This window comes from Lampris incognitus, chromosome 9 (genome assembly GCF_029633865.1).
Source record: "Lampris incognitus isolate fLamInc1 chromosome 9, fLamInc1.hap2, whole genome shotgun sequence".
In the NCBI taxonomy this organism is placed as follows: Eukaryota; Metazoa; Chordata; class Actinopteri; order Lampriformes; family Lampridae; genus Lampris; species Lampris incognitus.
The window spans coordinates 16,205,837-16,277,925 of record NC_079219.1 but is presented as its reverse complement, the minus strand read 5'-3'; the positions used below and the strand labels follow the sequence as shown (position 1 = coordinate 16,277,925).

At 43.8% G+C, this 72,089-nt stretch overlaps 2 protein-coding genes across 3 annotated transcripts; both read left to right on the top strand.

Moving 5' to 3' along the window:
* The first annotated feature begins 4,214 nt into the window (after window positions 1-4,214).
* Window positions 4,215-26,824, top strand: gapdhs (glyceraldehyde-3-phosphate dehydrogenase, spermatogenic). The gene is made up of 11 exons (XM_056286712.1): window positions 4,215-4,298; window positions 18,747-18,806; window positions 19,785-19,881; window positions 21,654-21,760; window positions 23,031-23,121; window positions 23,207-23,325; window positions 23,538-23,619; window positions 23,864-24,015; window positions 25,553-25,715; window positions 25,877-25,974; window positions 26,315-26,824. The coding sequence occupies exons 2-11, from the start codon at window positions 18,778-18,780 to the stop codon at window positions 26,382-26,384; spliced, it is 1,008 nt and encodes a 335-aa protein (XP_056142687.1). The 5' UTR covers window positions 4,215-4,298; window positions 18,747-18,777; the 3' UTR covers window positions 26,385-26,824.
* Window positions 26,825-50,958: 24,134 nt separating this feature from the next.
* On the top strand, window positions 50,959-60,877 carry tmem147 (transmembrane protein 147). 2 transcript variants are annotated; one of them, XM_056286233.1, is made up of 8 exons: window positions 50,959-51,043; window positions 51,593-51,703; window positions 53,810-53,879; window positions 54,615-54,680; window positions 54,863-54,999; window positions 58,024-58,108; window positions 59,574-59,695; window positions 59,837-60,877. In XM_056286233.1, exons 2-8 carry the CDS (start codon window positions 51,627-51,629, stop codon window positions 59,955-59,957), a joined length of 678 nt encoding a protein of 225 aa, XP_056142208.1. In that variant the 5' UTR covers window positions 50,959-51,043; window positions 51,593-51,626; the 3' UTR covers window positions 59,958-60,877. The 2 variants fall into 2 exon arrangements, with proteins under 2 accessions (XP_056142208.1, XP_056142209.1); XM_056286234.1 differs by having other exon boundaries at window positions 50,965-51,014.
* Window positions 60,878-72,089: the final 11,212 nt, after the last annotated feature.

Here is a 72,089-nt window from a genome sequence, read left to right as displayed (position 1 = left end):
ACAATAATCTACATTAAGAAGCGTAGAAATGACCCACAAGCCGAAGAAGAGCTTGTGTTGGGGAGGCAGTGAGGATATATAGATGAGTGCATATCAGTTCTCTCGACTCCAGATGAACACCATCACCTTGACCTGGAGACAGCGAGAGAGGATAATAACCCATTGGCTTCTTCACTTCCACATTTCTGCAGCAGACACAAATCTTCCAGGACATTTGGGGACTTACCTCCGCCCTGTCCCCACTTGGTGAAGCTGTTTGAGGCTCCAGTCTCGATCCACAGTCCGTGCACGCCACAGGACAAACTGCCAGGTGGCCCATCAGCCAGAAGGGTTAGTCAGCTCCAGCTCCAGCTCAAGTCCAGGAAACCAGTTTAATTAGAGGGGCTGTATTCCAGCCAGTGGCCACAGACAGTCACAGGAACATACAGCTCATGTCTCCTGTGTATCCCAACAGAGATTCAGCCTCTACCCTAAGAAACATTAAGTGGTATTAATTGGCACAGTTGGCTCCATCTGTTTCCCCAGAACCTCCCATCCATTGGCAAGCACGACTCCATATTTTACGACAAAGTTTCTTCACAGCAGCGACATCTAGACTCAGCAGGACATAATCGTCGGGCCAAGTGTAATGATAATTTTAAGCTTTACTGCCCCATTTTATGACAGTAAGGAGTGCTCTCTGAGCTGTGCTGTATTCCCAAAGAGGACGTTTCCGGAAAATACTCAAAAGGGGTGGTGACACAGCTAAGACAGCTGCACTTTTCAAAAGCCTTGTGACAAATACAGGGCCTTACTGTACATATGAGGTTTTCTCTCAGGGCCTCCACTCAGATGCTTAGGAACCCCTACCAGGGCTAATTTATAAACTCACCAGGCAAGCAGGAATAGCAGCAAAGTTCAAAGTGGTCCCAATCCAGCTGTGATTTAGAGTGATGGCTGTCTTCAGAATCAGAATCACGTTTATTGGGCATATAGGTTTATACATGCATGGAATTTGACTCAGGTTTCGTGACTCTCTCAGTGCACTTGACATAGAATAACAACACTACAACACAACAATCTTCAGATATATAAACAAGGATTGACTTATACAGGTGAGGTGATAAAGTGCAGTGGTGATAAAGTGCAATGGTGCAGAGACTATATCAGAGAGTAGGTGAGGTGATGCAGGTGAGGTGATAAAGTGCAATGTGATTAAGTGAGGTGATAAAGTGCAATTATCACCTTACCTTATACAGGCTAGGTGATAAAGTGCAATGGTGCAGCGACTATATCAGAGATGCTGTAATGTTATGTGTTGCTTTGGATGATAGCTCTGAAAGGAGCAGCATCCAACCCATGGCATTCACACAGCAACACCCCCATAGACCCGACAAGATGGGACCTAAGACTTTCGGTGATAAAGCAACACCCCACGCTGGCCTGTCTGTGTCCTTTTTAAAAAAAAAAAAGTTTTACTTCTCTTGTTCCCAACCTTGACTTGGGGGGGGGGGCAACCATGAATGCCTAAGAGGTACCACTGTTAGGGTCTCAGAGGGTTTGCTGGTGTGGTTCTGACAAGTGTACCTCATTACTCATGTTTGAGCCCATCCAAATTAGATGCTAAAGGAGCCCACAACAAATGTAAACTGGGAAGTGCAAAGCCTGGCCAACTTGTTCAGTACATGGTGGAATTTTTCTTTTCGAGTTAATTTTTCAGTTGGCTGCTCTGTAATGTTTAGTTGGGAAAAAAATCAAATGTCAAGTTTTAATTTATTTATTCATTCATTTCAGTTTAACTTCAAAATGTGGATCTCACTGAGAGCTCATTTCACTTGAAAAAGCACGTGTGTGTGCATGTGTGTGCATGTGTGTGTATGTGTTGTGTGTGTGTGTGTGTGTGTGTGTGTGTGTATGTACCAGGTTTTTCTATCCTAATGGTTTTTCTATCCCAAATCCTAACATTTGGTCCCTCATTAGGGTAGAAAAATCTGACACACACACACACACACACACACACACACACACACACACACACACACACACACACACACACACACACACACACACACACACACCTAATGGAGGACCAAATGCCCCCATTAGGATAGAAAACCCTGAAACTATCTGGTCCCCATGCCATTAAGGTTAGGATTTGGGTTTAGGGTTAAGGTTAGAATTAGGATTAGGTTAAGGTAAGGGTTGAGGTTGGGCATGTGGTTATGATGGTTAAGGTTAGAGATAAGGGCTAGGGGACGAATATAGTCAGTGAGGGGTCCCCACAAGTATAGGGTGACATGGTATGTCTGTGTGTGTGTGTGTGTGTGTGTGTGTGTGTGTGTGTGTGTGTGTGTGTGTGTGTGTGTGTGTGAGAGAGAGAGAGAGAGAGAGAGAGAGAGAGAGAGAGAGAGAGAGAGAGAGAGAGAGAGAGAGAGAGAGAGAGAGAGAGAGAGAGAGAGAGAGAGAGAGAGAATATTTCCAGCAGATGGCGCCAGAGGTAAACCTTTCCTGAGTGGGCCCTGCGATAATAAATTGGCGCCTATAACGTCATTGACTGTTGTAAACATTCCCAATAATCCTCGGCCCGTTTGAAAAATCATCATCTGTAATTTTATTTTAAAGTTTTTGAGCAGCTCATTTTTTCGTGATCTAACAGCAAAAAAAAAAAAGGTTAATCTAAATGTTCATCGCGGTCCTTCAAAATTCAGAGTTCAAATAAAGCCAGGGTGCTCTTCTTGCCTTGCCTGTGTTCCCTCGAAGCGGTGTTAATTCAATTTGATGGTTACTCGGGTCGCGGGTCTGGTCGGGGTGGTGGTCTGGTCGGGGGTGGTGGTCCAGCGACTCCGATTGGGATAAGCGGTTTGGATAACTGATGGATGGTTAGTTACACCGTTCATGCCACATGAGGGCGGTATTGAGACGGGACGGGACGGCGAAGTCTTCAATCAAAAGATGTGACACGATGGCAAATATGAGAAATTATGAAATTTTAATCCCAACAGTTAAATTGCGCGACGAGAAGACCGGGTGGTATTTCTTGTCCTTATATAGCCCCAATTCACTTAACGGTGTATTTCTCGATAGGGCCAAGCGGAAAAGATCACAGGCAAGCATCGTTTCCACCCTTGCTTGAGTGAAGAAATCAGATTTGCTAATGACAGAAGGCGACATATGTGCCATACGTTTTTGACTTATGTTGGTTACTTTGTTAAATAATAAGCATAGTTTCGTCTTTTAAGGGATTTCCCATAAAACTGCTCTACTTATCCTGCCTCACGTAGTCCTTCACAGTCAGACACGTGTGGTGGCATGTGGAGAGGGGAGGGACGGTACCCTGAATAGAGCTGTTCACCTACTCATATCATACACGCTTTCTCATATATTCATTCAAACGATTTGTCTTTTAAGTCTGTATTTTGATAGGCTGCTATTTTCAGTCCATGCAACAGCAGAATAAAAGGAAAATTAATTCAACTTCAACAACCTTCTTGAATTCCACGTTGGTCATCATTGACAGTATGCTGTAACGACGTGACATGCAAGTTTCATGCTGCATCCGACGTAGCCACCCAAAGGCGCATGCTACCCGCACAGTCTATCACATCCAATCTGCCCTACAAACGCCCTTTACGCACCAACGCACACCAATGGCCCAGCTATAAAAAATTTCCTTCTATACCCTCCATTGATGTCGCACCAAATGAAGCGAGGCTGCAAACGATATTGCTGCTGGCTTGATTTGGAGACAACGTAGCCACGTGGATGGGCAAAATGAAGCTCAACAATTACCAGTGTGCCCACTTATGTTGTTTGCCTATCGTCCATCTCCATTATGTAGGGAAAAATGTATCGATTTTTACGCCTGCAACCTTGTCATCTTTTTTTTCTTACATTAACTACATGTGATAAAATGCTTCGTCATCATACCCCCACCTCCCCCGACACACACACACACACACACACACACACACACACACAGAGAGAGAGAGAGAGAGTTCTTGCTAGGGTTATTTTTGTTTTACTTTTTCACGGTATTTCATGGTAACCCGTGGCATGTATGCCTTCGGAGCACAGGTTGTCCCCTATAGCAAATGTTAAGGGATAAAAAGACCACTAGTGAAAATAATGTCCCATCATGTCGTCTCCATGGCCGCGGTGGGTAGCCGTGACCAGGCCCTCGTCCCGAATGGATACTCGGAGCAGCGGAAGACGTGACGTCAAATCACCAGGGCAACCCGGCGTAGGGCACGTGTCCACTATAAATTACGGAAGGCGGCGCTGCACTTGGCTTACACCGACGGAGAAGCATCGTCAGCAAGGTAAGGGATGCACAGCCTCTGCAAAAATAAAACCCGTAGATACGAATACCCGTGCAAACGGTACACTCTCAACAGCAACAAGTGCCCGTTCAAGCAACGATACTTTGCTTAAACGGCTACTTGGACCGCCTTTGCCCACCCTTAAACGGATATATTTAAGGTGGTGCGAAGAAGAGAGGGTTTTGCATGTTTTAACGTCCCCTTTCCAAAATGAGGACGCGAAAACGGGGGATGCGCGGATGGAAGCGGATGCGCCCGTCCGCGGTGGCCTTCCAGTTTTTGGGAGACTGGTTGTGTTAAACGCTTTCCAGTTGAGTTGTCGCGTCGTTTACGCCAAAAACGACGTTTGGTTTGAAACCCTATACAGAAGCATAGGCTATAGCAAAAGCGGCGTGAATGTGTAAAATTAAACATAAGAGCGCGATTCTTGTATGCTAATTTATAATGTGCAACCTAGCTTAACGTGACAATAGCAGCCCCCGATGCTTTTTCTCCGTAAGTGGATTAAGAAGCTCGAATAAAGAGAATTATATAACCGCCACACTTTGTTCTGCCACACGGAGCATAACTGTTGATGCAGCAGGTATTACATTTGTCAGTGCAGTTTATCGCTTGCAGTTTGAATGAACGTGGACATAGAGGGGAGGGGGGGAGTGGAAATGGATTAATAACTACGCAGATTTGCACCATATCTGAATTATTACCTCTGATGACGTCGACTAAGATGCTAGTTAATTCTTAATGGCCAATTGATAATAATAAAAAATAGCGCAGTTTCAGACCGGAGGTGAAAACTACGTGCATCCCCTGGTTGTCGTGATTATGTCTCCTTGTTACGTCATCGTCTTACCGCAGTCGGTGTTGGGGCGGGGGGAGGGGGGGCAGCAGACGTATTTCTTCCGTAAAGCACCAGAACAGTCCCTGCCATTAATATTGCAACGTACGTGTCTGGCGTAGTTGCTTCACCTTGAAAGACGATCGATGCGGTTTGGTTTTACGTCCTCTCTCCGTGATGCCGCCTGAAGAGCAAAGAGACAGTGGTGCATGATTCTGCCGCAGTTTTGAGTCCACAGTAGACACAAGCTTGCAACCCCTTTTTGGGCCATCGGCCACACGATCACTTTAATCGTATATATCCGTTTATGTGCGGTTTAAAACGCGACTTTCTCCTACGGCAGTCGCAGAACTTGGCTTATAGCGCAACAGGTTCTTGACATTGGTTGCTGCTCATGGTGTAGTCAGTCAATGCAATGCGGTGGGGCCTTACAAGGAGAAAGTCTGGCAGATGAAATGCTTCCAAACACATCCTCCCCGAAAACCTTTTAGATACCTAAATCAGATAATTTTGTTCATGTTTTGTGTTAATGGAGGTTGACACCCTTTTCATATAGTATAATGGTGGCCCACAACACATTATGTCTCAGTAGTTTCCATTCAATCAGATGAGGCGTGGTAGAGGTGGATGCAGCCACAGCTGGCCTTGTTTCACTGATGAAGGTCATTAGACTGGCAGAGGTCACAACGGGCTACCAGAGCTGCTGGGGAGATGCTAACTCACTCCCGAGCTTCACCCCCCCCCTCCAATTTGACCTGGAACAGGCTGTGCTTCTGTCTGCACCATAGTCAATTGCACATAACTATATTGCTAGCATACTGAAGGTCGCAAATGGGCCTGGAGGTGTTGGGAAGATGCTCAATATTGTAAAGGGAGTCCATGTCCTCGTTTTTTTTTTAACACATTCCTACAGTTGAGGTCAATTTCCTCATGGGACATTTGCAACTATTATAGGGCTCGTATTTTAAAATCGGCACTTTTTTCAAAAAAACCTATCCAGGTTAGTTTTTGATGGCTCAGGTTAATTGGAACACATGGCAATAACTGGTTTTGCTAATGTAAAACCAAAGCTATTTTTTTCCACAAAGTTGCAGGGGAAAATCCGCTACGTGCTGTCAGTGGTGTACAGACTTGTCAGCCCATGAGTCAGCCTCCTCCAGTAGATTAGCTGCCACATGCTGCTGGTGTCGTTCCAGTCTTTCCATGTTTCAATCTGGTAGTCACTCTGGCAGATTGCCATAGATTAAAATTAACACAGATTACTTTGGTGATTCCTCGAGATTTGTTTGGGGTTGGAGTATTACCACTAGAAACAAGAGCACAACTTTGTTGCAAGGATTATTTTACATAAGGATCCATGTCATTCAGCACAGTTAGAAGTGTGTGTCAGTCAGGGTTAATGTTGGTTTGCTTCCCTTTCAAAGTACTATGACTGTTCCCTGGTTCAGGTTAGCATGAGCTTTCCATTTGATTATATTCTACGTTTGACTAATTGCACTAGCTGGCTAGTACAGGATGTGCGTAAGAGAACCCCACAATGACTCAACACTTTTTGCACAGCCATGATGGTCTGTATTGCCTTTACCAGGGATGCAGATTCACAACTGGGGAAAGCCTCTCTGCTATGGTGGCAACTATCACACCTCAACTTCTACAGACTGTGTGCAATAAAACAATTTTTCATATACTCTACCTTTTTACTATGGAAACACACAATGAAATTAAAAAATGTATATATTCAAATGACTAGTTATTTCATCTAAAGGTGCAGTGTTAAAGTTCCTGTGATAGGAAAAAATTATGTTCATTCTTGTCACCTCTTACCTGCACTTAATTTGCATCTATTCAACGTTATCTTCTAGAGGCCCTCAAAAAAAATCATTTTTAGTTTTGAGTTCATGAGAATGATGTTTTTCTCTTATGGAAAAATACGATAATTTATTGGTTATATCACCCTGCGCTTGCACAAAAAAAAAATCCAATGAATGGTGCATTAAATTGAAATAAGAGTGCTCTAGCACCAAATGGAAACTAGCCAATAGCGTATTGGCTAGGGATGAGATCAGAGCATTCTTTCAAAAATGTCCAACCATTATTGACTATTTGTCAAATCAAACTCCCGTCACAAATTCCTACCCAACCATTCATTCTGTTTCATTCCAATAGGTCAAATCCTGGAAGTTCGCAGCACTTTAAATTTCATTTCATGCGACCTTTTCAAGTACTTTGACTCCTTTTGAACATGGCCCAGCAAATCAGAGCCCGGGACTTGAATTGTATAGATGGTCTCACATGAACAGACACCATAGAGCTATAGCTCGAGGGTTGCACATTGTGCCTCGTGGACATATAGCAGTTGACACAGGAGGGAGGAAGTGAGTATAGAGACATTCCTCTGAGCTGTCAGAGGAATGTCTGTCAACTTCCTGCTGATGCAAGCTCTAACAACTGTGAACAGGTATGTATGTGTGCGCATGTTTCTGGATAGGGCAGTACCACTGCAAAGCAGTCACATGGCTTCCAAACGGATTCCTCTGCAGTGTGAGACAGCACACCTTTTACTAATTCATGTGTGTCTGCACGCATGCCACACTTTTACTGAACCATTGACCAACCACCTCCTCCGCCATTACCATTGGTAATGGGCAATAGGAATACATTTTACGTTAAAAAAATGTCAGCGCTTAACTTTTTTTTTTGTGCACAGATCTAGAGACCTGCTATGAGCCAAAACCAGTTCTGAATCAAGCTCGCTCTCTGTTATAAAAATATAGACCTATGTAACGGACAGTCAAGGTGCCAGTCTGATGCATCAGTGCCTGCCATTGTTTGTGGGAAGCCATCCTTGCCGTATGTGTGTGTGTGTGTGTGTGTGTGATGGTATTGGACGTTTTACCGACTAGGTTAAAAGCATGTGTGTGTGTGTGTGTGAGAGAGGAAAGTGATGTGATGGTATTGGACGTTTCACCGACTAGGTTAAAGCAGAAGAGTGACATTGCTATGGTGGAAAACACTAGTGACTTATGAAGAGGGGAGGAAAGGAGGGAGGAGACTGAAGCGAGGAGAGTCACTATTGACCATGATTAACTTTTGAAATGACAGACATCTCTTTTCTTACATTTTATGTTATTATGTGGACTTTGCATTACTTCACATCAACTCGGTTGTGCCGCTCTACTACCATGTTGTGTGTATTGAAGTGTAATAGCTAAAGTTAATTTTTAAGTCTCCATGCAACATGTTTAGTTTGTGAGACTCACGGAGGAGTGGGAGAAGTAGACAACAGTTCCTAATTGGCTTCTTCTGGGCTCTTGGCCAATCAATGCACCAGAGTGGAAATCTACTGGAGAGGAAGGGAGTGGTAGATGGAGGGGATAAGGGGATAGACGAGAAATAAAAAAAAAAAGGTTGTGTTAAGGATGAGTGTTGAAGTACTGTAAGCAAAATGCCCCTTTTCATTCATTCGATGCCAATCATGTCAAACGAATACACAAACCAGGTCAACCTGTTTGAATAGTATAGTAGCTTCATTATAAACTATTATAATCTGATGTTAGTTTAACTGTGAGAGTCCTTGACATGTGTTTTTAGTTTTTTATTTATTCTAATTGTCTGATATTAGTGGTGAATAACTCGTCTTTGTACCAGTTAACGGGCAGGGGACTCTTCATTGGTGTTGCCGTACTGGATTTTATGTAAATGTGTTTATTTGTATCACAGATGTTTGTTAGATGGAGCCGCTGTATACTGACACTGACGGTGTTGGGGAGAAATTGAGGAAATATCTGCTGTCGAACAACGTGGTCCATATGATGGTCAACTAGTGTGTGAAGTTCTGTACGCCGACAGGGAATAAATGAGTCCATTGTCCCAGAGCTGTGCATGTTGGTTATTGTGTGAAGGGGAATGCTTTGTTCTTGCAAAAAAAACGAGAGAACAGGGTTGAGAGTAAGGAAGAGGTGTATCGTCTTGTCTACCAAATATTTCCCAGTCATTCCAATAACTCTTCTCCTATCCGTATGTCTCATCTTTTCTTCTCATCTCTTCTCCACTTTCCTTTTCTGCTTGCACCTTTTCCTTCTCCACAAATTTCATTTGGCCAAGTAATTTTTTTTTTGTCACATGAAAAGAAATTTAAAATGAAGAGAACCTCAGTATTTTCTCATCCACTGGGAGAGTGTGCTCCACAGACATACTGCTTCCCCCTCTTTTGCACGCTTGTCCCATACAAAAGATGTGCGTGTCTGTGTGTGTGTGCCTGTGTACGTGAAGTGAAATGCTGTGTCATTTCAAGAAAGAGAGATGGCAGGGTTGAGGGCAGAGAGGTATTATCCTGTCAGACATTTTCTGTGACATTGTTGTCTAAGAGAACCGTGATATTTTCTCATCCATTGGGGGAGCGTGACCCACATACACACTGCCCCCCCCCAGCACCCCTCTTGTCACACGCTGTGTATAAAGAAAATAGGTTGCAGCTCAGGGGGAGGGAAAGGTCATGGGATCCAAAACGAGGGGTGGTGGTGATGGTAGGAGTGGAGGACAAATGAAGCAAAAGAGAAGGGGGAAAGTAAGGTGGTGAGGGGTTCTGAAAGCGAGGCAGTTTAGGGACAGAAGTGAATAATAATGAAGGCAAGTAATTAGTGAGGAGGTCAGTAAGGAACATATTGTTCTTCCCAACCACTAGTGAAGGAGCCCAGCTGCTGCAGCCTCTCTGATTGGTCCGTTCTGCTTTCTTGCAGGCCAATCAGAACAGGAGGTGGTAGCACACTAACAAAGTTTAGCGTTATTCACTGGAGGAGGGAGGAAGGAACGCAGCCAGTGCCAACCCAGTCGGCCAGGGCTGCCCTCAATTCAGCCAGTGTGAAAAGATGGCAAGGCCGCACTGCTAGGGGGTCTACATTTTTCACATTGTACTGCAATCACGCAAGTGCTTGGCTTCTGAAACTTGAATTCAAATGAGAGTAGTGCACTTTCAGCATTTATCAAAATGCATTCAGTGCTCGTTAATCTGTAATGAATTATCAGATGTGTTCAATTTCAAGAATTTCTTATTAAAGGGTGTCTGTCTGTCTTTTCTGTGCGCATGTTAGTGAGTGGCAGCAGGTTGTAAGTTGCTGTTCGCAAGATGTTCGCACTCTGCCCTTCGCAAAACAGTACTGCCTCTGTGAGTCTGTGTAGTGTGTTTGTGTGCACATGTGACAAATTGTGTGTTGAATATTAGATCAGGGTCGATTGGCTGACAGACAAAGTAACTCCTATTGACCATGCAGCTCACTCTGTAACCAGGCAACAGTATGGGGTGTGTCAGGGCAAGAACCAGGAGACACACACACACACGGACTGAAACCAGACAACACTTTCTGATACAAAGAAGTGACCCCGGGGCCCCGGGTAGCATAGCGTAGGTACCGTTGCCTACCAACGCGGGGATCTCTAGTTCGGTCGGGTGTCCCTACAGAGACATTGGCCGTGTCTGCGGGTGGGAAGCCGGATGTGGGTATGTGTCCTGGTCGCTGCACTAGCGCCTCTTCTGGTTGGTTGGGGTGCTTGTTTGGGGGGGGAGACTGGGGGGAATGGCGTGATCCTTCCATGCGCTACGTCCTCCTGGCGAAACGCCTCACTGTCAGGTGAAAAGAAGCAACTGGCAATGCCCACATGTATCAGAGGAGGCATGTGGTAGTCTTCCGCCCTCCCAGGGTCAGCAGAGGGGGTGGAGCAGCAGCTGGGATGGTTCGGAAGAGTGGGGTTATTGGCCAAAAAGCATAATTGGGGAGAAAAGGGGGGGGCCCCCAAAAAAACGTGACCTTTGTTTGTTTTTTTGGAGGGGGTTTTTGTGTTACAATAATGAAGAATGCTGGTTGGAAAGTTTGCTATATGGCAGCATATATATATAATATACTTCTTTTTTTTTAATCTAGAGAAGAAAAGGGCAACAAAAAGGAGAACCAGGCAACATGCACCATATACTGCATTCAAATTATCAAACTTTGGTTGCCACTATGCAAAGGAGTAACAAGAAATGCCCAAAGGCTAAATGACTGACAAAATCTGGCAGTTACACTTTCATAATCAATTGCCAAGAGCCAGAGACAACATGGATTGGCAGTATTACTGTGAAGAGTATGGAGGGCATTATTTTGTCATTGAAAATGAAGGCTTTCAATGACTCAGTGACACTGGAGCCCTAACAGAATATTAGTCAATGTGTACTCCCAGCCCTGTAAACAAAATCAAATGTGCAAATTAGGGTTGGGTATCGTTTGAAAATTTACGATACCAAAACCAGTACCTCCAATTCGATACGATACCTAAACAATACCTTTTCCCGATACTATATGTTATGAAAACCTTATAGGATTATCAGCAAACTACTTTTCTATACAGCGAGCATCATAATTCATTGACATATTGTGTTATTTTGGTTCTGTACTCTAGCGCTTTGAGATTGAAAGTGAGGTCAGCAATGACAATGAGGTCAACGTGCAGACTGACATCTTTAATGTATGTGAGCCTATTTATATACATCATCATAACCGTCCTTACCTGTTTCATCATTGCTAGCAGTGGCACCAGAAGAAGACCCAGAGCAGACGTCCCAGAGCTAACGTTAACATTGGCAGCAGCACGGACATTAACGTTATCAAACATAGAGCAGTTGTCCACTCGTAAATTTATCCCATGCATGATCAGATGTTTCATCATATTCGATGTACTCCCAGACTTGGATTTGATGATCGTTTTGCAGCGGCTGCATTTTACTGTGACAGGTTTGCTGTCTAGTTTTACAAAGTGTAGCCACGCTTTGGACGCATAGTAGCTCACTGAATCTTGCCCACCGGTTTTTAACTCTTAACGCAGTCACGAGACGCACACGCATACCAAATAGCTTCATGCTGATTTGTCAGTCAGTCACCTGTGTACAACAATGCTGGTAGTGATTGGCTGGCTGTGATAGCGTTCACGTCGTCTACTGTAAAGTATCGAAATTTGGCACCGTTTTTTTTCCAAAGAGTTTGATACTCCGTAGGACCGAGATATTTCGGTCGGTGCCATATGTGCACCATTTTCGATACCCAACCCTATGCAAGATGAAAACCTTACAAGAGGCAGTGAGAGTCTCAGTAACTGCTAACTGCTGAACCTCAAGAGCGAAACAGTAAAATTTCAATCACCTTTGGGGGTGGCCGGGTGGCGTGGTGGTCTGTTCCGTTGCTTACCAACATGAGGATGGCCCGTTTGAATCCCCGTGTTACCGCCGGTTTAGTCGGGTGTCTCTACAGACACAACTGGCCATGTCTGCGGGTGGGAAGCCGGATGTGGGTATGTGGCCTGGTTGCTGCACTAGCGCCTCCTCTGGTCGGTCCGGGTGCCTGCTCGTGATCCTCCCACGCATTACGTCTCCCTGGAGAAACTCCTCACTTGGGTGAGAAGAAGCAGCTGGCGACTCCACATGTATTGGAGGAGGCATGTGGTAGTCTACAGCCCTCCCCGGATTGGCAGAGGGGGTGGAGCAGCGACTGGAACAGCTCGGAAGAGTAGGGTAATTGGCCAAGTACAGTTGGAAGAAAAAGTGGGGGGAAATCCACACAAAAAAAAAACAAAAACAAACAAATTTTCCAATCACCTGAAGTGTGACATGGTAAGCATTGTACAGCAAACGCCTCCACAATTCAAATCACACGCTGGAGCCAGTATAACAGATGTGGTGAGTTTGGCTGTTATGGAATGGGAGCTTTAAACAATTGCAACATAACTCATGGTGGACCATGCACACAATGTGGATCTAATCAGTTGTAATGAGAAAGGCCAGACTGACCACAAATCAGTTGTTTTTACTCATCTGTTGAAACCTGCTGCTCAAACAGGCTTCCATGGGAGTTCACAACAGCCACCACAACGTTGCTGCTCTTTCCATAGTCTAAACTCATTGTGGATGTCACCACTCAGTGGAACAGAAGAAATGTGATATTGAGTGACAAACTTTACGAGCCTGGAGATGTGAGGAAATGCCCGAGACATTGTCAGCCTGAATGGCACGACATCAGTGATGCTGAGGACACTGACGAAGTAAAGCCTTTGAACAGCCACTGCAGCAGTGAGTGGTTAATAAACCCTACAGTTAACCTCATTTTTGCCCTGAAGTACTATGGCTGAAAATGTTTACAATCTCATTTTCCAGAAAATATGAAAAAGTCATTAGTTAAGGCTAGAAATGCATGGTAAGTCTCAGGTCCTGTTTGCACTACCATGCTTCTATACAGAAGGTTTTTACCAGATACTTGCACTTATGCTTCTGATATTAGAGAGTATGATGCTGTATTCCTCACTTTGTTCATGGGCATTTTATGCATCCTCTCTACATATTAGTGTGCAACATAGGAAAGCTGAGGTATATTTTAAACGCCACCAAGCCTCTTAAGTAAAGGCTCACATATCAAATTGCTCCCCATAACTACTAAGGATGTTTATTCAAAAGTAGCGTTTGTCATGTGAGCATCCATTTTGTCACGGAAAACTAGGGCAGTTGAGACAAAATGGAGGTAGAAAAGTAACAAGAGAATGAACTGGTCTGAAAAACCACAGGAGACAGGGGAGGAAGCAAAGTGAAAGGGACAAGGTTAATGTTGGACATTTCTGTACACAAGGACACCGATCAGAACACAAAGTTAAGAATTAAAGAAATATGAGGAGAGCATAGCGATGTGGAACTTTCTCATTTCTCTTTCTGTCGGCTGGGTAGCAGTCTGTTAATAAAGGGCAGGGTGGTACATCTCCTGCTGTTTCTCATGCTTAGTCTCATGTCTGCACTTGGATCCATACTAGATGAGACTGCAAGTGCAGCCTCGCTTGTGCCATCAAAAATGGGGCGACTGCTGTCATATGTTACCATGAGTCCATTATTCTTCTATAGAGAGGGTGTAGTGGTTGAAACTTGCACCTCTGGAACGGCGTCCATCCCTGCTGGTCTTGGATCAAATACCTCAAGAACTATTTCTCCAATGACTGCCACAATCTCTCTCTCGTTCAGTCTGCCTACTGCATCATTATGAAAGAAAAGAAACAGTTGGTGGAGTGGACTGCCCAAAAAGGCTAAGACGAGAGAAACCAGAAGAAACTGCTAATGAAGTGGCTGTAAACCAGTTTGCTGATGTGGAGAAAAAGCTGAATTTGAACAAGAAATCAACCATCAGCAGCCAAACCATCAAATGTTTGAACCGCCTATATAAAAACATTTGCTTTTTTTTAAATTGTTTAACCCAAGGAATAAAGGAAAATGTAACATCTACTCCATGTCAGCATGTAAACTGAACTGTCTTAGTGAGGACACCAGGTGATAAAGTGGATGAATATAAATTGCTAGAACGCACCAACACAGTAAACTACAGACTGTATATGACACCAGCAACCCAGCTGCATCTCTAAATCCAAGGCCCCTTTGCGCGTGTATGTATGTGTATATGTGTGAGAAGTGGTTTATCTAAATCTGGTTGCCCCTTAAATCTCTTTAAAGGGTTCCCAAAATGCATTGCGTTGGAATTGACAGACTGCTCTACATGCATCACTCGGAGACACACACCAGATTAGGAGATTATGCTAGTCTAAACTGAAAACCAAACGGCTTCAAAGGCAATCCCTCACTTAGTGTAAAGTCTCACACACATTCCAGCCACTGGCCAGGCTAGCAGACAAGTGTCTAATTATACTGCCCTGCACTAGCTGCTGTTGTGTCTCACCCAAAGGCTCACAGGAATACATTGTAATGCAGTAAATTTGGGGAAACTGGAATTAACTTTGAGAAAAGTAAACAGTTAGGCTGTTTCCTGTCATGGTAAAATTGGAGTTATTTGTAAAAGTTGGAAGTGGGATTGGTGTGGCAATAGTGCAGAACTCAGGTGGCCAAAAATATCTGTAGTGTTATCTCATTACCCCAGTAAACTCACAGTAGTCTTTCCATTTTAATTATAGCATGACATTGTAACATTACATTAACTATAAAATTAATCTTAAGTATTTAAATATTATGTAAATTACAAAATACAACCCTATTTCCATCTCATGATTGTGACTTGAAATGCTGACATTCATTGCTATTTTTGTCAGGATTAGGGTGAATGGACTAGTTTAGTCCCAACATTTTTGAGCAGGCCTAGATTGTGGTTGATTAGATTTAGTTTGTGTCATGATTACAGAAATATTATGGAAATGCAATATTGTAGGGATACAATAGAAATACAGTATCAAGCTATTATACAAATATTGGTCGCTATTATTGAACCACCATCAGACAATGGCGGGGGGGGGGTCGTTTGGTCCTAAGTCAAGGTGCACAATGAAACTAGAGTAGAGCAAGCATGTGCATGTATACAAAACTATGTGCGATGCTGTTTGAGCTAACAACATGGATGAGTGTATTTGTTTGTCATTACAGCAGTCCCAATTTTTACTTGACACTGGTATCCAGTCCCCCTGGGATTTAGAGAAACCAGAACAGGTAAGGAGAGGGAGCGAGATGGAGCAAATGAGGAAACTAGTGCAGAAGGAGATAGTTGAGATGTGAAGAGGGGAAACGGACAGTAGAAAAAGAAGGCGTGACAGGAAAAAGAAGTGTGGAGAGGGTGACTGTTTCAAAGAAAATGGAAAGACAGGAGACAGAAAAGAGCCGTGCAGAGGTGAGGAAGTGGGGTAGAGGAGTTCACATAGTTGACTTGAGGCCAGTCTTCCTCCGTTTTCTGTTGGCAGGCTTCTCTGTTACGTAACAGGCCCAACTCTACAAAAACGCACACATAAACCACAACACACTTTTCCCTCCTCCCCTATCTCCATTGGTTTTTCTAAACATGTACCTGTATGGCACATGAATCCTTACTCATGCTTGAGCTTGTGTATACACTAAACATGCCCTCTGGTTTTTTTTTTCTGTTGCTACACCACACCCTAGTCTGACTTAAAGTCATCTTACCTTTTATTGTAAAACCACAGTTACTGTGGATCTGACCTTAGTAAAAACTTAAAACAACCCCGAAGAGTGTGTGTGCGTGCGTGCATGCGTGCAGAAGTTTAAGTCTTGGGCCAACCACTACTACAGATCAGGGCAGTACATACATGTTACCAGAAGTTTTTGCAAACTAACAACTCTACATGTGTAAGCAAAGTTGATACAAACTCAACGACGGAATTTCCAAATAGATCGGCTAATGTCATGGCTGGCAAACAAACAAAAAATGTATAAATGTGACAATCTGAAAAAGTGGTTTAGATTTAAAAAAACAAAAACAAACAAACTACAAAACATGGAGTTGGCCTTGTTGTCCACTGGCAAATTTTTCACACACAAACTCTGTGTTCTGGGCTGGGAGTAGAAATATTACGTGTGAGGACAGGACATCCTGTATGGGGCAGAAGGACTGGTGCTAGCAGGAGACTTGGAGATAACCACAGGGGCTAATAGGATAGGAGAGAAGAGACTAATCAGCTGGCTCCCGTTTGTAATGGCAAATGAAAGAATAAAGGATTTTCCATATAACGGGGTCCATAGAAATGGTGGAACTGGCAGGACTAAAGCAGCGCTTGGTATACACACACACACACACACACACACACACACTTTGCCTGCAGTGCTTGAACAATACTAGGTTCTGTCCAAAACGACAAATTGGAGTCTTTGCACAGCAGTAAAAAACACACACGCAGTACTCTAGTCAATGACTATTAACCGGCCTTCAGTACCACCTTATGCTACCAATGCAACAGTTTGCACCGGTAGAGATGTGTCGACTTTTCATTTGCTGTACTTGCATGTCTGTACTTCCAAGTCAAGTCTAAGTTGTTTTCTCTCCTGTGTTTATGACTTAAGAACATGTGGGGGGGGGGGGGGAATTAAAGCAAGCAAGCAAATCTGATGGCTAACTATTCGATTTCACCTTTTGTGATTTCTGGCATCTCTTTCTTATACACACACATATATATATATATATATATATAAGTGAGGGTTTGTATGTTCTCTTAAAACTCCAGAATTACTCACTGTAGAACAAAAAGAAAGGTATCTTTAGAATCAGCACTTTCTAATGATTGCACAGTTCTCGAAAAATATTTCAAAAAACAAGTAAAAAATATAATTTATTTGTGAAAGAGGCATTCCAATGATGCTTTGTCGAGACTTCGGCAAATCCTTCCAGTGATCAAGGGAGGCACTACACCTAACATTGTCAATGCTAGCCCAAAGGCCGGCAACGTGGTTTACCCTGAGGCGCTTGAGTACTGAGCGATTCATACACACATTGGCAAAGAACCTTGATGAATGGATTGAAAATTATGACATTTGATAATTTTTGTTAATAACACTCGTTTATTCAACATTTGTTTATCACATGTATCGTATCATATAAATTATCCAATATTTCATCATCGATTATATCGTAAAGATCAGATCGTGTTGGTTGTTTTGGTGAGAACATTTTCCCCAGGCAACGCCGGGTACCTCTGCTAGTTTAAAAAAGAGATGCTGTTGAATTTATGCCATAATCTACATCGTCGCATTTTTGTATCAAGAAATTTTGGCCTGGGTGTCCGGGTAGTGTAGCAGTCTATTCCATTGCCCACCAACACGGGGATCACTGGATCGAATCTCCATGTTACCTCCGGCTTGGGCGGGCGTCTCTACAGACACAATTGGCCTTGTCCGGATGTGGGTGTGTGTCCTGGACACTGCACTAGCGCCTCCTCTGGTTGGTCGGGCTGCTTGTTCGGGGTGAGGGGGAACTGGGGGGAATAGCGTGATCCTCCTACGTGCTACGTCCCTCTGGCGAAACTCCTCACTGTCAGGTGAAAAGAAGCAGCTGGCATGTATCGGAGGGGACATGGTAGTCTGCAGCCCTCCCCGGATCAGCAGAGGGGGTGGAGCAACAACCGGGATGGCTCAGAAGAGTAGGGTAATTGGCCGGATACAATTGGGGGCGGGGGGGGGGGGGAGATAAGATAAAAAAAAGAAAGAAATGTTGGCCCACAACCTTTGTTCGCACACCAAACTCGAGTAATAATATTCTAGCCAATTTTTTTATCTCCCCAATTGTACCTGGCCAGTCACCCTGCTCTGAGCTGTCCTGGTCGCTGCTCCACCCCCTCTGCTGATCCAGGGAGGGCTGCAGACTACCACATGCCTCCTCTGATATGTGGAGTCCGCAGCTGCTTCTTTTCACCTGACAGTAAAAGTTTCACCCGGGGGACGTAGGGCGTGGGAGGATCACGCTATTCCCCCCCGTTCCCCCTCCCCCCCAAACAAGCGCCGCGACCGACCATGACACATACACACATCTGGCTTCCCACCTGCAGACACGGCCAGTTGTGTCTGTAGGGACACGCGACCACGCCGGAGGTAACACAGGGATTCAAACCTGCGATCCCGGTGTTGGTAGGCAACAGAATAGACTGCTACGCTACCCGGATGCCCGTCTATTCTAGGAATTTTAGTTTATTCTAAAATTCCCTTACTAACAATGAATGAAATTGACTGAATTAATATGAGTTATGCTTGGTCATTTGCTGTTCTGAGGTCATCGTAGCTCAGTTGTGGCTGCTGCTGTCTCTAAGTCTGTCATTGTTTTTTGTTCCAGGTGATTCAGTCCCCACCTGTATACAGTAGCCATGTCAGACCTCTGTGTTGGAATCAACGGGTGAGTCCTTAACACACACACTGAGCTCTAATGATAATTTTAAAAAGCACTTTGACAAAAATTAGGCTTTTACGTGGTTTACACTCACATCAGGGTGATTGGAAATGCATTTCAGGACAGTTTGGGGGCGGGATTCGAAAGCATCCTTTGAGAGTTTTAGGCGGTCTTAACAGCCACAGATTTAAGGCCTGCCAAATGAAGTCCCATGAACGGGTGTATTTAGAGAATCAGGAAGTTTCCCATCATATTCCCAAAACACTGAGACATGTAGTCGTTACAGTTTTTTTACTTGGTGTTTGTCTTAAAAAAACAAATAAACCCAATGCTTGTGTACGCGCTTTGTAATTATGATCCCACTTGCCCTAACAATTTCAATACTCATATACTAATGGTCGTGACAGCCATTAAACATACAAAAGAGCTTTAGAGAGCCCTCCTCTGCTCTTCCTGAGGTTTCTCCCTTTTTCTTTTTTTTTTTTTTTTACCTAATAAGGTTTTTCTTGTGGAGATTTTCCTTTTGCGGGTCTAGAGACCAAGGCTAGAGGGTGTTGTATCTTCATATTGTTGTATATTGTACTGATAGTAAAGCCCTTCGGGGGGAGTACCTTGTGATTTTGGGCTATACAAATAAACTTGACTCGACTTTTCAAATTGCCCATTCTTTGAGTTAACCCTTGGTTAACTGGCCCATTATCTCTGGGCTAATGTGGGACACTAGAATGACAAAATGTTCACACTAATGCAATCTGCAGTAGGTTAAACCTGAGTTTAGCCTCAGTTTTACCACAGACTGATATAGCTTCCTCCTGGGTTAAGTGGTCCAGAGGGGGGAAGGAGCTAAAATAGCTGGGGACTAACTCTTAGTCCTGGCAGAACTTGGTTTGAGGGGTTTGCCAGGTGAAAAATGCTGTACTGTTGCCTTTACACCACTGCACTTCTCTCTACTGACGGTGCCGCCCCCTCCTTCTCCCCCTTTAGCTTCGGTCGTATCGGCCGTCTGGTCTTGAGGGCTTGCCTCCAGAAGGGCATCAAAGTTGTTGCCATCAATGACCCCTTCATTGACCTTCAGTACATGGTGAGAACACACACACATGCACATAAGATATTGGGTCAAATGTAAATTGCTTTTAGTTTAGAGTGTTTGTTTTAATGTCCTTGAAGTAGCTACTGCAGATCAGTTGGTTTTACACTATTTTATCAGGCCAATTTGTATATTGTCAAAAAAAAGCTGTCACTCAGCAAAGTTACTTGACTGTTTTCCTGGGATTTTTAGACTCTTTATTTTCCTGTATCGTAATGTCAACCCCTCTGGTACCACACATAGTTTGTAACACATACTGAGAATATTTTTGGGAAATATTATTTGACCAAGGTCTAACACATGTACACACTGTACTGCACTCACTAAATTAATATGCTGGTGCTTTTTCACTATTTGGAGTTTATATTACTTTTATCTTTACCAAGTAGTCATCACATTGTGGAGAGAAGATTATGTGTTTGTACTTTTGTTGACCAGAAAATGGCTTAATGGCATTGTCAGATGTTCCTATTGTATTGGGCACCAGCTGGCGCATTAAGACTCAGTGCAACAAACGGCTTGTAAGATTTTCCGTTGAAGCACTCACAAGTAGCCTATGGGGGGGGGGGGTCGTGGTTTTGTGTGCACATATGCGTGCACACAAAACCACGACATTTACTCACACAAACTCCAAAAAGTTCATGCTTAAAAGTAAGTCACCAGTAATTCAGCAAGGTATTGTATCCTTACCTTGATGATGATAATAATTTCCCTCAATGAAAAAGTTTTAACACTAGAACATTTTCAAAGTTTAATTAAACTTTGTGGGGGGGGATACAGACCTGCTGCTCCCTGAATGCTCCTAAAATTGCACATATTTGCATTAAAATTAGTTTTAGATCAATTGCACAAAACAAAAGTTATGATGGGGGCTTCCGGGTAGTGTAGCGGTCTGTTCCGTTGCCTACCAACATGGGGATCTCCGGTTCGAATCCCCGTGTTACCTCCGGCTTGGTCGGGTGTCCCTACAGACACAATTGGCCATGTCTGCGGGTGGGAAGCCAGATTTGGGTATGTGTCCTGGTCGCTGCACTAGCGCCTCTTCTGGTCGGTTGGGGTGCCTGTTCGGGGGGGGGGAATAGCGTGATCCTCCCAGGTGCTACATCCCACTGGTGAAACTCCCCACTGTCAGGTGAAAAGAAGCGGCTGGTGACTCCACATGTATCAGAGGAGGCATGTGGTAGTCTGCAGCCCTCCCTGGATCAGCAGAGGGGTTGGGGCAGCGACCGGGATGGTTTAGAAGCATGGAGTAATTGGCCAAGTATCATTGGGGAGCCCCAAAAAAAGGTTGCATTATCCTTTAGCACCATCGCTCTATCCTTCCTTGAAAAACACTGAGAAGAGTTGGGTAATATTGACAAAATCACATATTGTGATTATGACTGAATACCTCAAATTCAATTTAGGGGTGACTGGAACATTTTAAGAAATGGTCATTGGTAATGCAGATATGATGACCAAGCAGGTAGAAGCGTTCGTTGTTCATTTCATTCTGCTAAAACAGTGTAATAAGTTCAGAAAATTTAAATCTTTTACCATAATGCAGCCTTTTAAAACCAGGGAATGACAACATTTATATTACAATAACCAAAATCCCAGACGACATCTAGTCTCATATCGCAAATCATTATTATATTCATACACTGCCCCAATCTGTTGTATTAAAATATAAAAAATATCTATTTTATTGTTGTTAGGAACTGACTGTGTAAAGAGGTAATACAAATGCTTCTCCAAATTGTGATGATTATAATCCTGCCCCGTAGGTCTACATGTTCAAGTATGACTCCACCCATGGCCGTTACCATGGCGAGATCTCCCACGAGGATGGGAAGCTTATCGTCGATGGCAATGCCATCTCTGTGTTCCAGTGGTGAGTGCTGATGTTAACTGGAGTATCTTTGGGTTCGATTATGTGAGCGGCAGCAAGTGATACTTCAATTGGTACAATCAGGGCTGCTGTCTTTGACATATAGCAGTAGTCAGATTTGTTAGTAATTTCGCTTTATTATTATTACACTGTTATTTATTTTTCAATGTCGACGCCTGATATTTAAAGGGAAGCAATCACTATTTTCAAAATGATCTCTCTCTCTCTCTCTCTCTCTCTCTCTCTCTCTCTCTCTCTCTCTCTCTCTCTCTCTCTGTGTGTGTTTTGTAGAGATAACAGTCCATAAGCAGGCATAATACTGAGCACTCTTCTGTGTCTTAAACACTGACAAAATTGTGCGAACAAGTATCCACCAATGATATCGAAGGTGGACACTGCTCATATAAAGTGTATATGTAGAGATAATGTTGAAAATTGTGATTGCTTCCCAAATTGCAAATCAGCTCAGGTGGCTTTCCTTGTTTGTAATATCTTGGAGAAATTCCTGGCACATGGAATGAGGCTCACTGCTGCACTGGTAATACCACACTTGGCTCACTAATCCTCCGTCAACCCCCTCCTACTAACTGCTGGTTTAGTCCATTGAGCACTGGCGCCTCTGCTCTGCAAGAGACAATACTAGCTAATGCAACACAGGGAGGAGGGTCAGGGGAGAGACATTCCTGTTTTGGTAGTTTGCTTTTTATTCCCGGGCATTGTCGAATTTTCTTTTTGTTTTTCTTCTATTCAGTTTTAGCTCGCGCAATCTTTCTAGATCTGGAAGTCACTATACACTCGCATATAAAAATGTGACTTTGCAGATTATTTGATCATCCAAATATCAGGGTATCTTCCAATGGAATGTCTAAATACAAAGATTCTAAATACACAAGATTTGCTCTCCTAACAAGATTAGCTCACTCCCTCTCTCTCTCTCTCCATCTCCCTCTCTTGATCTTTTTCTGTTCCTGTTTTCTGGCATTAATGTGTGATTAATGTAATATCTGATTAATGTAGTGTAGTATCTTTGTATTCTCATGATTGTGCAAAGTGTTCTTTATTGCTACTACTGAACAACAGACCCCCCTGGTGAAGAATAATCCAGATGGATTGACTTGTTGGTCCTGTGAAACACCATCAGTTATTCCATGATCAATTGCTGGAGTCCTTGATTATGATGGATTATATAAATGATTGTTCCACATTTGACTGACCTCTCTGTCTCTCGCTCGCTCTGTCTGTGTCTGTCTGCCCCCCCCCCCCTCTTCCACAGTATGAAGCCAGCAGAGATCCCTTGGGGCAATGCTGGAGCTTTGTATGTTGTGGAGTCCACTGGAGTCTTCCTCAGTGTGGAGAAAGCCTCAGTATGTACATGCATACACATATAGATGGGCTCACACATACCTGTAGTCCAATTTCCAATTTGTGCCCTTTTTTTGCCCCTCCTAGTCTCACATCCAAGGTGGGGCTAAGCGTGTGGTTGTCTCCGCCCCCTCACCTGATGCTCCAATGTTTGTCATGGGAGTCAATGAGGACAAATATGACCCCTCCTCCATGACCATCGTCAGGTAATGCTCACTCACATCCACAAATGCATACAAATGTAGCCCTACATCTTTATAATTTTAGATGTAGGGCACTCACAATAGTCACACAAAGGCCAGTCTGGGTAATGCATTCACTGTTTTTTCTGTGATAAAAGAATTCTCTGTGTTACAAGGATTATAGTGCATTTTATCCAGATTAAATTAGACCTGTCTGTTTTTCTTTCTCTCTACAGCAATGCCTCTTGCACCACTAACTGCCTGGCGCCCCTGGCTAAAGTCATCCATGACAACTTTGGCATTGAAGAGGCTCTTATGGTAAGTCACATACAAAATCCCTGGAAAAACGGTACCCAGATAACGCCACACCACGTCTCTCATAGATAAATGTTTTTACCCACCTCGATTACCATACACTTGTGATTCATGGTTGTAGCTGTCTCTTCAGATGACATTGTATTTGTCTACAGCTGCCAGTCAGTCTGTTTGCCCATTCATCTGTTTTTACCTGGCAAACTGAACCACCAGTGCTCTGTCTAAATACCTGTCTGTCTCTCTGCAGACTACAGTGCACGCATACACAGCCACTCAGAAGACAGTGGATGGTCCCAGTGCTAAGGCCTGGCGCGATGGACGTGGTGCCCACCAGAACATCATTCCAGCCTCCACCGGTGCTGCCAAAGCTGTGGGCAAGGTCATCCCTGAACTCAATGGGTCAGTACCTAAAATATACTTTTACGCCTGTTACCATGGAGTTGACCAGTGTGAATGAATGTGCTTGAAGCCGTCTACCGCTACACCACCGCGGACCCGTACGATCCGTTGTTTTAACCGAGAAATTAATTTCAGTGATGAAGGGAAGACAAAGGGGGGTGAGATGGACTGGAGTTGTTTTTTTAAAACGGATATAATCTGTCATTGTACGTTTTTTTTCAAGACTTAGACTGAGTAAAACTGCATACAGTATTATTGGCTTTTTATCATATCAGTATTATGTGTATGCAGAGATTGGGTCTGATGTACACTCACATGCCACTGAGGGGATATAGATTTTTATTTCAACTCATTACTCTGTTCATGCCACTGATTGGTTTCCTTTCTGGTTAAATGTATGTTTTGATTGCAATGAGCTAGTATTGGTTTGAATGAAAACCTTGGCATACAACTCTCAGTAGCACATGTTGGGAGACCAGTACTGTCCAGAATGTGGGTAATGTGCACTCGGAGCTTAGCAGACCAGCATCAGATACTCTCAGAAAAAGCAACATCGTTCCCATCTACCTCGTCGCTATTCAGTGCATCTTTTAGTATATATGGGACCAGGAAATAAAACTGCTGAATTCAGTCTGTGTTGATTTATTGGTGAACTTTGACTTTGAATGGCAGTTTTGCCATCTCATGTTACCTCTATACAAGGAAGCAAGGGTGGATAAAGAGCAGTACCACTTTCAAGTCAGATCAAGTCAGTTTTTTTAAAAACCTCAGGGAGAGCAACAAAGGATGGAGCTCTCCCATCCAAGACCGGCAGACGTGTAATTGATGTGTGTACAGAATAAAACACAATTTACAGAATACAACACTGAAAGAGGATACCAGAATTATAGGATGTATGAAGAATATGATGAGGAGGATGCCAAACTGTCCAGACACCACCGGAACAGCCTAGGACTGAGCCACGCAACCATCATCACTGTGACTACACATGCACACAAGAGACTCACATCGCACCATTCACATTACACAGGAGAAGAGACATTCTTCACACAGGAGAAAGAGAAGAATAAAGACATCATTCAGAGAGAGAGAGAGAGAAAAAGATGTGAGAGAAGAGAACAGTTGCAGTAGTCAATAATCTACGGTCTATAATCTCATCGGGAGAACAGTGATGGTAAATTCATTGAGACAGAAACCGACCCGCCATGCAGTACAGGTAATGAAGTACTCAGTCTAAAGGCAGCTAATTGTAGGTTAAGGCAAAAGGTGAGTTTTAAGTTTGGATTTAAAGAACTCAACAGACTGTCTGATGGCAGCAGGCCATTCCACAAGAACGGGGCCCGATAGGAAAGGGCCCTGCCACCAGCTGACTTCTTTTTAACTTTGGGTACTTTGAGTACACAGAGCAGCCCTGTATTTTGAGAGTGGAGAGCTCGAGATGGAATATACGATTTATGGAGATCAGACAGGTATGATGGGGCAAGCCCGTTTAGAAGTCTTATTCTCTATCTCTCTCTCTCCATCTCTCTCTCCACAGTAAGCTGACAGGCATGGCCTTCAGGGTGCCAGTTGCTGATGTATCAGTGGTCGACCTGACATGCCGCCTCTCCCAGCCTGCATCCTACGCTGATATTAAGGAAGCCGTGAAGAAGGCTGCACACGGCCCCATGAAGGGGGTGCTCGGATACACCGAGGACCAAGTAAGACTGAAAGCAATTTATTTATTCATTTACTTGGTGTGTGTGTGTGTGTGTGAGAGAGAAAGTGTGTGAGAGTGAATGTCTCCATAAATGAGTTGGCTATGCAGTGAGTGAATATGCTGTCATTTAGGGGTTTTTTTGTTGGTTTGTTTTTTCCCCAGGTGGTGTCCTCTGACTTCGTTGGCGACACCCACTCCTCCATCTTTGATGCTGGTGCTGGCATCTCCCTCAATGACAACTTTGTCAAACTCATTTCCTGGTAAGTCCTTCTATTTCTTGGTCAGTCCCAGAGCTGATTAGCTGGCTGTCAGTTGTCAGCCATAATTCAAGTCATGGCCCATTAAACTCCCAAGATCCCACACCTTTGATATAAACCCTCCTACTCATTTGTACTGCAAAAGCAAGTTGTTGCTGGAAAGCTGCAGTTATCCAGGTTCAGAATGGTGCCTGTCAAAGAAAAGGGGAAATTAGAACTTTAAGTTTACAAATTATTGCTGTTTTCCCAAACACGGCAGTTTCGTCTAGTAGAATATATCATCTCACTGTTCAAAACCCCCATTTCACACCATTTCTTTCCTTTTTCCTCTCAATGTCTCCAGGTATGACAATGAGTTTGGCTACAGCCACCGTGTTGCTGACCTGCTGATGTACATGCACTCCAAGGAGTAGGCACTTCCTGTCCAGAAAGGAAGTCAGGAAAGGGACCACCCCAACCAACTACCCACCCCTCCCCTTCTCTTTTACACACAGACTCCCCCCATAGCCAAGTCTTAGCATCACAATCCTTTAGCAATTCTATTTGTAGGCAGCAGCAGCGATGCAGTCGAGTGTTTTGAGTTAATCTGTTTTATCCTTTAATTACGAAACGGTTGGTCGGTGACAGTATTTGTTGTGTCCGTGTGTCCCCCTCCAACTCCCACTGCCATTTTAGATGTCTTTATGGTCACATTCCATGGTTGACTACTGTATCCATCTCCCTATTGGTGTGTTTTAAAGGCTTATTAAACAGTGGAAGGAGAAGAAGAGAGGCAGAGCTACTGTATGTCCGTTAATGAGCAATGAGAATAAGAAATAAAACTTGAAAAACCTAAAGCTGTCTTCTTGGCTTTTTATTATCTGATTGTCTGAAAACCTTGCAGTTAATGGAGACGCCTAACAAAGTTGTTCTATATACTACAAGTGTTGCTGGAGTTTTGACCTCTTATGACTTTTTCCCTTCTTGCACTTTAGAAGTAGGTGAAGTTGTGCCAGCAACACCTACTCAGCTTCTACAGTTAATGGAGATGTGCAATGTCTTCTCTTTAATAACTAAGTCTTATTTTTATTGTCTGTGTTTTTCCACATGAGGGAAAGGGAAGATTTTTTTTTCAGTGAAGGCATTAGGGATCTGTTAAATATTTTTGTGAGTGGCAGTTCCACAAGTGTTCATTCTAGAAAGTTGTGGATCTTTCCAGCATCAATTTGTCTATTTGATTGAAGGGTACATATACACACTATGCTTGTCAATCACAATAGACATTAGTTTTTGAAATAACCACATTTTTCCTTGACTGTAGCAAATCAGGTACCACTTAACAAGCCAGACTTGCATCAGTCTCAGTTCATTAACGGGCAAAAATATCTTGAATTGTACCGTACAAATAAACAAAGCATCTAATTTAGGTTACTGTTTAAACTTTTTCTTTATCAGTACCAAAGGAATGTGCCCCAGCTGATTCAATGCAAGATGTAGGCCGTGTATTGGTCTGAGTCATTACAATAGTTTGTGGCTATAAACAAATCCAGATAAGAGGATTGCTTTTATATTATTTCAGACTTGAGATAAGACTGAGGAATTTAAGTTTGATGCTGTTAAACTGCTTTAATGGCTGTATACCTTGGTGACCTGGAAACAAGTGTGCCTGATGTCTAATGCCCTAATGCCATCCCACTTTAGGAGATGAGAAACCACAGAAATAAACGTTTTCTGCATTGTTATCTTATCAGTTAATACTACTCGTATGTATGCAGAACAGTGCATGTTTTGCAGCTGCTTAGCGCCACCTGCTGTCTCTTTGAGTAGTGCAGCCTAAATATCAGCCCATCACTCATTATTAAAAATAGGCGGAATTGAGATGTTTTTAAACATGATAAAATGAAATATTTGAACCTTTTGAAAATGGTATGTTAATCACTCCCTCGTTATTATAGGTCGTGTTAATTGGTGCAAAGAGCTGTCATGAGATAAGTCATTTGAGGGGCCCCAAGTCTCTGACTGTGTTCTGCTTAACTCAGAGTTTTGTAATCCTATATGCCCCCGCCCCCCTTAGCTGGAGATGACAAGAGGATGCTCAACCTATGGCAATAGGCATGTATATTCATTACTTAGCTGGAGCTGACCAATGAGTAGACCTTTCTTTGTCTTAGGAAAAAGGGTTAAAAGGAAGTGTCTGACATTCTTCTGTAAAAGTCGGGTTGTTGTGAAGCGTCTAGTGTGTTGGTGTACTGTTCTGTGCCTGTCACGTCTCACTCTCAACCTTCACTGTTATATCTGGTGAGGTAGTGTTATGCCCGAGTCTTGACTTGTATGGTTAAGCACTAGCAGTTACTGTGCCTTTAAGAAGAGCAGGGGGCAGTGTGAATTACGGCAAGGTGGAAAGTGTCGTGAGTTGATGTTGGTTAAGTAAATGTTTTGAACGTGGCTCCCGGTGTGGTCATTGACTGAACATAATATTTGGCGACGAGGATGGGATACGAACCCACGCGTGCAAAGCACAGTGGATTAACACAGCATCATCGACCGCCTCGACAAGCTTGTCCAGTGCCCGCACAGCATACAGCGTTTCACAAACTTAAAGCTGCACTAGCCACCTCACCCCGTACTCGCCTTTTATGACGTCACCAAGCTTACAGCAGTGTCAGCAGACGCCAGCAGCTATGGGCTGGGAGGCGTCCTGCTCCAGTTGCATGGAGACCACTGGAAGCCCGTGGCCTACTGCTCGAGGCGGCTAAGCGACGCGGAGACGAGGTACGCCCAAATCGACAAGGAATGTTTGGCCAGCGTGTGGACCTGCGAAAGATTTGAGACGTACCTGTTCGGACTTGATGGCTTCAGGCTGGTCACTGATCATAAACCTCTGGTGCCTCTTATGAACAGCAAAGACTTGGACAATGTTCCCATCAGATGCCAGAGGCTGTTAATGAGGTTAATGTGCTTCAATGGCATAGCTGAATATGCACCAGGCAGAACCATGGCAGTGGCTGACGCTCTCTCCAGAGGCCCGGAGCAGCGCTTTGCAGATGGAGCTTTCCACGATGATGTGGCGGCACACGTTGATGCTGTCATGTGCCAGATGCCAGCCACACCCCAGAGAATGAAGCAGATAAAAGAAAACACAGATGAGGATCTGCAACTCCAGACAGTACTGGGTTTCATCAGGCATGGATGGCCTGAGTATGCAGAGACGGTGCTTAAGACAGTCAGAGACTTTTACCAGGTGAGAGGGGAGTTATCTGAGTTAGAGGGCTTAGTTATTAGAGGGAGCGGCATTGTCATCCCTGCAGTTATGAGAGAGATGATCTTAGAGAGAATACGTGATGGGCACCAGGGTCTTGTTAAGTGCAGAGAAAGAGCTAGCCAATCCGTTTGGTGGCCCAAAATGTCAGAACACATCACAACAAAAGTACAGCAGTGTGCATTCTGTAGAGAAAACAAGAACACACAAAGAAAGGAGCCTTTAATATCAAGTGAGCTCCCATCCCGGCCATGGCAGAAAATTGCCATAGACCTATGTGAGTTTAAAAAGCAAAACTACTTGATAGTGTCTGACTATTACTCTAGATACCTGGAGATCCTAAATCTACCAACAGCTACTAGCAGTCAGGTAGTGGCTAAGCTTAAAGCTACATCTGCCAGATATGGCATCCCTGAAGTGTTAGTGAGTGATATTGGGCCCCAACTAGTTTCAGCAGAGATGAGGACGTTTAGTGAGGACTATGATTTTGTCCGTGTAACGTCAAGCCCACACTACCCTCAGAGCAATGGACATGCAGAGAGGGCTGTCCAGATAGCGAAAGGAATACTAAGACAGGAAGACACCCTCCTCGCTCTGTTAACGTACAGAGCCACACCCTCAGCTTCTACCGGAGCCACTCCAGCCGAACTGCTTTTGGGTAGGAAACTCAGGGCCACTTTACCCACTCTGCAGGACAATCTGAAACCAAACTGGCCAATGAAATTAAAAAGGCCGATGCCACAGCTAAACAGAAGCAGGCATATTACTACAACCGCAGGAATGGAGCGAGGATTCTGCCCCCATTGAGCCCAGGGGACACTGTGCTCACAACATTGGACAGACAAAAACAATGGACAACGCCAGCTGTCGTCCACAGTCCCAGCTCCACTCCCAGGTCTTACATAGTGGAGACAGCTCAAGGTGAGAAATACAGAAGGAACACGCGTCATCTGTTGGCCACACCCAAAACACCCACATCCATCAGCAAGGGTCCTGACTGGGTTGATCCGGAAGAGGATGGAGACACTGAGGTCACCCCAGCTCCAAAGGCACCAGTTAATCTTGCACAGGGGACAAATGTTACTCGCTCAGGGAGAGTGAGTAAACCAGCTATAAGGCTTGATTTGTGAGTTGTGTGGATTTATGGACTGTGGGATTGTACTTTTTGAAAGGGGGGGGGGGTATGATAGGTTTAATATAGCAATAATGTGAAAATGGTTCATTTGTTTATTTAGAATGTTCATTTGAGGGTTAATTTGTTAAATAGAGTGAATTTGACAGTGAACTGAGTGATACAAAGATATTTTGTATATTTGCTATTTTTGTTAAAGTGTCAGTACAAGAAAGACAGCACTGAAACTGCACTCCTTAAAGTACTTAATGACCTTAACATCCTCATCCTCCTCGACCTGAGTTCAGCCTTCAATACTGTGAGCCACAACATCCTGCTCACCAGATTGAAAGGTGTTGGTATTGAAGGCACCGTACTCAGCTGGCTCCAGTCTTACCTCTCCACACTTCATCTCACTCCACAACCACTCCTCTGTTCCATCCACAGTCACACAAGGTGTTCCCCAAGGTTCTGTACTCGGCCCACTCCTTTTCATCATCTACATCCTCCCACTTGGTCAGATTCTCCACCATTTCAACTTGGACTTCCACTGTTATAGTGATGACACCCAGATATACCTCAGCACCAAATCCCCTCACAATCCAACCCTCTCTCACATCGACTCCTGTCTGTCTGCAGTATGGATGCAGCAAAACCTCCTCAAACTCAACAGTGACAAAACTGAACTCCTCTTCATTGGCTCCAAGTCCACTCGCAGCCATATCAACAACCTTGCACTCACCATCGATGGCACTACTGTCTCCCCTTCCCCCCAGGCACACAACCTTGGTGTGACCCTTGATCCCACCCTCTCCCTTGAGCCACATATCCGCCAAAGGGTCAAATCCTCCTTCTACCACCTTCGCAACATTGCAAAAATAAGATCTTCTCTCACACGCCCTGCTGCTGAGATACTGATCCATGCCTTCATCTCCTCCCGCCTTGATTACTGCAATTCACTCCTCTATGGCATCAGTGCTAGCTCTATCAAGAGACTCCAATTGGTCCAGAACGCATCCGCCCGACTTTTAACTTTCACCAAATCCTGGCACCACATCACCCCAGTCCTAAAAGACCTCCACTGGCTACCCATCTCCCACTGGATCAATTACAAACTCTTGGTTCTTACTCATAAAGCCCTCCACAAATTGGCTCCCCCATACCTCACCGATCTCCTCTCCCCCTACCAACCCTCTCGGGCCCTCAGATCCACCTCGGCCTCCCTTCTCTCTACCCCCAGGTCCAACCTCCGCAGCTTTGGTGACCGAGCCTTCTCCAGAGCAGCGCCCAGGCTCTGGAACTCACTTCCCCAAATCATTAGAGACTCAGAATCCCGTCTCAAGACACACCTTTTCTCCACTGCCCTCTCGTGCCCTCCCCTCCCCCGTCCGCTCATACACCCCTGGTCTGGGGTAGGCTGGGGACTGAGCGCTTGACCTGCATCTGTGATTTATGTGATTTATGATGTTTGTTTTTCTTTCCCTTTATATCTGTCCAAGTCGGAGAGTACTGCTGACGTCGTCTGTGGCTGCCGCTTCTCCCTCTCGTAGCACCCCCTTCCCATCCACCCCTGTATGTCTGTGTTATGTTCATCTGTCGTCTTGTTTCACTCCATTTATTGTAAATCGACTTTGAGTACTTGAAAAGCGCTATATAAGATTGATTTATTATTATTATTAATGTTATTTTTCTAGTTTGAAGAAATCATCTTAAGGGGGAGATGTGATAGTTGAAAGTAATATGACCAGTAGGTGTCACTGTTGCACCGTCTATTACCGTGAAGTGCGCGTGTCTGTTAGTTGTTGAGGTAGACGGAAATGGAGTGTGCTGGATTAAAAATATGCTGAGCAGCAGTAAAAGTTACACTTGTTAAAAAGAAATCACGGAGTCGGCTCATTCTATTCGGAAAGTATTCTTTATGTCGAGAAGACACTTCTACAGACATTACACATATCGTTTTAAATGTTTACTGTGTTTACCACAAACAAACTACATCTCTGCCTTGAAGAACTCGCCGTCCAACCTGAGGAAGCACTTTGAGGTACGTAACGTTAAACGTTTGTTTCACTCCAGATCAACACTTGAAACGAAGTTTTCCGAGGTTGCAGATGTTGCGTATTTGCGCATTAACATGGCTAACATCATTTTTCATTGTCATTTGCTAAATTTGGTTTCTACAGTAGACGCCAATTATGCAAACAGGTAGGAGGCCTACAAGAAACTGTCGAGGTCCACCTTCTCCAAATCTCAGGCTCTCTGGAACAAGACTGCAAGGCCCACTACTGCTGCAGAGGTGGTTGAAGAGCACTGCAAGCTTCAGCTGGTACAACCTAACACAATCTATTTTTTAGATTTATTACACTAAGTAATCAATTACCTTGCTAGTTCTAAACCTTCCTGCATGATTTGTCCAAAGAACAAGGAATAATTAAATTATATCCTGCATAAACTGAAATAACTGGTGTGTTCAATTAAATATATCTGAATGCAATGCAGTTTTTGTGTGTGTTAGGTACAGTCCAGCTGACATTGCCTTTTAGGGTGAATATGCCAACACCATAGGTCAAATTGCTGAGGCAATAAACATACCACAGGGAGAGTACAACATTCAGATGGGATGGCTGTTCCCTACAATCATAACCTTCTTCTCCAAGCTGGAGAAAACCAAAGTGTCGCTGAGATTCTGAAGGCCACTGGTTGATTCCCCTGCGAGATGGGTTGAAGAAACAGTTTGGGTAAATGATGTCCAACCCAGAGCTGGTTGCTGCAGCCATTCTTCATTCGAAATTGAAAACATCCTGGACCTATGATGAAGATGTCCTCAAACTAGGTAAGAAAACAATTATCACTAAATGTTCCATGGTCAGTTTTTCATTTTCACTTTTTTAAACACTAAAGTTGTATACACAGACTGATGATGATGATGATGAAAAAGATGTGTGATTTAGGCCTCGGTTACATCAAGGAATATCTTCCTGACCATGATGAGCCTCTGCTGTGGCCCATCAACATCTGCTCAAGCACTTCCAATTAAGAGGATTTCTTTTGCAATATGAAGCATGTACACACCCAGGAAACGACCAAACAACTGGATGCATAAGCTGGCATGTACCGCTGGAGGTATAGACATTTTGACATCTTACCCAGCTATATCCAACCTGTCGCTCAAGTTAAAACACAGCCCTCTCAGCCTCTGCTGCCTGTGAAAGACTTTTTAGTGCAGCTGGATTGATCTTCAGACCAAGAAGGGGAAGGATTCACTCACACAACTTCGAAAACCAGCTTCTACTGAAGTTGAATAAGAACTTCTTCAAGTTTGATTAGTTTGACCAGGCTGAGAATTCTCACCAGTCATCAGTAGAGACCTGCTTCACCTCATTTGAGATGGACAGTACAGTAGAAGTAGTTCCCAACAAAATGTTTACATTGACTGCAGATGTGCACTTATTTTCGCCTTTAAAAACTGAGCGGACATTACCTCAAAATGAAGAAATACTGTTGTTCCTTGTTCAAAGGCTGTAGGTAAGGTAATTGATGAAGATGCAACTCACGACGATGAGGATCAGGATGAGTTCAGTCAACTCAGTGTTGAAAGGACTAAAAGAAGTACTGTAATTCCTTGTTCGAAGCTATTGCTAGGTTGTGAATTAATACCACACACACACACACACACACACACACACACACACACACACCACTATCTGTATAATTGCCATGCTGTTTTGTGTGTGTGGAGGACGGAGGAGGTGTTAAAATTAAAAAAAAATGACAGTTGCTGTCCTTTTTGTTCATTCATTCATTCATTCATCAACCGCTTCACCCGAGTCGGGTCGCGGTGGCAGCAAGCTAAGTAGGGCACTCCAGACGTCCCTCTCCTTGCGTCCCTACAGTACGTGTCTGCGGGTGCGAAGCTGGACGTGGGTCTGTGTCCTTGTCGCTGCACTAGCGCCTCCTCTGGTCGGTCGGAGTGGCTGTTCGAGGGGGGGGGGTAGCGTGATCCTCCCACGCGCTACCTCCCCCTGGCGAAACTCCTCACTGTCAGGTGAAAAGAAGCGGCTGACGACTCCACATGTATCGGAGGAGACGTGGTAGTCTGCAGCCCTCCCCGGATCGGCAGAGGGGATGGAGCAACAACTGGGACAGCTCGGAAGAGTGGGGTAATTGACCCTTCGCTAAGCCACGCCCCCGAAACGCAGACTGGCCAGTCACAGCGCAGCATAGGAAGGCTCCGACAGAGGTCCGACACATTCATGGCGGCGCTCAGTTGACTCCGATGCAAAAGTTTCAGATTTTCTTTATTTTCGAGCTGGTTTTGTGGACTTTTAGCTAGTTATGGTTAAACGTTGTGCCTGGGGCACTTGTAACAGTGACACTCGTTACCTGGTGAGGTTGGAGGGAGATGTACGTTTTTTCCCTTTCTAAAACCAAAATCAAACCCTGAAACGTGTAGGCTGTGGATAAAGCTATGTGGACGTCCTCAAATCCAGTTGAACCCTTCAAAGATCAACAAGCACAGCTTTGTCTGGTCCAAGGTAAGTAATTACTTTTATTAACCGTAAAATAATGTTAAAGCTAGATGGGCTTAGCAACAGTAACTAAGGGGGCGGGCCTTAGCAAAGGGTCAATTGAACTTTCGCAAAGTACCACCCCGGAACGGTGCTTGTCCAATCCTACCTTAGCAAGAGTTTCTAAGTGAGAGGTCCGTCAAGCTTTCAAACAGACAGCAAAATGCTGAAACGGTGTGCCTTTGGTATCTGCAAATCAGATACCAGATATCTGAAAAGTTTGGAGGGGGTGTAATTTTGTTTCCCTTCCCGAAACCTAGAACGCAAGAAGCGCAATGTCGGCAATGGATTTCGGAGTATAGCAGACCCCATGGCTAGCTTAATCCATCCAAAATAAACAAAATACCGGTCTGCTCCAAGCTAAACTTGCTACTAGCTATTATTGATAGCTAATATAGCTAACGTATTATTACTGTTACTTTTATCCAAACAACGATTATTACCATTATCAACATATAAATGTATTAATGACTAACAAAATAACATTATTAATGTACCTGATGAATGTAACCAGCTTAGTCTGTGGCCAGAGATACCTAATTTAATGATAGCTAATGATAGCTAGCCCACTAACATAACTTTGTTATGCTAGTCACAGGTTAGCCATGTTCCGCCTTTCATTTCAGAGCATAAAGATCTGCGGGGAGGGTCGGCTGGGTTGGTCTCTGGCCAGTCTGACCTCCCCATATCCGGCCTATTTTAAACGTTTCTCCCCCTCTGTGAGCTCCAGGTGGGGACCGGCGCTCGGGAAAGGCATCCCGCATGGAGGCATCTCGTTTGCCTTATTTTGTTGAAAATACCGGTTCTGGTCCGAAGGTAAAAAAAATCAATCAAATCCAAAACTCCACTGACTTCGTGGACAAGGTCCAAGGTGTAAAACTGGAACCGGATGAAACCATGGTATCCTACGACATGACCTCGTTATTCACCTGCATCCCAACCATGGAGGCTTTGGAAACTGAGGCAACGTTTGCTACGGGATGACAACCTCCACAATAGGACCAACCTCAGCCCAGACCAGATTTGCCAACTACTGGACCTTTGCCTGAAAACTACATATTTCCAGTTCAGGGGCCAGTTTTACAGACAGAAACACGGCTGTGCAATGGGCTCACCAGTATCGCCCATTGTGGCAAACTTATATATGGAAGAGGTAGAACACAGGGCCCTGAACTCCTTCAGAGGAACACCTCCGAGCCACTGGTTCAGATATGTGGACGACACATAGGTCAAAATCCAAACACAGAGGTGCAAGCGTCTACCAAACACATCAACTCATTTGACAAAGTTCATTAAGTTCACAAGGAAGATGTAAAGAACAACAGTTTGCCCTTCTTGGGCTGTGACGTCCACATTGGGGAAGACAGGAGCCTCCACATTGGGGTTTACAGGAAACCTACACACAGACCAATATCTACTTTTTGACTCACACCACCCTCTGGAACACAAACTGGGTGTCATCAGAACTCTGCAACACAGAGCTGACAATGTGCCCAGCAGCACTCAGGCCCAACGAGAAGAACACAAACACCTGAGGGGAGCTTTAAAAACCTGCGGCTACCCCAGTTGGACCTTTGTGAAAACTGCAACACGTTCCAAAAAGACCAACCAGGTGAACGACGAGGAGAAAAGGAACAGAAGGAAGAGCACAGTCATCCCGTATGTTTCTGGGGTCTCTGAGAAACTCAGGAGAATTTTCAACAAACACCGCATCCTGTTATACTTCAAACCCAGCAACACACTCTGACAAAGACTGGTTCATCCCAAAGACCGTGTACCACACACCCAAAAAAGCAATCTGGTGTATGCTGTACAATGCAATGAGGATTGCACTGACCTATACATAGGAGAAATCCAAACAACCACTATACAAACGGATGGCCCAACACAGAAGGCCAAACTCCTCAGGACAAGACTCAGCAGTCTTATCTACACTTAAGGGGGAAGACACACTCCTTCGAGGACAGCAATGTACACATTTTGGACAGAGAAGATAGATGGTTTGAAAGAGGGGTGAAGGAAGTCATCTATGTGAAACTGGAAAAAAACCATCCCTCAACAGAGGAGGAGGTCTGCGACACCACCTATCTCCCACTTACAATGCCGTCCTTTCATCTCTACCCAGGAGACTCAAGGAGCCTAGCCTCCAAGAACAACAGTCGGTCACTAACGACTCCAACGACTCTCATGACCACTGAACAATGAAGTCGAAACTAACGCCCCCAACGACCGTCGCTGCTAAACAAATGTAAATCAATAGCTCCGATGGTGACGGGCGCGGCTGGACATCGGAGCACAGGAGAGCCACGCATATCAATAGCTCCGATAACGACGGGCGCGGCCAAACATCGGAACACAAAAGAGCCACTCATATCTATGGCTCTGTTAGCGACGGGCGTTGGTAAACATCGGGACACAAAGAGCCATGGGCATCTATAGCTCTGACAACGACTCCAAAGAGGATAAATTCTGAGTCTCATCACCAGCCAGTCAGACTAGCTTCGTCTAGTCAGAAAGGCACGAACTGAGGAAGCCTCTTGGATGAGAGGTGAAACGTCTTCACGGATATATACCAAGTCCAGCTGTACTTGATTCAACTCCTTTGGATAACCATGACCCGGATGAATGAGAACATTCACAGATTAGTAGTGTAAACTACTAATAAGACACGTTAGTCCGTAGCTAACGGATCTGACCCTTTAGCCGAGCGGTTAGTAATGTCGCCTTATGGTGCAGTACACCCCGTATCGAATCCCGCACCGGGCAAGAAAATAACCGGTTACAGTAGTCTGTAGGATTCCGGCAGAAGAAGACACCACAGGATACTTGATGCACGTGTTAGCTGAGTTGTCACAGTACTTTAATAAATAGTTGTAATTGTTGAAGTCAAGTTTCTTAATTTATAGTAAGAAACATTACATGGTACCAGGAGTGGTATACAGCCGTCATGAAAAGTTTGAAGCCGCCTGACGCTGTGAATTGGACTGGAAATGTGGACTACGAGTGGCGGACGTTCATACAGCGATGCATGCTGTACCTGCATGCCCTCGGACTGGATGACAAACCGGACGCACGGAAGATTGCACTACTTACCGTCGCGGGACCTCAAGCATTGGAGGTATACAACACGTTTGTTTACACCGACGCAGCTCATAACGACACGTTCGTCGAAGTTGTCAAGAAGTTTGATGAACATTGTTCGCCAAAGAAAAACGAGACATTCGAATGGACGTGTTTCGCATACGCACGCAGCAAAATGGTGAGAGCGTTGACTTTTTTTTGACGGACTTGAAATTGGAAGCTAAGACGTGCAATTTTGGAGAGCTGCATGATTCAATGATCCGGGATGAATGAGTGTTTGGCATTAATGACAAGTGAGAGAGAGATTACTACGAGAAACGGACCTTACCTTAGCTGCAGCTGTGAGGATATGCCATGCTAGTGAGGTAGTCCTGCAACGCGCTAGAACGTTCGGTGGTGGCGCGAAGGAAAGTGAAAAAGACAATGCAGCGATAGCCACTGTGTCTGCATGGGCACAGAAACAGAGAACATTATGGCAGTCAAAACAGCAAAGGGGCTTAGAGACTTTTAATTGTAAAAGATGTGGCACTCGACGTGCACCAAAACAATACCCAGCTTATGGCAAAGTCTGTAATAAATGTAAAGGACAGAATCACTACATGAAGCAATGCTTTTCCAAGGGGAAACAAAGCCGAGGTGAACGTGTGCATGCAGTGGAAGAAACTGATCTCTGTGATTCATTCTTCGTGGGAATGGTAGCGCAGGAAGATGTCACGCCTAAAGGGACTGAACAATTAAGTGTGAACAAAGGCAAGCACACGGTGGGAGCTCCACAGAGACAGACGTGACTCTCCACGTGAACCTGATTACTGAATCGCTACCCGTGTCTGACATGAAATCGAAGCAGATTGCAGCTGAAACAGAAAATGACACAGGCCTACAGAAAGTCATCAAGAATCTGAATGAGGGTTGGCCTAGAGGTGAATGTCAACAGTATTACAACATGAGAGCTGAGCTGAGCATCGTCAATGGGCTGCTACTCAGAAAAAAAGCAGAATTGTCATTCCTCAGTCACTGTGACCAGAGATGCTGAAAAGGCTGCACGAGGGGCACCTCGGTATGGTAAAATGCATGAGAAGGGCCAGAACAGCCGTTTATTGGCCAGGAATCAATGCAGACATCAATAGGCTGGTCTCAAGCTGTGAGACCTGTCTGAAGTATTATGCAAAACAGCCAAAAGAGCCAATGGCAATCACAGACCTACCAGACAAGCCGTGGCATAAAGTTGGGACTGACCTGTTTCACCTGGATGGAAAGAATTACCTGCTGGTGATGGACTACCAGTCAAATTATCCAAAGATGGCGCTGCTTCTCAGCATACCTGCTATTTGTGTGGTTAGACACATGAAGTCAATACTTGCAAGACATGGAATCCCACAGATCGTCTACAGTGACAATGGACCATGCTACAGCAACAAAGAGTTTCAGGACTTTACCAAAGAGTATGACTTTCAACATGTGACCTCAACACCCCTGTATGCCCAGTCAAATGGTAAAGCAGAAAAAGGAGTTCAAATAGTCAAACATCTGCTCAAGAAAGCAAAAGACAGCCGCTCAGATCCATATCTAGCTCTGCTGAGTTACTGAGCTTCGCTGCTTGAACATGGTAAGTCTCCTGCTGAGATTCTAATGGGACGTAGGCTACGCACCACGCTTCCCTGCACTGAAGAGCAAAAGAAGCACAAAGAGGTGAAACAGAAACAAAAGCATCTGCAAAAGAGACAAAAAGCAAACTATGACAAGTCATCGATTGAGAAGCTTAGTGCCACTGGCAAGAGATGACAGTATGACTCGAAGATTCCAACAGCTGGAATAAGAAAGCCACTATTCTGGAGGAAGTAAGTCCAAGATCCTACACAGTCAGAACAGAGGATGGTCAAATCCTGAGGAGGAATCGAAGGAGCTTGCTGAAAACACGAGAGACACTGCAAGAACAAACAAATGAAGATCCAACCTACACTGCATCCGCTGAACCGCCAATGTTAAAAAAAAAGAAGAAAAAAACTAAGCTGTTCCCTTGTGAGTTGTCTTGAAAGAAAGTCCGGTTGCACTTGATTCAACTCCTTTGGCTAACCATGATCTGGATGAATGAGAACATTCACAGACTTGAAAGAAAGACTGAAATCAAACATGAACGCTTAGTAAAAGGAATCTGGTTATGGTGTTAAAAATAGAAACATATGATTGTTTATGCTGTTGAAAAAATGTTGATCATGCTTGTGGGTGACAAGAATGTTTTCATTACCGTTTGAAGTTGCTACTAAGGCTAGATGAATAGTTTGTGTATAGCTACATCTAAAGGAAAGGGGATGTGGCTAAAGGAGTTAATACTAATATTTACACCAATACCTACCACCTGAGGGCAGTAGCCGCGAATTTAGTAGTCTGTAGGATTGCGGCAGAAGAAGACACCACACGATACTTGATGCATGTTAGATGAGTTGTCACAGTACTTTAATAAATAGTTGTAATTGTTGAACCCAAGTTTCTTCATTTATAATAAGAAACATTACACTATCAAGCAGAACATGTGAGCAATATAGAGGTCTGAATTCCGGCCATATGGTACATAATGTTACTTTGTCCAAATACTTTTGGTACCCTAAAATGGGGAGACTATGTACAAAATGTGCTGTAATTTCTAAACGATTCACCTGATATAGATGAAAATTATTAAAGCTGATATTCTGCACTTTTCAGTCATTGTATTACTTCAAATCCAAAGTGCTGGAGTGCAGAACTGATAACCATGCTATTGCTATTTCTATAGCACTTTTCACACATCACCTGGCAAGAAAGAAGGGCAATACAAAACAAAAGAGCTGCCACATGTTTGTTAAGCAAAACCTCCACCCTCTGTTCTTAACCTGATCATCTATGCTGTTTTATGACTGTCAAGTCATGTGTAACTATTAGATTATGACTTGCACGACAATTAACCATAATTCACTATTAATCATATTATTATCAAATAATAATTATTCATGAATCAAATGCTGCTATTATGTCAGTAATACCTGAGTATACTTTTCCGCTAATCAAGAAAAAAGTCTTTGGTCCTCGAAGACTGGAGTTGTGTACCTCTGCTCCATATGGATTCCCCTGAGCGGAGTCGGTAAGTGGCGTGAGCAACTAAAAAAAAAAAATTCTAGAAATTGGGCCATAATCCAAGACATGGCTCAATTTCAATTATCTTTTTTTAGTTCAGTTTCTCACTCCATTTACTCACTTTCTCACGGAGCAAAGGTGCACAACTCAAATCATCAGGGATCAAAGTGTTTTCTGGTTATATCCTAGATTAGCTGGAGAGTGTACTCAATTACAGACAAAATATCAGCATTTGATTCATGAATTATTATGTCATAACAATATGATTAATGGTTGATTATGATTCATTGACATACTCATCAAAAAAGCAAGCCATAATCAAAAAATTACACATGACTTGAGTCACAAAATAGTGTAGATAATCAGGTGGGGTATGGGTGGGTGAAAAGAGAGGGTGGCACTTGAGGCAAAGTGTCCTATCCCCCCTCTAGGGTGGTGGTGGGTGGGCGGAGGCGGGCGAGTGGCAGGCGGAGACAGACTGGTGATGGGCAGCGACAGGCTGGTGGTGGGCAGTGACAGGCGGGTGGTGGGCGGAGGCAGGCTGGTGTTGGATGGAGGCAGGCTGGTGGTGGAGAGTTGGGCTTGACACATCTGTGGGAGGCAGGGTGGTAGTACTGGTGGGCAACTTAAGCCGCACTCTATATGTTGATGGCATCAGTTCTGCGTGAGCACCAACTCTGTGACTAAATCTCCCCTTTGGTCTGCCACATGTTCTCCCCTGTAACGGCTTTGGGGTGATGTTGACTTTTCTCATTTTGCTGTTATCATATATGGGAATCCCTGCCTCTTTTGGAATCAGAGAGTCTACATCTTCCAAAAGAGTGCATAGTTTCCCACTAACATATTTAAGATGTGTTTCCTCAGTCAACAAGTTAACTTTGTCAATGAGAAGTTTAAGCTGGCCAACACACTTGTTTCTGAGCGTTGTTTTTCTGGACCTCCTACATGGTGGCAACTCCACAGGCATTGTCTCTGGGTCTGGGCTTGCTGTTGTCTCTGTGTACACAAAGTTATAGAACTTGAGATGAAAGTTCAAAGTAGCCATTATTCAAATATTGATATTTGATAGCAGGATAAGAAGTTGTGTCTTACTTTAAATAAGAGGTAACTATTTTGCAGGCTATTAGAAAGTAGTTAACTTTGTAATGTCAGACTTTCAGATACAATAAAGAAAAATTTACCTTCGCTAACAACAGCTGACTCATCGGTGTTTTCAGTGGCTGTGACAGGGCTGGAGGTTTCAGAGAGACAGATGGAGTCCAAAGAGAACAGGGGTTGATTCCTGTACCTTGGACACAGCTGCTGCCATGTCCATCCAGGAACGAACTGAAACACTGTGCAGAAGTGTTTGCAAGGCAATCTGTAGTGTTTCCAGTCGTCACATTCACATGCTGGCATTCTGTCTTCCATCCCAAAGTGAAGTTTGTATGACCTGCCCTTCTCAGTCTCACTCTTAACGACAAACTCCCCATCATCAATCTGCATGACATCTTTTCCACTAAGACTACTCTCCATCCGACTAACAACATGTTTCACCATGTCTCTGGGTTTGTCATGTAGGCAGATGGGTACAGCAGCATGGAATTTCCTGAAGCCGGATGATGATCTCACATTCAATTCTGTGTACCTGGAATATACTAAGAGAAACAACATAAATGGATAACAAAAATATGGTGCTTACTTTTGAGTAAATTAATTAGAAAGAAAGGTATTGTTGTTGTCATGATACTGTGTATAACTATCTTACCTCTTTTGCATCTGTGGTATGTAGTCTTTCACCACAACATGCATCATTTCCGACAGAGAGCTGTCTATGAAGTTCTCAAGATGCCTGTGCTTGAAAGACTCATTCTGTCTCTCCAGCCCATTGTTGGTTGTGATGGCTAGATGTATGTTTAATGTCTCAGCCTTGAAGACAGTAACCCATCTCTGCAAAACATGACAAAATCCAACATATTCTGACATAAAACCACCTGGAAATACAAAATAGTCAACAGTATTGTGTTTTACAAAATATATTGGGGCAGCATACTTGGTTGCCTCTCTTTTAAGGCATAGCTTTGAAATATTGTGCAAATTCAGCTTTTTCATGAATAACAGAAAAAAAGAATGGAAGACCAGACCAAAAAAAAAATCAAGAATAGAAATGTTGTTTTAGACAGTTAGAGGAGTAGTTTGCTGAGTTTCGCATATTGGATATGTTAATTCTTACATTTAATATAGATGAAATGCGTCCAGTAAATCACCATTTGATGTTTCTGTTGACTTTAACACAATATTTTTCTTACTTTGTTGGTGATTGCGCAATCCCTGTCCCAGCCCAAATGTAATGGTGTGCGCAATTATATGACATTGATTCAGGGTGAACTATTCCTTTTAATTGACCACACATCACTCTGATGGCCAAGCAGAATAAACCGCCGTTCTTGTAATCCGCTCATGTGGCTGGGAGGTTCGTATCCCAGACTCGCCGTAACCGGTCAAGGCCAGAGCGTCCACGGGGTAAGGCATTCATTAGGCCACCCTTACCCGAGGGATAGTGGGTGTAGATCGGTGTAGCGTTGGGGGACTCATCATTCTCCAGCGACCCCTCTGGCCCATCCGGGCGCCTGCAGCCAAGCAACCGAAAGCATTCTCCCTACGTCTCCTTCGCGGCCTGGAGGTAATGCAATCCATGCGAGGCGTCAGCGTGTAAAATAGCAAGAGCAGCCAACACGAGTGTGAAGGAAGCTGGTGTTACGACTATCTCCTTCCTGTGGAAATGTGAGCCAGGGGAGTTATTCGACAAGAGTTCCGGCCATATGCTATTGGGTTAATTAGGTGGGATAAGGGGAAAAACTAGGAAATAAATTTAGAAAAAAAAATTGACCACACAGAATATTCTCACCTTTGCCTCTGCAAGCCAAATCTCAGAGAACCAATTTCTGAAGAGGCGGTTCTCTCTCCAGCAGGAACTGTCCATCAGGCTCTTCACTGCCATCTCATACTCCGCTTGTGTCTCTGCCTTGGCAATGGCTCTCATCTTGCTCAGCACTTCCTCCTTGCTGTTGATCCTATGGTCCTGCTTCCGAACCCACTCTGCCCATGCCTTTTCCCGATGACAATCACACAGGATCGCAAGTGAGCCTGTGAAAAACATATCCATTAGAAAAATTAAATCTTTCTATGCCTCAAATTTCCATGGCTTACAAAACAATATGTGATGTACCTTCAAAAACTGCCTCCACTGCCTGAATTTCTACCAAGCTGTAATCCACCAGAAAGTGAGCAGGCCGCCAATCCTCATTCCAGGTCTTAAAGATCTGGAGACCCTCCTTCACCGCATTGGTGGTCTCCTCTTGCACCACCATCACCCCAACCACTACATAACACACATTTGTCTCCACACACAGGAAGAACAAAGGAAGGGAGTAGCGGATTGTCCTGTATGTGGCATCGAGCAAGCAAATATCCTGCCCGTACAAATGGAGAAGCCTCTGCTGCCACTCTGTTTGATAGCAGAGCAGGAAATTCTCCGTCTCAGTCTGGACTCTCAGATGGAATTTGTCATGAGCGGCTTGCTCCTTCCACTTCTGAAACAGAATCTACACAAACAGAGAATTATGACAACTTATTTACTAATGTACAGATGCAGCAGTGTTGCCTCATTCTGACAAAGGCCCCCTAGTGGTCATGGTGCCGGCTGATTAGTATATATAATTTTCATTATGCTGGTGCCGATGCCCCTAGTGGGCGTCTGAATAGCGTTAATAATAATTAAAAAAAAAGGCTGCAGCAGTTGCCAGCATAGGATAAACTGATTGTTAAATGCTTTCCTTTGTAGGGAATATCGGTCAAATTATTACAGACAAAAACTGACAAAAATATATTTCAATTAATGTGTTTTTCTTTAATCAGGTCATCCTTTATCAGAAAATTAGACTTATATGAAGATCTAATGTGGATGTATGTCTAAAATATGTGAAAAACAAACAATTCCAAGAGTTCACAAACTTTCAAGCAGCACTGTACATTTCTCACCTGAAGATTGACTTGGTCAATGTTTGAATGGTGGATCTGCTCTCTTGCCTTCATCATGATATTCTGCAGATCTTTGTCACTAAGACAAAATCTGCGTCTCGATAGAGGGGGGGGAACTTTCTCCTCGGAGCAACTCCGACTTCACAAAATTTGAGACATGCCACCTCATTTCGTTGCACTTCCTGACTCCTGCTTTTGCTTGGTCAGTAATATAGTTCACCACCCTGCTGTCCACTGGCTCTCGAACAGAAGCCACCTTCAGAACAGTAATGGGGACACAATTATTACATTGAACAAGAATGCCTTTTTCTTGTTTACCTAACAGAGTAAAACAGAAAAGCATCAAAAATATTCTTTCAATTCAGATCATTTTACTGGAGTTACCTCTCCATGAACTGGGTGACCAACATGGGCACTGACACAAGGAGTCCTCACAACAAACTGATTCTCCCAGACCACGGGATCCCTGTCTAGAGCCCGTCTAAGCCTAGCTGAAGCTTCCTTCTTTGCCCTGGTCTTATTCTCAGCTAACTGAAAATAAATAAATGTGAGAAACAATAATCATCACTGCAGGATTATGAACTGAATGACTGCCTAACTTAGACTAAGGAACACAATCATTGGAAATACACATAGGAATATGTTGCAGTTATCGACTTATTTGTCTTGTTTCATTACAATTCTCCTAATCATATTATACATTCTGGGAGTAAAAAAAAAAAAAAAAAAAATCCAAACCTTGAATCCCGGGAATGCAGCAATCCGTGTTATAGTGATAACAGCTGGACATCCAACTTTTTTAGTGTTCTGGGGAAGCTTCCTTTTCTTGCCAAAAGAATGATCCTGTTTCTTGAATGTATGTCACATATGATGTATAGTTCAATAGTGTTATGCTTCAAAAACATATTCTTCATCTGACTAAGTCAGTATCCTTTATGTTTCAAAAACATTGTTATATTCATCTCACATTGGCCCCGATTCGGTCCGCTTGATAGTACTCTGGCAAACGTCTAATGTGGTGCAGTCGGGCTGAGTTTGCACTTGATTTGAAGTGAGCTCAGGCCAACCGCAGCATTTTTGCCATTCAGTGGAGTACTATCAAGCAGACCGCTAATGCGAAACTTATCGCGGGTTCTGTTTGAATCAGGGCTTGAGTTGGTATCCTGTTAAATTTTCCATCTTGAATCAGACAAGATTTGGGAGTTTTACAGACTTTACAGACTACAGTTGGCCATTCTGAACCGTAACTGAAGCTTCATTTTTCATAAACCACTTGGACTTCAGGGTCCCAATTTCATATTTATTCATATGGGTGGTTAAAGAATGTGTCTTAGGCTTGACAGCCTGTCTGATATCTGATGGAATCACTCCTTTATGGTTCAGAAACATTGTTATATTCTTCATAGGCCAGAGTCAGCCAGTCACTTTTCTTTAGAAAAAGATGGAGTAAACAAACATCTTACTCACATTAGCCTCTGAGCCGTTAGCTGAAGCCCGGTGTTTCTTGCTCTTTGAACTATCCTTGCCCTGATGACACCCCATCTCTTTGGTCCCAATAAAGATGAAGGGCACACCAGTAAACTGGATAGCTGGAGTATCATCCCCCTTGTCCCATTCCCAAAACACCCGGTCTTTGGATGTAGGCTGCCAAGCTAGAAAACCAAAACATTATTATTATTATTATTATTATTATTATATACAACATTATTCATCATTCATTTAACTACCAAGATGAACAATCATGTGAGATAATACAGTACTATTACTACAACTACTAAGTTACTACTAATACTAGCTACCACAATTTTTTACTAGCTAGCAAGTACAGTAAAAAAAACTGTAATAAATCAGTGGGTATAAACTATATATAAAGCAATACCAAGTTGACCTTAGCAGTGTTGAGGTGTAGCTTCACTAGAAGTTCCGTTTTTACTTGGTGGAGTCAGATTATAGTTATAGGAGCAGATCTTTTGGTGACTGGCCAGTAGAGACATCAATCACATGCACACAAGAATTTCCCCTCACTTTTTGGTATTCATAACCATAACAATAGCTTACCCAGCATTATTACTAAACCTAATTAGCTAGCTATACAGTATCAAACATGTAACCAAAGGCTGAGGAAAAGTGTGTAAATGATTTAAACGTTATAACAGTATATTAGAAAAAGTGATCTAAAAATTAACATTATCATAAACATTAAAGTTAATTTATCAATATATTCCTGTCAGTGACACATATTTTCATGAAGTTTAACCAAGTTAACGTGGCTATTACATAACGCTCATTAAAATGAACGTTATGTCACTGACAGGAAAATATTGAATTATCAGTTTTTCCTGTCAGAATATTGAATTATCAATATTTTCCTGTCAGTGACATAACATTTCATTTTCATGAACGTTAGCTAACTACATCTCTGTGTATCTTCATAAACATATAATGTTAATTTATCAATATTTTCCTGTTAGTGCCACAACATACATTTTCGTGAAGTTTATTGAGTAACGTTAGCTAACGTTACCACAGCTGGAGGTGGCAGAGTTGATGATAAGATTTTCACTGGGAGTGACGAAGAAGAACAGGACTAGAAACGATTATATTAGAGGGACCACTCAAATTGGACGGTTTGGAGACAATGCAAGAGGCAAGATTGAGATGGCTTGGACATGTGTGGAGGAGAGATGCTGGGTATATTGGGAGAAGGATGCTAAATGTGGAGCTGTCAGGGAAGAGGAAAAGAGGAAGGCCAAAGAGGAGGTTTATGGATGTGGTGAGGGGAGACATGCAGGTGGCAGGTGTGACAGAGGAAGATGTAGAAGACAGGAAGAAATGGAAACGAATGATCCGCTGTGGCGACCCCTAACGGGAGCAGCCGAAAGTAGCAGTAGTATAGCTAACTCTATTAGCTAGTTCGCTAGCGAACAGCGACTGCTTGTAGTGATTCCTTATAGCTACTGTACTGTACTTACAATCACTGGAAAAATGCTGGTGTGTCCCATAGACGACGGATTTCGTCATTGACGAGGTTTGAAATGACCTAATATGGTCATTCAAATCGTTCCTCGATTTAAACTCTTTTTGAATTTCCATTGTTAGCAAGCGTTAACGTTAGCTATCGTTACAGTACGACCTAGCAATGTTAAGGTTAGCTGTAAGCTAGCTAGCGAAATGTTTCAGTGCGCACCGTTTGTTTCAAGTCAGTGCGCTTCGAGGTTCCGCGCTGTCTATTGGCCGACGCAACAGCCAATCACGGCTACTTCCGTGCCTACACCCCGTTGGCTCTAGCGTCAACCCAAAATCAACGGACGACTGCTTACGGAGGGAGTGCGAGCCAATCAGAGTCATCAAGATCACGTCACGCACGTCACGGAGAGATTCGTGGAGATTCATATAGTGTGGCTGTGTTGGACAAGTTAACATATAAATACGATATTTAATTTGATTTTATTCTCTACATTTTGACTTTTTTTTATAGAATGTTGCCCTGCATCAGACAACCATCGCTGAAACGCCTTCCCTATCAGCTGCACACACGTTATTTCACATCCCTGTTATTAATAGCGCTTTCTACAATTGTTTTGTGGCTGTTTTAATTCAAGTTTCGTTGTTCATTTTTACAAATCTATACAAATGTAGAGTTCACAAAGGTATGCAACTGTTTGTGTAGCTGAACTGAAGTGTTGGATTTTACAAATCTATACATTTGAATTGATATTTATTGTTCATTTTTAGACCTCTAGTTTGAATTGATATTTATTGTTTATTTTTTACAAACCTATACAAATGTAGAGTCCACGAAGTTATGCCATTGTTCTTACATTCATGCGCTTTTGCAATTGTGTAGTTGAACTGTTTAGCTGCAGTGGATGCTTGCGTGCATGCTTTGCAGTCAGTATCATTTATTATGCTTTTGTCACTTTGTGTTTCTAAGATACTGGCTAAATGTGAAACTGAGTACTGTGAATGACATGAGTACATGGGTCATGCATGGCTTCCCAAGTCACACTCTTTTTTCTTTTTCTTTTTTAACTTGCTTTGTATTGTGTGCTTGAGATCAGTCAAACTTATGTCTACCTTGACTTGGGATGGGAGGAGGGCTGCAGTGATGAGGAATCTTCCATATCTGCTTACTAGCCACAACAACTTAATTATGTCCATAAACTCACGACTACCTGCTATTTTCTTTGCTGTTTGGCCACTATGTTGAAGACATACAATATGACGTGCTGTCTCAATTTACTGGGAAATCCTAACAGACAGCTTCTATTTGGGGGTTTCGATGTAGTTGAAATCCCCACCAAAACAATTTGCAGTCTATTCAGTATCCCTAATACCTTTATGATATCCAGTGGTGTCCTACAGAAATTCAATCTCACACATACCAATCACAGATTATGAGCCAATTAGTTGAAATGTCCATATCCCATTAAAAAACAATTTTAAAGCTTTAAATAGAGTGTATTCATCCAATGAATCTTTGCAGTCATGATTTATCTGTATGTTGTTAGACGTTGATACTGAAACTGTCCATTTGTTTTTTCCGTTGTGTGCACTCTGAGGCTTTCTACTATATCTACAAAACTGGCTTCACACAAACATATTTAGATTTCATGGATTGATTTTCTTGATAGAACACCAATTATTTAATATTCCCTTAACAATAGTGAGAACAATTTGCTGGTGAATACTCATGGAATTAATTCATGACGAAAAGACGGGAGGCGGAGCTGAAGATGGCAGAGTTGAAGATGCTAAGATTTTCATTGGGAGTGACGAAGAAGGATAGAACAGCTCAGGTTGGTTTGGAGACAAAGCAGGAAAGACAAGATTGAGATGGCTTGGACATGTGTATACAGTGATGGGTATATTGGGAGAAGGATGCTGAATATAGAGCTGCCAGGGAACAGGAAAAGATGAAGGCCAAAGAGGAGGTTTATGGATGTGCCGAAAGAGGGCATGCAGGCAGCTGGTGTGACAGAGGAGGATGCAGAGGACAGGAAGAAATAGGAACGGATGATCCGCTGTGGCGACCCCTAACGGGAGCAGTCGAAAGTAGTAGTAGTAGTAGTAGTAGTAGTAGTAGACTCTACTAATTCATGGAACATGGAAAAATGTGTGTGTATGTATGTATGTGTAGAAAAATCAAAAGATGTTTAAGTTAAATCAATTTTCATGATGTTTCCAAAGAACTGTATCATAATCTTAAAGCCCTTAAGCATATGAAAAGAAAAAAATGCAGGACAACTTTTTAACGTAATAAAGTTCACATGTATACTACTAGCCCTGTATATCTTTTACTTATTTATCTATTTATTTATTTTCAATTTCCTTTAAACACATTTTTGTTTCATTAATGTTATTTGTATACATGCACCTGATCTTTATCTAGCTTGTGAATGAATTTTAGAGCCATGATCATACGTTGGCAGTCAGTTAAACAAAACAGAAAAAGTACAATTAAACCAAGCAACTACCAAAGTGCACATAATTTGGATATTTGCAGATTAGCATTTAGTGTGTGGCTATAAATCTTTATTGCATGCTCAATACGTTTATCAATTTGAAAAAAATTCGGAATCTTTATCCATTGGAAAATGTTTATGCAAGACAAAAAATGCTTGCAAAGTTTAAGGCACTAATAAAACGTCTTTGTCAGAACCATTTTAAGGTTACGAGCCATATCCGTTTTGGATGCCGGAAAACGTAATTCTGGCTGGCTCCACAGTGTATTTTCTTTTCAAATTAATGGCCCGCAGACCGACCCTTTAGCCACTGCTGTATCTATCTAACAGAAACGGCGGTCAAACGCTGAGACTTTATTTTGAAAGTACACACGTTTTACTGAAATCACGTCCGTTACTTAGGCTAACGCTGCTTGCTTTTGCAGCATTTGGCGTTTTAAGCCGTTCCTTATTTCGTAAGTTTTCAGATTTGTGGTCTTAAAAGGTAAATTTAGGGTTCTTCAACTTGATTTGAATCCTAACTTGTCGTTATGTTGCTAACTCCTAAAATATTAATGGACAAACTAAGGTCGAAATTGTTATAAGTTCATAATTAGCAGCACTGGTTAGCTAGGTTAACGCTTGCTTTTAGCAAGGGAGCTAATATGATAGGTGACAAGATAGCACCTTGTTGGCTTGTCATTTGCCGTGGTGATTAAAACAGATTTGAGTCATTTACAACTTTGCCCGGACAACATGCAATACACAGGTTGCCTGGGGCTTCCACAAGATAAAAAAAAAATCCCATAATTATTGGGGATACGTATTTGTTGTGTGAATAGCTGTGCCTCCTTTCCGCCGTTTGATTTAACACCAATAATTACGTTTATCAAATATTAGTTAGGTGTCCTTACTAGTCCTATAATGAATAGATCAACTTTGGCTTCAGAATAGACCATAGTTGCTCAACTGGGACACTAACAGGAAGGTTGAAGAATCTTTATATATTTCATATATTTGGCTTATGTGTTGATAGGTTCCATCTCTTTAACAGGATGCTGTATTATCCATTGCTGTGACGAGACATCATGACACTCTTTCACTTTGGAAACTGTTTTGCTTTGGCATATTTCCCCTATTTCATCACATACAAGTGCAGTGGGCTGTAAGTATTTGTGGGACTGTAAGACAGAGGTCAGCAGTGTGAGTTAAGTTTTATGACTGTGTGATTGGAATGGTTCATGTTCATCTGTCAGTTCCTGCCTGTCCTGCAAGTAAAGAGTTTCTACATGGAACGAGTGACATTTTAAGCACTGCATTCTGGGGTGCTAGAGAATACAGTCATGTTGGTTATTAGAGATGTTTAAGATTCAGGTTAATGAGCTGAATTCTCACAACAGTAATTTTTGTAACTATCTTTTATAAATAATTTCATGATTGTGTTATGTCTATTATGTTTAGATATCTTTTTATATTTTTACAAACTGCTCATATTTATTGTTCCATTTTCTTGCCTGGCCACCCTCCCAAACGAGGTTCTCTACCTCTAGGGTTTTCTACCTGCTAAAAGTAAGGTTAAATAGAGGAAAATATAATAGTAGATTAATTCATAACAAAGTCAATAGCAAACTTTCATTTCCTAGTGACAAAAATATATTTTTGATATATGAGTAATTGTGCCATGATGGTATATGCCGATTAGCCAAAACATTAAAACCACCTGCTTAATATTGTGCTGCCAAAACAGCTCTGATCAGTCGAGACATGGACTCCACAAGACCTCTGAAGGTGTCTTGTGGTATCTGGCACCAAAACATTAGCAGCAGACCCTTTAAGTCCTGTAAATTGCAAGGTGGGGCCTCCACAGATTGGACTTGTTTTTCCAGTACATCCCACAGATGCTCAGTTGGATTGAGATCTGGGGATTTGGAGGCCAAGGCAACACCTTGAACTCTTTGTCATGTTCCTCAAACCATTCCTGAACAATTTTTTTTCAGTGTGGCAGGGAACATTATCCTACTGAAAGAGGCCCTGCTATCAGGGAATACCATTGCCATGAACGGGTCTACCTGATCTGCAATGATGTTTAGGTAGGTGGTACATGTCAAAGTAACATCCACCTGAATGCAGGACCGAAGGTTTCCTAGCAGAATGTTGCACAGAGCATCACACTGCCTCTACCGGCTTGCCTTCTCCCCATAGTGCATCCTGGTGCCATCTCTTCCCCAGGTAAACGACACACATGCACCTCGCCATCCACATGATGTAAAAGAAAACGTGGTTTATTGGACCAGGCCACCTTCTTCCATTGCCCCATGGTCCAGTTCTGATGTTCATGTGCCCATTGTAGGTGCTTTCGGCAGTGGACAGGGGTCAGCATGGGCACTCTGACTGGTTCCTGGCTACACAGCCCCATATGCAGCAAGCTGGGATGCACTCTGGGTTCTGACACCTGTCTATTGTAGACACCATTAACTTTTTCAGCAGTTTGAGCTACAGTAGCTCTTCTGTGGGATCGGATGAGACGGGCTAGCCTTTGCTCCCTATGCGCATCAGTGAGCCTTGGGTGCCCATGGCCGTCGCCAGTTCACTGGTTGTCCTTCCTTGGACCACTTTTGGTAGGTACTTACCACTGCATACCAGCAACACCCCACAAGACCTGCCGTTTTGGACATGTTCCGACCCAGTCTTCGATTTCAGGCCATCACAATTTGGCCCTTGTCAAAGTCACTCAGATCCTTAACGCTTGCCTATATTTTCTGTTTCAAACACGTCAACTTTAAGAACTAACTGTTCACTTGCTGCCTAATATATCCCACCCCTAGGCAGATGCCATTGTAATAAGTTAATCAAAGTTATTCACTTACCTGTCAGTGGTTTTAATGTTTTGGCTGATCAGTTTACATCCAACTGTTGAAGAGCCATTCATATGGTTCCTGCTAAGCTGCTTTGGAATGTCAGGGATTTGGGAGGGGTTCCTGACAATCCTCTTAGAATGTGGAGGTATTATGAATATTGGTTGGGTGGTGGGCTCGTTCCTGTATCAGACTGTGTGTTGATTTCCAGCCCTTGTATCATTTCAAACTCCTGGAATGACTGCCTCTTCCTGCTATTAAGTGTTTTTTTCAGTGGAGTTGAAGTTACTGTAGCCATATTATCTTTTCTGTCCCTATTGATGTGCAGTCCTATTAGCGAATTTCATGGGCTTGTGTATCTGTGTGTGTTTCTTCTTTCTCTGTGTGCGTGCGTGCGTGTGCGTTCTATCCCTCAGTTCAGAGTATAATGCATTCTGGAGGTGTGTCCAGGCTGGCGCAACCTACCTGTTTGTTCAGCTCTGTAAGGTGAGTTAGCTCTCCAGCACACCTCTCATATTTTAGACTTTATTGCAAACTGTTGGCTAGCTGTTATGATCAATATCTATTGTCACATAAAGCAGCTTCAGTCTGACAAGATTCTGAGTGTTTATAACTGTACTAATAAATCACAGTACAAAAAATAATCTCACTCAATTGTAGAATCATTAACTTGATAATAAAAATGTTACAGGTAAGAAACAAAAAATACTTCTAAATCTTCATATTTGTATACAGATCGATTTACCGATGACAGCTGTCTGCCATGTTGGCCTTTCTTTACAATCTACAAGCCTGTTTAAGCATTTGTATAAGTCCTGTTGTCTTCTTAAGACCCTGAAGTGAAGGCATAGATGCTTAAGTGGTATCAGTGCATCTGTCAACATTACTGCATTGTTGAAGTGTGCCGTTTTATCAGTTTTGCCAGTTAATGAGAGCAATTGAGGGGTTTTCATAAACAGTTGGTATTAGAATGGTGTCAGTGCTGTTTATGACAGATTAATTGCTCAGTTTAGGCTGTCTTGGCAGGGGATATCAAGGTGGCCGATTCAGAAGAAATAGCTGACTCTTTCAGCTAATGGATATGTTTTGGTGACTTGGCATCTCTGCGTACCACTAAGAATCAGACAAAATCACGTTCATGTTGTCACGTTCAATGAGACATTGACTGTTTCTGTGTGTGACACCATATAAATACTGCTCCCTGATCACTCTGTTTCACAGATGCTGTTTCTGGCCACATTCTTCCCCACGTGGGAGGGAGGAGCTGGAGTTTATGACTTTGTTGGGGTAAGTGGCGAGACAGTGTCACAATAAGATGTCTGAGAGCACCTTCTGATGCAGTCATTTTTTTGTGTGACTACTGTTGCAATGTAAAGCTTATTTGTAAACATCCAGAAAGAGCATCCTGCACACCAAACAGGCCAAGCTAGGCCAAACAAACTACACTATTGTTTGTTTGTGTCTTGCAGGAATTTATGAAGGCCACAGTGGACCTTGCAGACTTGTTGGGCCTTCATCTTGTCATGTCTCGCAATGCTGGTAAAGGAGAGTACAAGATCATGGTTGCTGCCATGGGCTGGGCAACAGCTGAACTTGTCATGTCCAGGTATCTTGTATGTCAGATATTTTTTTGTATTAATTATGCAGCTCTGGACCACGGTTCTGATCAAGATTCAAAGATTCAAAAAGTTTATTCATCATGTGCTTCAAGTACGATGATTTTTGGTAAACTCCGAAAACTGTACAACAGAAGAAGTGGAACATCAATATAATAAAATACAATCAAATCTGAAAAAAAAAGTTAAAAATCTGGGGAATATACAGAAGGTATATCCCGATAAATATCTTATGTACAAGTGTGCGAATAGTCTGTAAGAGTAAAGTGTAGTGTCGGAGGCAAAGTGACAGTCCCATCAGATCAGTAGACGGATGGGCCTGGAAGTCAAATTTTATGTTCCAGATTCTTCGGGATGAGAATGTAATTAAATTATTACATGCAGTTGGACTGAACGATAAATTGAATTCAGACCGACATCACAATTTAATAGAACACAGGCTCAGAAACGTGGCCATGTGGGGTCACGTACACACACACTACCCTACGCTCACGTGACATGCAAGTGAGAGCAGAGTAGTAAACAACTTGCCACGCTACCCTTTGATTCAAGCAGTAATGTTATTATCTTGTGAAAATGGCCTCGGCAGACCCGAACACTGAAAAGGAGACTTAAGTGTGAAAGAGGAGCAGTACATTGGTTGTCTGGACCTATTGTGCAGAATGTGCCTTGCTACCGTAGCTACAACGTGGGACAACACTGCAAACCTGTTCCAGCATTTAAGAAAGCATCACAAGATCATGTATGACAGTAGCATGTCTAAAAACCTGACCACCAGTTTGTTAAGGTCAAGTAGGCTGAATACCACCCGGCATATATTATATATATATATATATATATACACTACCGTTCAAAAGTTTGGGATCACCCAAACAATTTTGTGTTTTCCATGAAAAGTCACACTTATTCACCACCATATGTTGTGAAATGAATAGAAAATAGAGTCAAGACATTGACAAGGTTAGAAATAATGATTTGTATTTGAAATAAGATTTTTTTTACATCAAACTTTGCTTTCGTCAAAGAATCCTCCATTTGCAGCAATTACAGCATTGCAGACCTTTGGCATTCTAGCTGTTAATTTGTTGAGGTAATCTGGAGAAATTGCACCCCACGCTTCCAGAAGCAGCTCCCACAAGTTGGATTGGTCGGATGGGCACTTCTTTGAGCAGATTGAGTTTCTGGAGCATCACATTTGTGGGGTCAATTAAACGCTCAAAATGGCCAGAAAAAGAGAACTTTCATCTGAAACTCGACAGTCTATTCTTGTTCTTAGAAATGAAGGCTATTCCATGCGAGAAATTGCTAAGAAATTGAAGATTTCCTACACCGGTGTGTACTACTCCCTTCAGAGGACAGCACAAACAGGCTCTAACAGGTACTATTTAATGAAGATGCCAGTTGGGGACCTGTGAGGCGTCTGTTTCTCAAACTAGAGACTCTAATGTGCTTATCTTCTTGCTCAGTTGTGCAACGCGGCCTCCCACTTCTTTTTCTACTCTGGTTAGAGCCTGTTTGTGCTGTCCTCTGAAGGGAGTAGTACACACCGGTGTAGGAAATCTTCAATTTCTTAGCAATTTCTTGCATGGAATAGCCTTCATTTCTAAGAACAAGAATAGACTGTCGAGTTTCAGATGAAAATTCTCTTTTTCTGGCCATTTTGAGCGTTTAATTGACCCCACAAATGTGATGCTCCAGAAACTCAATCTGCTCAAAGAAGTGCCCATCCAACCAATCCAACTTGTGGGAGCTGCTTCTGGAAGCGTGGGGTGCAATTTCTCCAGATTACCTCAACAAATTAACAGCTAGAATGCCAAAGGTCTGCAATGCTGTAATTGCTGCAAATGGAGGATTCTTTGACGAAAGCAAAGTTTGATGTAAAAAAAATCTTATTTCAAATACAAATCATTATTTCTAACCTTGTCAATGTCTTGACTCTATTTTCTATTCATTTCACAACATACGGTGGTGAATAAGTGTGACTTTTCATGGAAAACACAAAATTGTTTGGGTGATCCCAAACTTTTGAACGGTAGTGTATATATATATATATATATATATATAATATGCACTTTAGTTTGTGTGATTTGTTACTGACTGGCGATCAGTAAGATTCGTATTTATTTTCATATTAATGTTCACACCAGGCCTGTTGTTCTGCAGTGCTTTGTTCCTTTTTCAGATTTTATTAAAAAGTAAGTCATGATAATTATAGTACATGTTTAAAAGGCTTGAAGTAAAACCAATCAGTCAATCTTCTGTGATTGAAGGTTTTTCTTTTAACAATGAAATAGTTAAATGAAGATATGTTATTCATATCAATTCATGCATCAATTCATCTCATTTCATCATAACACGTAGGCCTGGCCTACAGGAAAGAGCAGTTTATATGTTGACTGTTGTGTTGATCATACTATAGAATGATTTACTGCTGTGCTTACTGGAAAACACAGAAGATAATGAACTTTGAAAAAAAAATTGCTTTGGTCGTGCGTCTCTACAGACACAGTTGACCATGTCTGCGGGTAGCAAGTCGGATGTGGGTATTTGTCCTGGTCGCTGCACTAGCGCCTCCTCTGGTTGGTCGGGGTGCCCCCCAGATCGGCAGAGAGGGGGTGGAGCAGCGAGCAGGACGACTCAAAAAGAGCGGGGTAATTGGCCAGATATAATTGGGGTGAAAACATGGGGGAAATTAAAAAAAAAATTTTGCATACTAAATCGCATCGCAATATTGGTAAAAAAAAAAAAATCACAATTAGATGATTATCTTCCCAAAACATTCAGCCCTAAGTCATGCAATGTGTTTTTGTATACTTGGAGCCAGTTTTCCATCAATTCCTGGAAGGGAACTCTCAGTGCATGAACTAAAATTTGATATCCTCAGTGATAATAAATGAAAATGTATTAAATACAGATAGAGACTAAAAATGATTTTATATCTAAATGTGTGAAATTTATTGGAAATGATCTTAACTTCGGTGTGCTGATTTGTATTCCTCCCTCCATCCTTCCAGGTGCCTTCCTCTTTGGGTAGGAGCCAGAGGGATAGAGTTTGACTGGAAATACATCCAGATGAGCTTCGACTCCAACATAAGTTTGGTAAAAAGAAATGTTGTCCTGTCTTCTCTTTCTGTGCTTGCTCTACCCCTGTCCCTCCCTGATTTCTATTCACCTCCTACTTGTTGCTCCCTGTCTTCTTCTCACCACCTCCATCTTCCCTCTTTCCCTTCTCCTCCAGTCCTTACAGAGAGTTACATTGATATTTTCATGTCTTTTTTCATGTTCTTTTTCCACTGGGGATGCTGTGTGTAGTGACACCTCAGTGAACTGAGAGGTGACTAGTCACATTGTTCCCTTTCTTAGGGCAAAAGTGTGGCAGATTAAAACTCAGTATCTTGTTAATAGCTTGTGCTTAACCGATCTTGCTCTAGGTTTTTGTTTAAAGGACTCAGAAACACTAAAATTTGTTTTTTGAGGAATTAACTGATATCTGGAAGATTGTTGAGATAGCAGACAACAGTAATTGGCAGAAAACCCATAAAGCAAGGCAAGACAACTTTATTTATATAGCACATTTTATACACAGGGTGGCACAGTGGTTAGCGCGGTCGCCTCACAGCAAGAAGGTTCCGGGTTTGAGCCCCGGGGTAGTCCAACCTTGGGGGTCGTCCTGGGTTGTCCTCTGTGTGGAGTTTGCATGTTCTCCCTGTGTTTGCGTGGGTTTCCTCCGGGTGCTCGGGTTTCCTCCCACAGTCCAAAGATGTGGGTCAGGTGAATCGGCCGTACTAAATTGCCCCTAGGTATGAATGTGTGTGTGTGTGTGTGTGTGTGTGTGTGTGTGTGTGTGTGTGTGTGTGGATGTTGGCCCTGTGTGATGGCCTGGCGGCCTGTCCAAGGGTGTCTCCCTGCCGACTGCCCAAAGGCTGCTGGGATAGGCTCCAGCATCCCCGCGACCCTGAAAGCAGGATAAGCGGGTCAGATAATGGATGGATTTTATACACAAGGCAGACAGACTCAGTGTGCTTCACATAAAAAATAAACATACAATTAAAAGGATTTAACAAGTAATTCATATGAAGACATTTACATTAAAGAAAAAAATCAAAATGTAATGCAAGCTTTACAACTTTTCAAAAGTCAAAGAGCAAGGTTTGCAGTTTAGCAGAAGCAATGGTAAACAAATGTTTTTAATGTGGATTTAAAAGTAGTCAGTGTTGGAGCAAGTCTCAAATCTTCTGGAAGTTTATTCCAGCTATTTACCACATAGTAGCTAAAAAGACATCAAAAGACATGCATGTTAGGGCCAACACTCCGTCTGTGACCTTGACCAAGGTAAGGCAAATTTATCAATATAGCACATCTCTGCACCGCAACAAGGCAATTCAGTGCTCCATACAAAACACAAAAGGCATCAAGAGCAGCAACATAAATGAGTACATCTGTTGAAATGCTAGTTAAGGCACTAGATCATTATTCTGTTTTTTTTACTTTTACAATTATAAAAGAAATTATGTCAATGAACTAAGCAGTATTAATCACTCTGTATTCTCTGTCTAATGTGTAGATCCATTATATCGCCATGGCAGCAGTAGTGTGGATGTTTACACGGTATGATCTACCGAAGAGCTTCAGACTACCAGTTACCGTGCTGCTGGGCCTTTGTGTTTACAAGGCCTTCTTAATGGAGTATGTCTCTCTCTCGCTCTCTCTCTCTCACTCACTCACACGAATATACATTTTGCTTAACCATAATAATTTGGAATTTATGATATCCCCGTGTAAATAATCTTTGTGGTTCAACTTCTATTTCTGTCTCATTCTATCCAGATTATTTGTCCATGTCTTCCTGCTGGGCAGTTGGACAGCATTACTGGTGAAAGCTGTCCTGACTGGAGCCATTTCTCTCTGCTCGCTGTTTCTCTTCGTCACTCTGGTCCACAGCAACTAAGTAAAATGCCACTCCCTGACATAAGCCTCAGAGCGACACCTGATCCGACTGGAGTTGCTGCCACACCAGAATTTTACCCTTGATACAACAACAGTCCAAATATCACATTACCACTGAGAGGAATATTGCAAAGTGGTTATAAATGTGAATGTCTGAGATACATGGGTAGACTAATGGTTCCAGCTGATATGTTAACCAGTTCTTAAACTAAATTGTTCTTTCATTCTGTTTTTTTAAAAAGTGGACATTGACATTTTTGCAACAAGTTAATGCAAAAATACACTCTGATGTACTCTTCTGTATGTCTTGATACTCATGATATCTGGACAGTGAAGCGTCGCTGATATGTTCAAAGGCAAATGTGGCGATGCTGAGCAAGCAACAATGTGCTGTACAAACATAGAGATTTGTATGTTAAGCACTCCGCCATGGAAAAAAATGTGGTCAAGGTAAAAATTGGTTGTTGATGTTGTGTTTGTCAGTTTAATCTGCTGTATCACCGATTCATTAAGAAGGCTTGTGTTAATAGGAATGGCTCACCCAGGTCGTGACGACATAACGTAGGTTGCTCCTTTGTGAAAAGGAGAGTTTTGTATCACACCCAAAAGGAGGCAGTGGTCACAGACTGTCTTTTTAATAACTTATTTGTTTTCCTGTCTGCTGTTTAAATGGACAAACGTGTTAAGGATTTGATTCAGTTGTTTTGGAAATTTGATAAACAGCTGAAAGGGATCCATTGTTTGAATGAAGGCAGAGGAGTGGAGAGGAGTCATCTCAGCATTATGGCCACATGGAATGAGTTTTGAATGTCTGTGACTCTAACGTGGGATTAATAAATCTCTGTTTCATTACTGCCATAGACCTTATTTTGACCAAACAGTTGTGTTGTTTTGTAGTTTTGTTAGGTGTTCTATGAAAGGGGGTGGACTAGTGTTCTCTTGTTTTGCTTTAAAAAAAATGCAATGTCTGGGTTTTGGCAGACTTGTATGCTCTTTGTGTAGTCATGCTGTGCAAATTATATAGTTAGAGATTCCCACCTGACCGTACAGGAGCCAGTTGGAAGGATTTGTTAAGCAGAATCATAAAACACAACCGCTACGGAAAACGCTCTGAAATCGACTGGATTAACCAGGTCATGTTTCACAGCACTATTGTGTCCCACACATCTACTGTTAGACTTGGTAGGGGACTGAGCTTACTCAAGATTCAGGATTCTTTATTTGTTAGGTCGCACTACAAAAGTACATAGAGTAACATTCTTGAGTTTCGACTCAACACTGCTGCAACAATGGCAATAAAACAACAAAAAAGCAGCAATAATAATAAATAGCATGTGATGTATGTAAGGTGTGTAAGGTGTGTGTGTGTGTGTGTGTGTGTGTGTGTGTGTGTGTGTGTGTGTGTGTGTGTGTGTGTGTGTGTGTGTGTGTGTGTGTGTGTGTGTGTGTGTGTGTGTGTGTGTGTGTGTGTGTGTGTGTGTGTGTGTGTGTGTGTGTGTGTAGTGTAGTGTAGTGTGGAGGATTCAAAACATGAGAAGGGATTCTAGAGCAGTGTGTGGTTAATGGCAAAGGCAAAACACAAGTTAATTCTTTTCAAAGTGGTTACTGGACATTGTACAATTACAGATGAAGCTAGTACCAGCTGGAACATCTGTCTAGACAGAAATTCAACGATGCTTTGTGTGAACAGCGTTTATGTAATGTCATTTGAATAAGATATACCATGATTTACAATCCTAGTGTAGGTACAAACTTCTGGAACATTTCAAGGGTCCAACTCAGTGCATGTAAGTATAGTATATGTATGTATGTGTGCATGTGTATGAGTGTGCATGTGAATCCTGGTACAGCCTGATGCAGACTGGTACAGGAATGTGTAACCTATGTGTATGTGTGTATGTATGTGTGTATGTGCATCTCTCCGGCATCTCTCCTCCACACATGTCCAAGCCATCTCAGTCTTGCATCTTTTGCTTTGTCACCAAACTGTCCAACCTGAGCGGTCCCTCTAATATACTCGTTCCTAATCCTGTCCTCCTTTGTCACTCCCAATGAAAATCTGAGCATCTTCAACTCTGCCACCTCCAGCTCCGCCTCCTCTCTTTTCGTCAGTGCCACCGTCTCCAAGCCATATAACATAGCTGGTCACACAACCATCTTGTAAACCTTCCCTTTAACTCTTGCTGGTACTTTTCTTTCACAAATCACTCCTGACACTTCTCCACCCACCCCTTCCTGCTTGCACTCTTCTTCACATCTCTTCCGCATTCCCCATTAATTTGGACAGTTGACCCCAAATATTTAAACTCATACGCCTTCTTCACCTCCTTGCATCCTCATCATTCAACTGTCCTCCCTCTCATTCACGCATATGTATTCCATCTTGCTCCTACTGGCTTTCATTCCCACTCTCTCCAGTGCATACCCCCACCTCTCCAGGCTCTCCTCAGCCTACACCCTACTCTCGCTACAGATCACAATGTCATCCGCAAGCATTATGGGCTGTCACCAGAGGGGAGTTACGAGTTGATTAGTAACTCACATTTTTTAAGGTTTAATTTTAAGTTGAAACGGGTTGCTGAGTGTCCAGAAGGATGTTTCCATGATTAGGCAAGTCTATGACTTGCTCTACCTAATCCGGAAGACATATCACCTCAGCCCCAAATCCACGAGGGAGCTGAAATCCCTGGGATCTGAACTTGGAGTGTCGGTCAATGCAGTGGCGCCGGTAGTACGCACTGTGCGTATAGGGATACGCAGGGATCTGTACGCACAGTGCGTACAGCTATTAGCCAGTGACGTTACACCAATCATCGGCCTTCTAATGTATTTGCGTCAAACGGCGTGAGTGGCTTAGGGTAACGTTAGGGAGTGGACGCAGCCAAAAATGCATCTCAAGCACATCAATAAAAGAGAATCCAAAGACAGGATCTGCTGTTGTCACAATTTTATTTTCAAGATAGAATGCTAAAAAAAAATATAAACGAACAAAATCATTTAAAAAATGTACGCACGGTGCGTACAGGATTACGGCTGCCGGCGCCGCACCCAGTGGTGTTAAAGGGGCAAGGTGGCTGCTGCCCCATGTGTCCCGCAGTTTGACTCAGTTCTTAAAACCAGCGAAGGACGGCAACCCCCTGAGATCTGGGCAGTTTGCTGCAGTTTATCTGCACATGGACCGCCTGGCAGGTGCCTCGGCCAATTCCGACACAGCTGGCAGAGCAAAGAAGGTTAGTATCATCTGTTTTGAGTTGGGCAGGATTTCATTATTGAAATCATTGTAACGTTTGTGTTGTATCAGAGTTGAGCTTGAGAACTACACTGATATACGTATTTGTAGATCAAAGAGACCATGGAGGATGGGACATGTGTGGCATTCTGCCACTTCCTGTCAGACCTTTTCTCATCAATCGGCCAGTTCAGCCTGCTGCTCCAGAGAAATGATGTCATCCTACCTCAGATAAGGGACTACTACTACTACTACTATCGGCTGCTCCCGTTAGGGATCGCCACAGCGGATCATCCTTTTCCATTTTTTCCTGTCTTCTGCATCTTCCTCTGTCACACCAGCCACCTGCATGTCTTCCCTCCCCACATCCATAAACCTCTTTAGCCTTCCTCTTAATCCTACCTCAGGTAAGGGAGACAGAGAGAAAGGGGGGCCAGGGGGGTGCCATATATATTGTAGCGAATTCGGGGGACAAGGCAACCACAGGAACTGCCGCGGCCGGGAAGCGAACCTGTATCGCCCGCACCGCAGCAGACATCGCTAACCGCTAGACTAAAGGGCCAGACCCGCCAGCCAGCGGCCAGCATGTCTACTTATCTATGCACGTTACAATATTTTTTTGTTGTTGTTGCAAATTAATATGTTTTTATAAGCTAGTAAGAAAATAATTGTGTCTTCCCAAGCTGTTAGTGGCACCAAGAGTCTCCTCGCTATGGCAGCCAGACCCAAACCTGATGGTATGCTGTCTAAGTTCCTAGCGGCCATGAAGGAGCAGCACCAACAGAGAGGAGGAGAAACTGGGAGATGGGTTAAAGTACCAGGTACACATATGTACTGTATAAAGTCTAATGTTTATTTCATTTTAATAAAATGTACTCTTGCGTTTTAATTTTTTTTTATGCTTCACAGGAAGTCACCCTTTCTAGAGGTGAAGATGCAAAGCTGGCAGAGGGTGAACCAACCAGTCAAGGTGTCCCCAGACTGCAAAGATCCATTAAGCTGACCTGTGAGTCCACAGTGAAACACTTAAAGACCAGAGTTAGCAGCCTACTTGATGAGTTGTTGTATTTTACCATTATATCACCATAAGTACACTGACTGATGTTTATACCACTGTTGACAGGCCTATGTGTTTTCACCTTTTTCTGTCTCTGTCTTTTGCTGATCGAAGAGAACAGAGAGGATACACCAACAGCCAAGGTAGTGAGGTGTTTCAGTGTCTTCAACCATGACTCTTGGCCAGATGACAAGCTGGAGCTGCTAGACCATGGTGTAGAGGAGGTGAAGTTTCTCCTAGAGCACTTCTCCACTGTCCTGGGCAGGTGAGGTTTTTGTGCTATGTATCAAAGGCCTATTTCTGTTTACTTAAATTATGTTGATTTTCCTTCTCATTCTTCCATCTCATGCCAGGAATGGATGCAACAAAGTGGCGGCAAAACAGGAGTTCCAAGAAATGAAGATGACAATACACATGTCGTTAAAGACAAAAGTTATCATGGACTGTGGGAAGTCATGATAACAAAAGAACCCTACTGCTCAGACTATGCAGTAGACTCTGTTATTTTTAGTATATAAACATGACATGGTCATTGTCACTGTTGATTTGGTCATTTGGTTTGATCAGTACTTGTTTTTTTGCAGAATATCCTACACCTGGTCCAAATTCTGCTCCCTATTTCATCAGCAGTCTGCGAGATAGGCTTCTCAACACAGAACCAGATCAAGTCAGACACGAGGGCAGGATGTAAGGCTGTGGTTCTCCCAGGGAAAGGGGGTCAGGAGGCCCCACTATAAAAGCTAGCCCCCCTGAGTTAAATTGCAGGGGATGAACGAATGCTGCGGCTGTTAATTGAAGTTAAATTATTTGTTATTGTTATTTGTCTTCAGAGGGGCAATTGGTTGTGCAGCAGTAAATTACACAAGACAAACACCAAGGCAATTAAATACAAACCCCAATTGCAATGAAGTTGGGACGTTGTGTAAAACGTGAATAAAAACAGAATACAATGATTTGCAAATCCTTTTCGACCTATATTCAATTGAATACACTACAAAGACAAGATATTTAATGTCCAAACTGATAAACTTTATTGTTTTTTGCAAATATTCACTCATTTTGAATTTGATGCCTGCAACACGTTCCAAAGAAGCTGGGACAGGGGCAACAAAAGACTGGGAAAGTTGAGGAATACTCAAAAAACACCTGTTTGGAACATTCCACAGGTGAACAGGTTAATGGGAAACAGGTGAGTGTCATGATTGGGTATAAAAGGAGCAGCCCCGAAAGGCTCAGTCGTTCACGAGCAAGGATGGGGCGAGGTTCACCACTTTGTGAACAACTGTGTGAGCAAATAGTGTGGTGTATTGATAAATGTTCTATCGTTCACTGTGGACACGGAACTATTTATTGTTTACATGTTGTTGACCGGATGTAATCCCGCCCAGAAAGGATATAAATATTAGGTGCAAAAGCGCCAAAACTCAGAACTGCACTCTCCAATGCCTTGACAGTCAGGTGGACATGTACAGCCGCCGAGAGATATGAATAAAAGCTCCTTTACATAAAGTCATCTCCGGGTACTTTGTCCATAAGAACACAACACTGGCGACGAGGGGGATTCGTTTTTGTTTTGTTTTTTTCCACGAAAACTTTTTCTTCTGAGACGGAGAAAAAGGTGTGAGAGAAGAGAGCTAACCGGAGCAACGCGCTAGCTAGCAAGCAAAGGAGCAACTAGCAACGTCAGTCACGACATGGCTGTGTTTAGCGGTGAGTCGGGTTTGTGCTTCAACGAGGCTAACGAAAGCTTCAGCACGTACGAGGATCGTTTTGCACAGTTTATCGAAGCCAACGGGATTGAGGAGGGGAAGCAACGGGCTGTGTTCCTATCCGTGGTGGGTGCAAAGATTTTCACTTTACCGACTGACTTGGTAGCGCCAAAGAAGCCATCGGAAACGCCATTAGCTGATATTTTTAAAGCAGTGAGGGACTTTTATGTGCCAAAGAAGAATGTCCTGAGCGAACGTTAAAGCTTCCGTGCCCGCAAGCAACAAAGTGGTGAGTCTCTGGCCGAGTATGTTGCCGCGCTAAAAGGGTTAGCAGCCTCTTGCGCATTTGGCGCGACGCTAGAAGAACAACTGAGAGATCAGCTAGTATATGGTATCAGTAGTAAAGAGCTGAGAACTAAGCTGTTGAGTGCTGCTTATGGACAAGAGCTAAACTGGGCTAAAGTGATGGAAACGGTGAACAATTTTGAGTGCACATCCACGAGTCTTAGAGCGTTCCAGCAAGCTCCGCTGAGAACAGACATTGTGAGAGCCAGCAGCTACAAAGGGAGCGCCAGTGCGCGCGGAAACGCGGCACACGACATGAAAGAGGGCGCCAGGGACACGGCGTGCTACCGGTGCCTCGGAGAGGGACATCAAGCAGCGACATGCAGGTACAAAGAGTTCCAGTGCAGAGCCTGCAACCGGAAGGGCCATCTGGAGAGGGCGTGCAGGTCCACTGCATCATCGGAGTCGGAGACGGCCAACCACGGCGGCAGCTCCAGACGGGGACCTAGGACGAGCAGGATGTTGTAGGGTAATGTTATGCAGCCAACAGCTCCCCCTGGGGGCACTGATTGATGTATACTTGCCCTGTGTAACATGCCTCAGTTGCGTTATGGGCACAGCCGGTGAATACATGTTACTAAGCGACACAGCCCGACTGTCTGTTATTTATATGCACCTACACTTGCAACATGGTGTCAGAAGCTGTATTGGAACCCAACGTGAGTCTTACGTTGCCTGTTGCTTGAACAGTGTGCGTTTATTTTTTTACTAAGCGTAGCTAGAAGTTTCAGTTAGCCTGCTAGCATTAGCATCAAGCCAAGACGATGGCTTCCAATATTCCGCCGCCGGAGCCCATGAAGATGACTGGGGATCTTCACAGCAACTGGGCTAGCTTTCGATCAGAGTTTGAGGATTATTTGCTTGCGACCGGGATCGACAAGGCAGAGAAGCCGGTGCAGGCAGCGACGCTCCGGAGGCTAATGGGGAAGGAATGCCTCCATGTTTACGTGCACAACCTGGGACTCACAGCGGAAGAGCAGAAAGACGCCGGAGCGATACTCGACAAACTGGGGGAATACTTCACACCTACCAAAAACGTCATCTTTGAGAGGTATGTTTTTGGCAACCTTAAACAAGAGGAAGGAGAATCTGTGGATGCTTTTGTCACGAGACTGAGAGAAAAGGCTGCCACATGTGAATATGGAGCTATAAGAGACGAGCTTATAAGGGACAGGCTTGTTCTTGGAACAACTGATGAGGGCACCAGACGACGCATGCTAAGAGAAAAGGAGCTTAAGTTGGAGGGAGCTATTGACATTTGCCGTGCAGCGGAGGTGTTGGACAATAAGTTAAAATCCATGTCACTTAGCAGCTCTGTGACTGCGGAGAGCATCAATGTAGCACATGGACAGCGACCAGGACGGAGACCTACCAGCAGGCCATCCGAGCCCACCAACACATCTGCACAGCCACAGAGAGGCACAGGTGAATGCAAGTACTGTGGCACACCGCACAGACGGGGGCGAGACCTGTGCCCCGCATTTGGAAAGTCATGTCGCTTGTGTGGCACTGCTAATCACTTTGCCAAAGTATGCATGAAAAGAGGCCAGCATGCACGTCGGTTGAACGCTATGGATGACCCGCCGCTAGGGGACCCGGAGGACAGCGACCGCGATGAGAGGGATGTGTACACGGCTGAGAGCGTGGGGGCTGTGAACACTCAAAGCAAAAAGTGGTTTGTAAACCTGCCACTGCACAGAGGGGTCCAGAGGTGCCAGCTTGACTCTGGAGCCACCTGCAACGTGATGAGCTTGAAAGACAAGATGAGACTGGCGCCTAGAGTGCCTCTTCAGAAAAGTCTCACCAGGCTGAGACTCTACAACAGTGAGTGGATGAGCTCAATGGGCGTGTACAGCACACAGTGTGTCATCAGGGGCAAGACGCACAGACTGGACTTTGAGGTTGTGCGCACCAGCCAGAAGCCCTTGCTTTCAGGGTACATGCGAGAGACTTGGCTTGATACGCTTCACCATTCCCGAAGAGCTGAATAAAGTGGAGCACTGCAAGACAGGTGAGCTAACCAAAGGCTGTCTCATTAACACTTACAATGACGTGTTCACCAGCCCAGTCGAGTCACTGCCGGGTGATGTTCACTTCGAGTTGGATAGCACTGTGGCCCCTGTCCAGTGTGCACCAAGAAATGTCCCGGTGGCCCTCAAGGCAGCTGTTAAGGCGCAGCTGGACCAATATGAAAAGGATGGACACTTAACCACAGTCACTCAGCCCACAGACTGGATTAGCAATCTGATCATAGTGAAAAAGCCAGACAAATTGAGGCTCTGCATCGATCCCAAGCCACTTAACCGAGCCCTGAAAAGGTCCCATTACCTCATGCCCACTTTAGATGACGTGCTGTACAAGCTGCCTAAGGCACGTATCTTCACCCTGGTGGATGCGCGCGACGCATTCTTGCAGTGTCGCCTTGATGAGGAGAGCAGCCTGATGACAACGTTCTGGACGCCGTGGGGTAGAAAGCGATGGCTGAAGCTCCCTTTTGGCGTGTCAGTCGCACCAGAGCTGTACCAGAGGAAACAACATGAGCTGCTGGCTGGTTTGAAAGGAATTGAGCCCACAGCCGATGACATTCTCATAGTCGGCTGTGGGGACACGGAGGAGGAGGCCGTTCGCAACCACGACGCAAACCTCATTGCTCTGATGGACAGATGCAGGGAAGTGAAGCTGAGGCTGAGCATAAAAAAGCTACAGTTTCGTGTGAGGGAGGTCCGCTTCCACGGCCACATACTGTCGGTGGAGGGCCTCAAAGCTGATCCCGAGAAGGTCAGGGCAGTCCTGGACATGCCAAACCCCACGGATGCAAAAGGCGTTCAGCGGTGTGTCGGCTTCGTTAACTATTTATCGAGGTTCGTGCCCCACTTGTCAGAGGTGTGTGAGCTGCTGAGAAGGTTGCTGGACAAAGGTGTGCTGTGGCACTGGTTACCCAAACATGATGCTGCTATAAAAGAAATCAAAACGCTGGTCACGGCGGTGCCAGACTTGGGGTTGTTTTCTGTTACCGGTAGGCCTAAAAATGATAATGAATATGTCAGACCATTTATGGTCATGGTGAGATGTAATGGTGTAAAGATCAAAATGGAGGTAGATACAGGCGCAGCCATGAGTATCATAAATGAGAAACTGTACAGACAGAGGTTTAGCAAGTGTCAACTAATGCCATGTGATGTAAGTTTAAAAACTTATTCTTCAGAGCCGATTCCATTGTTGGGTAAATTCCAAGTGAAAGTATAGTGTGGGGAGCAAACAGAACAGCTATCTTTGTTAGTGTGTAAGGGACATGGGCCAATACTGATGGGTAGAAACTGGATCCAGTTCTTAAAGTTAGACTGGTCTAGAGTGAACCATGTACCGGTGGTAGTAGATCCACTGACTGAGATGTATCAGAAATACTTCCAGGTGTTTGAGAGAGACAGGGGGGTCATTTCAGGAGTGAGTAAAAGCAAGGTTACAGGTGGTTAGCGACGCCATGCCCAAGTTTTGCAAAGCAAGATCAGTGCCTTATGCACTGACTACAGCAGTAGAACAGCAGCTAGACAGACTGCAAGAAAAAGGAGTATGGAACCCGGTAGAATATATTGAATGGGCTACTCCCATAGTATGTATCCCCAAAACAAATGGAGAAGTCAGAATATGCGGGGATTATAAAGTGACAAGAAACCCATGGCTAGAGGTAGACAAATATTCTCTGCCAAAGACACAAGACCTGTTTGCTAAACTAGCAGGTGGCAGGTATTTCACCAAGTTAGACCTCACACAAGCATATCAGCAAGTAGAGCTGGATGATGAATCCAAGCAGTACCTAACTATAAACACGCCTAAGGGGCTGTATCGTCTAAACAGGTTGCCATATGGAGTAGCAAGCTCCCCAGCAATATTCCAACGCATCATGGATCAGGTATTACAGGGGCTGCCAAGGGTGGTGTGCTATTTAGATGATATACTCATCACAGGGACAACAAAAGCCGAACACTGGGAAAAGGTAGAACGAGTGCTGGAGCGGTTACAAGACAGAGGTGTAAGGGTGAACAAAGACAAGTGTGCCTTCTGCCAGCCAAGTGTTACATATTTAGGTCACAAAATAGACAAGGAAGGGTTACACCCCATAGAAGAGAAGGTAACAGCCATAGCAAATGCTCCCACCCCAAAGAATGTCACAGAACTGAGAGCATTCTTAACCCTACTGACATATTATGGGAAGTTTATGGACAATTTATCCACTATCATAAAGCCTATGACTGAGTTGTTACAGAAAGACAAGCCATGGGTATGGTCTACTAAGTGCCAGGAAGCCTTTGAGAAGGCCATTTCACATATCAGGAAAGAACCCAAAAGCAGACGGGACAACCAGGTAAGGGAGGAAATCAAGTCTTTATTGAAGTGACCGATCTCAGGGGTAGAGCAGGAGTTGGCTCGGTGGCAGGTAGACAGGCAGGCAGAAGTCCATGAATGGCGACGTTCCAGCGAAGACTGGTCCACAGTGGAGGCTTTTTAAGGGTGATGGCGATCGCTTTGATGTCAAGGGAGAGCGGCGATTGCTTTGATGGCCAGCTGGTGTACCGGGGTGAAGGGGGGGGGTTCAGCAGGTGTCAAGGGCGATCGCTTTGATGTCAAGGGCGAGAGGCTGATTGCTTTGATGTCAAGGGAGAGAGGGCGTGACCAGCTGGTGTACTGGGGTGAAGGGGGGGGTCAGCAGGTGTCAAGGGCGATCGCTTTGATGTCAAGGGCGAGAGGCTGTGACAGTACCCCCCCTCCGAGGGGCGCCACCGGGCGACCTACCAGACCCGTCAGGGTGCGTCCTGTGGAAGTCCCGGATGAGGTTCGCGTCCAGGACAAGGCGACGAGGGACCCAACACCTCTCCTCCGGGCCATATCCCTCCCAGTCCATGAGATACTGCAGGCCGCGACCGCGGCGACGAGAGTCCAGGAGACGACGAACGGTGTAAGCCGGATGATCGTTGATCATACGAGGAGGTGGGGGCGGGGGGGCCGGAGGAACTAGAGGGCTGGTAGAGACAGGTTTGAGGCAGGACACATGGAAGGAAGGGTGAACCCGGAGAGTGCGGGGCAGCTTCAGACGGACCACAGAGGGGTTAATGACTTTGACAATGGGAAAGGGACCAATATACCTGGGGGACAGTTTTTTAGCGTCCGATTTCAAGGGTAGGTCCTTGGTAGAGAGCCATACCTGGTCACCGGGGGAGTAGTCCGGAGCAGGGGTGCGATGACGATCCGCCAAGACCTGGTAACGGCCGGAGGCCCTGAGCAGTGCAGCACGGGCTCGCCGCCAGGTCCGACGGCACCGACGGACATGGGCCTGGACAGACGGAACCGGAATGTCTACCTCTTGAGCAGGAAAAAGGGGGGGGCTGATAGCCGGTATTGAAAAGGGGACAACCCAGTAGCAGACGATGGCAAGGTGTTATGGGCATATTCTACCCAGGGAAGTTGTGAGGACCAAGAGGATGGGTTGGCAGACACCAGACAGCGGAGAACAGTCTCCAATGCCTGGTTGGCCCTCTCGGCCTGGCCGTTGGTCTGAGGATGGAACCCCGATGACAGGCTGACGGTGGCACCGATGGCAGAGCAGAAAGCCTTCCAGACCGCAGAAGTGAACTGGGGGCCACGGTCACACTATATCACGGGGAAGACCGTGGACCCGGAAAACCTCCCTGACCAGCAGATCCGCAGTCTCTCGAGCTGAAGGCAGTTTAGACAAGGGCAAAAAATGAACAAATTTACTGAAGCGATCAACAACAGTCAGTACAACGGTGTTACCGT

What these genes read in the sequence shown, in the direction of transcription:
- gapdhs (XM_056286712.1), top strand. Translation starts at nt 18,778, where the DNA reads ATGTCAGACCTCTGTGTTGGAATCAACGG. An exon ending in CTCTGTGTTGGAATCAACGG is followed by an intron (nt 18,807 to 19,784) that starts GTGAGTCCTTAA and finishes CTCCCCCTTTAG; the next exon opens with CTTCGGTCGTATCGGCCGTC. An exon ending in TCGGATACACCGAGGACCAA is followed by an intron (nt 25,716 to 25,876) that starts GTAAGACTGAAA and finishes TTTTTTCCCCAG; the next exon opens with GTGGTGTCCTCTGACTTCGT.
- tmem147 (XM_056286233.1), top strand. Translation starts at nt 51,627, where the DNA reads ATGACACTCTTTCACTTTGGAAACTGTTTTGCTTTGGCATATTTCCCC. An exon ending in ACATACAAGTGCAGTGGGCT is followed by an intron (nt 51,704 to 53,809) that starts GTAAGTATTTGT and finishes TCTATCCCTCAG; the next exon opens with TTCAGAGTATAATGCATTCT. An exon ending in TCGACTCCAACATAAGTTTG is followed by an intron (nt 58,109 to 59,573) that starts GTAAAAAGAAAT and finishes TCTAATGTGTAG; the next exon opens with ATCCATTATATCGCCATGGC.